This window comes from Calypte anna, chromosome 13, assembly GCF_003957555.1.
Source record: "Calypte anna isolate BGI_N300 chromosome 13, bCalAnn1_v1.p, whole genome shotgun sequence".
In the NCBI taxonomy this organism is placed as follows: domain Eukaryota; kingdom Metazoa; phylum Chordata; class Aves; order Apodiformes; family Trochilidae; genus Calypte; species Calypte anna.
In genome coordinates this window covers 6,009,995-6,082,083 of record NC_044259.1, presented here as the reverse complement: position 1 = coordinate 6,082,083, position 72,089 = coordinate 6,009,995, and the positions used below count along the sequence as shown (strand labels likewise).

The 72,089-nt window shown below is 39.4% G+C and overlaps 2 protein-coding genes across 4 annotated transcripts; both read right to left on the bottom strand.

Annotated features, from left to right (window-relative positions):
- Positions 1–15,530: 15,530 nt before the first annotated feature.
- On the bottom strand, positions 15,531–43,757 carry TTC1 (tetratricopeptide repeat domain 1). Of its 3 annotated transcripts, none has more exons than XM_030459476.1 (8): positions 43,732–43,757; positions 42,828–43,183; positions 34,931–34,991; positions 33,287–33,399; positions 31,252–31,288; positions 29,421–29,569; positions 23,883–23,937; positions 15,531–16,175 (listed from the first exon to the last, which is right to left on the bottom strand). In XM_030459476.1, exons 2-8 carry the CDS (start codon positions 43,149–43,151, stop codon positions 16,042–16,044), a joined length of 873 nt encoding a protein of 290 aa, XP_030315336.1. In that variant the 5' UTR covers positions 43,152–43,183; positions 43,732–43,757; the 3' UTR covers positions 15,531–16,041. The 3 variants fall into 3 exon arrangements, with proteins under 3 accessions (XP_030315336.1, XP_030315335.1, XP_030315334.1); XM_030459475.1 differs by having other exon boundaries at positions 43,717–43,752; XM_030459474.1 differs by lacking the exon at positions 43,732–43,757 and adding an exon at positions 43,667–43,721.
- An 11,940-nt stretch (positions 43,758–55,697) lies between these two features.
- ADRA1B (adrenoceptor alpha 1B) lies at positions 55,698–70,897 on the bottom strand. The gene is made up of 2 exons (XM_030459331.1): positions 69,452–70,897; positions 55,698–56,777 (listed from the first exon to the last, which is right to left on the bottom strand). The coding sequence occupies exons 1-2, from the start codon at positions 70,419–70,421 to the stop codon at positions 56,215–56,217; spliced, it is 1,533 nt and encodes a 510-aa protein (XP_030315191.1). The 5' UTR covers positions 70,422–70,897; the 3' UTR covers positions 55,698–56,214.
- Positions 70,898–72,089: the final 1,192 nt, after the last annotated feature.

The window sequence follows — 72,089 nt, the reverse complement described above, 5'->3', positions numbered from 1 at the left end:
GGAATTCTAGCCCAAATATGTTACCTGCTTACATCTATCAGGGTTGTATGTATGTATCCTGTATCTTTTTTTGACTTGGAGAAGAAATAGGTCAGTGAGGAGAACAAACAGGTGCTGTAAAGGGAGCTTGATTTAAATGAAGAATTAATTCTTATTTTATTACCTTTAAAAAGTTTGATCCATTACTATACTGTTGCATTTGGTCTAGATACTTAATATGCTTTGGTTTCAGTGTATATAAACTGTGATTTGCTGCTGATAAAACAGAAAAGAGGCTATAACAGAGGGTAAGACTGATAATGTTTCTGGAGTCCCCAGCAATGGTATGTGAACATCAGGGGGAGAAGTGAAGCTCCTGATGCTCACTGAGGGTGTTCTGAAACCTCTCAATAGGGAGATTCAGAGTACAAGAGAGCTGCAAGAACTGGGTTGGGCAGGAACATGAGTGCCAGTTTGTAACGAGGAAATTATGCCAAATGTGGGTTCTGAAAATCACTGCAATGCCATCAAGCACTAAGTTGGTAAAAAGGTAAAGCTGCCAGTCCCCAGCCCTCGTGTCAAAGGGAATTGGCCATTTCCTCAGACTTAGTAGTAGTTGGGTACATCCTCAGGTAACAACCACATTCTTGTCTCATTTATTGCTTTGCAGTTCCCAAAAGTTTGCTGGGTTGTGAGAGTGTCACTGAGGCTTGAATTTATAAGTGCAGGTGTTGGGACATCCTGGCTGAACTGTGATCCAACCTTTTATGGGATTTTTGGTATTTCTGAGTAGAGTTTGATTCTCTAGCATACTATAAAAGCTTCTCTTTGCAAGGCTTCGTGGATGCATGGTGCTGATTTAATATAATGTTCATCTTATTTTTGAGGATTTCCTATTGGTCATATGCTTTAATATCCCATATTGGTTGTTTTGCAGCCTGGAATACTGTGGTGTTCAGTTACCTGCACCAGCAGTAAGTACTGAATACACTGGAATTTGTCTAGCATCCTTCTCTTTTAGGGGCTCTGCAGGTTTATCTCATGCATCTTGGAGTGTGTCATAGCTAAAAAAGATTTAATATCTATCAATTCTGAGTATCATTCCTAAATGAGGAGCTTGCTTGCCTAATGTCAGCATAGAGCAGCTCAGTGCATCTCTGCCTGTATCTGTTAGATTTTATGAGTCCTCACTTCTTCTCTTTCAGCTTTCCCAAAATTTCATTCCTATTTTAATTCTACTGCATTGTATAGAATATAAAATGAATTATTTTTCTGTGGTTTATGCTATTCTGTGGTGGCACAGTGAGCAACAGAGCAATCAAGAAATGCCATAGTTATCCCCTTTGTCTTCCTTGCCTTTTTAGAAGGAACTTCAGGAATTTCCTGGCAATGCTATGAATCTTTTTAAATTGAGTTGTGTTATTCACAATACTGTTGTCAGTACTGGAAAATGTATCCATACCTCTCAAATAATCCTAGCAGTCAAAAGCTCAACAGAATCGTAAAAGGAACTGACAAGAATACCCTATCAGTATTCTCTTGTGTGTTTTCTGAGCCAAGGGGTTGGAGCAGATGATCTCCAGAGGTCTCCTCCAACTTAGCTCATTCCAGAAAAATGTGTTTTCCATGTTAGGCAAGAGGCAGGTCAGTGCAAACTGCTCTGCTTTTGGACAAACCTAAATGGATACTGGCTGGTGGTGGTCTCACACTTGAGTTACTACTTGGACTACTTCTATCTGGTTTATCACACTTTTATTCCAGTTTTGGGGAGCCAATGAGAAAACATAAGTGACTGTGGAAAAGAAACAGAATTCCCAGCTTTATATAGAGCTCAGTGTTCCCATGCAGGCTTAGGTCTAGTGTTAGGAATGGCACTGCAGTGTCAAGCTTTGCCTTTGTATATTCATCTCCCTCCTTTATTAGCTGTCTGTAAGTGTCTTTAAGCATTGAAATTCTCTCTGGATGCTGAAACGGGGTGAGATACAACACAGATTGGTATGGTAGCTTCTCTTAAAACTCCAAGCAACTGAGGAGTTTGTTCACTTGTGTATGTTTTGTGATAATGTAAAAGATTTTGTCTTCTGCACACAATGCACAAAGCAGGTGGGCTGGTAACTTTTCTAGCCACCTCAGATTTTGCTTACCTACTTCTGCAATATATACTCCAAGGCATTTAACCATTTTCCCTTTCTCTCCCCTTTTCAGCTCAGAGACACTAGTCAACTGCTGTTTTTATGGAACCTCACTACACTGCCACGAAGAGCACCAGCTCATCAGGACTGAAAGAAATCTGAGACTGAATTGTCCTATTTTTCCTCTGATATCTTCACCAAGTAGTAAACATTTTTTGAATGGGGAAGGGGGTAAAGATGTTAAAGCTCCCCCTCACACCCTGTTAGGACATCTGTACCTAATTTACATTTTCTTTAAAACTTAAAAAGATGTTAGGAGATATTTTATAAAACTTTTTTGCAATAAATGACGCATGAAATTCTTAAAGACTTTATGACACTTACATGCAAGGAACCACTTGAATTATTGGTATGAAGAATCACTGCAAATAACTGGGTTTTTTGTAATGTGACAGTCATGTTTCTATGTTTTGATAGGTGCCAGTGATGGAGCCAATTGCCTGGGAAGTTGACTGTAACTTTTGAACTTTTATTTTAATTCTTAACTTTAGCATTGCAATTTTCCATTCTATGAGGCTTAGTTAGTATTTAGTGCAGGTGTTAGCAGAGCTGTGATCTGTGATCAAAAGCATGTCCAAAACCAATTGTATTGTAAAATATGAACAGTCCTGCTATGAGACCAATATTTCCCATAGAGGTGATGGAAGGGACAGTGACCACAAACTCCATGGATCTCTGTATTATGGGAAAGCTCCTTCTGTGTGAATATGGTTGCATTTTATTTATGCTATTGTAACACTTTGGGAATTGAGGATTGTGGAATAACAGTAAGAAGAGCTGCAAAGCAGAGAGCAGCATTTTGCTTATAATACTATAACAAGATGGGAGTAGTGAATGGAGAGGGATTAAATGTAATGGCATTTCTATTTCAAATCATGGGTTAATTTTTCCTTTTGACATAAATACTTTTCAGATAGGTAACTACTAGAGAAAAGGTTTTAGTAGTGTTTCTGATGGTTGTTGATCTGAGTTGCGTTGACTTCTTTGAATAGCTGTAAATCAAAAAAAAAAAAAAGAAACCCAATGGGTTTTGTCCATTTTATTCCCCTCCCCCAGGGGTGTCTGGTAAGACTTATTTCAGTGGAGGCTGTGAATGCTGGACACACTGCTGAAATACTGAGTTATTAAATATTAATTTATTTGTCACTGATTATTTGACATTCTGTGCACACTTTCTCAGCAGTATAATTTCTTACAAAGTTCTTAGTGAGGGATTTTTGTTTTGAAGAAACAAAACTGTGCACATAGTCTATGAAAAGTAAAATTTTTGTTTCTATAGAAGTGAAAGACTTGTAGTAAACTCTTTTCCTCCTTATTAGTATCTTTATTCAACTGGAGAAAATAGAGTGTCTTTGTCTAGATAATTTCAAAACAGTGACACCTTTCTGAGAGGCATCTGTAGCAGCACAAAGGCACCTTCACAGCCTTTGTGTGTGGAGCCTGAATTAATCACACAGAATTTGAAGTTAAGACAACTCTATCCTTTGGCTTTGACATTGACAATAGGTTTATACTTGTTAAACAATTGGAGAGGGGGTAAGTGAGAGGCTGGGACAGGCATCCAACTTCAGGATAAGCGTATCAGCAGTACACACATCCTGAGGCAGTTCATGCTCCCTGTTGATTCAGTTTCTATTTTTCAGAGATAAATTCTTTATAAATGAAGCCAGGAATTGAATAGTTACTGTTCACTTCTTCAAATATAGCTGTATAATGCTGCACAGTTGGTTCAAATTGTACAATTTTTCATTTAAAAAATATGAATATTTTATTTAATTTTAGGTTAGTGTTTCTCCTACCATGCTTTTCCTTTTCACCAGTTGGAGAGGATCAAGAGTCTCATCCTATTCATGGCCTGAGATTTAATCAAAACTTAGAAGAAAAAAAAAAAGACATCTGATTTGAAATGAGGGGTAGCAATTTGATGTCATGTATGTGCTAGCCTTTCACCTCCAGACACCAAACCCCAATTGTATGGACAATGAATGAGGGTCTTAGCCTAGTAAATTACATTTTTATCCTCACACACACACACTCAAAAAAAAAACCAAAAACAAACCAAAACACAAAAACCAACTGAAAAAGAAGCCACCAAACAGCATGGCTTATAACAGTTTCTGCTCAGGAAAAAGGCCCAGGACTGTAATAGCAGGGTTATTGCACATTGGATTGGAAACTGATTGATGTTGTAAGTAGAAGCCAGTAGTGCCTGCCTGTGTGACATCTGACTTGTAACCAGTGCTCTTATTTCCTCACCTTCGTGAGCACTTGTGCACAGCAGCTGAAATACAAGAAATACACTTGAGAGATGCAGGTCTCTGCATTGGAGAATATGGGTATATATAAGCAAATAGCATAAAAATAGACAAGGTAGCTAACTGTATTTGCATTTGTTTTCACAGAAAGTATTGCAGCCATTTTGTTTGAAACCAGATTTTCATTTTGAAATGAAATGGTCAGGGATATTCTAATGACAGAGAATTACAGTAATGTATTGCTTTTCACTTTTTTGCTTTAGTTGCTTAATATTTAAGCTTTGCTCCGTGCTACCTTCTTGTCTGTATATTGAATGGTCACTATGCCTCTTTCATTTTGTAGACTTGAATGAGGAAAATATGATTCACCCTTTAAAGTTTGCTGAGAAGTAAATGATAAGAATGTTGTGTAACATTTATTCAAATAAAGCCTTGATTTTTTTCAGTGCTCTTTTAAAGGGAAATTATGTTGAATAATGTTTTGATGTCATAACTTCCTTGTTTTATCAGTCTTTGCCCTCAAAGCCCTTGATTTATGGTAACTTTTTTTTTTTTTTTCTTTTCTGAATGAAACAAAAGATTAAACTGAGGTTACTGGCCCACTGATAGGAGTGTATCACCTGGACAAGTCCCTATCCAACCTTACCTTTCACCACAGTGGCTGAAAGATACAAGTCATGCTCAACCAGCTGGATGCTCCTGCCAAGCAATAGCAAAAAATGGTTTTTTTTCCTTGTGTAATTAACAAGAAAAGGTTATGTGCACATTGTAGAGACAGATCCAAAGAAGCCCTGATGGCTCTGGTCCATGGCAGCAGATGAGATGCTCTAAGTGCTGGTTAAAGTAGAAGGGGGGTGTCATGGAGCTTTGTTGCTGCTCTTTCAGATGTGATTCCAGTGTAGCTGGTGAGTGTTGAGTGAGCTGAGAGCTGGGGGTGAGCTCAGGGCTCCCCACCTCTGCTGTGACCCTCAGGACAAGCAGATGAGCCCTGTGCTGGTGACAGGAACATAGAAAAAGTGTGGGGCCTTTGAATACCTGCATGCTGCCTGCTCATCTTTTCTTTGGCTGTTTTTTTGCTTGCAATACTAACAGTTTCAGACAAGTCTGCACATTGCAGGTAAGTGTAAGGGGATATTTCTCCATTGAGGGAAGAAGTGCCTGCAGGGAGCTGCTTTATCTTGCCATGGAGCCCTGTAGGAGGGTGAGCAAGTTGTGCTGCAGCAGCTGACTCCTGTATGGGCTCCTCCAGCACTGCAGTCAGAGGAGGCCACATCAGCAAATATCTCTTCAGATGGCAGAATCTGTAGAGTTGCAGTCTTCTGTTAATAGAAGGTAGCATTTACATAATTTTTTTTCCACTTACATTTTTATTACTGTAAAGTAAGGATATCCTTATTGCAGCTCCTATGTTAAAGAAAAAAAAAAAGTTGTTCAGGTAAACTTGATTGCCAGGAAGTTCTTATTTCAAGGAAGCATTCATGGTTTTAATGACACAGAGTATGCCAGGAACCAGTGGGTGATACAGAGGTACCAATGCTTTTGTAAGCAAAGTGTTTTGTTGCAGTGACCTGGTGTCAATTCTCAAAACTGAATTGACTCCTGGAGTGATCATGTGTGTGTACACTGTCTGTGGGCCCTGGGCCTCTACACTGCTTTGGAAACCATTTGGTACCTCCTGCAACTGTGAGCAAATGTCCACATCTGTCTATTGCTTGGAGCAGAGCTCCAGCATATGTGTTTTGATGCATATGGTTGTTTTTTATTCTGTCATGATTACAGGAACTCCCATCTTCTTTCTCTCATTATTCATTCATCCTTGCAGCTCCCCTTGGATTGGTTTTCCTCATTAGCCTGTGGTGGAGAGGGGAAATCCTGCTGAAATGTAATTGCTCACTGATGGCTCTTTGTGACCTTGTATTGGGAGTGTCTGGCTTGGGGGAGGCTGCTGGATTTGGACTGTGAAGCTCAGAAGAGAGGTTACCCAGACAGATTTCAGACTGTTGCAATTACTCTATTGATTAATCTTCCCTACAGGAGTTTGGTGACAAAAATATAAAAGTAACCCAGCCTTCAGAGATGAAACCAGTCCTACAGAGTGCTGTGCAGTGTTTACTGCTGCCCTGGAGCATCAAAGGGTGATGCTTAATGAGGGCAAAAGTGCACGGAGCATCTGCTCAGTGCAACTCCTGGGGCAGGAGGTTTTCTATTAGCTAAAATGTGAGGAACTGGGGCAGAGAAATAAGATTTTTTTTTTCTTTACGGTGAGACCAATTTGCAGGTTTCTTAAGGAAATCAGGCATATGAGTAACAGAGATGCTGTAGTAAATTCTGACAATGTCACATAATGCTTAAAAATAATGAGTATGTGGTGAGGAGCACAGCATGAGGCTGCAAGTAGACACCTGCCTGAAGCCTCCTTTCTGGGTTTAGGAGTCACTCAAGGGATGCTCTTGCATTACCTTTGAACTCCCTGTGCTTATCTTCCCAGCTGACAGGATCCTCTGAGGATGCTGAGAGTGTAAGGAGCTGCTGAGGTTTGCATGGTGAGGTCCTTCTCAGGCTTTTGCACTGCCTGGGAAATTGGGAATGGCACCAGGCTGGAAGGATTCTCTGAGGTGTGGTTGTGCCTTGGAGAGGAGCACCAGAGAACCCTGAGCCCATTTGAGCAGCAGCTCATTTCATCCCTCTGCTCAGGGCAAGGCACAGCGATGCTCAGGCTGCCAAATGCTAATGGCAGCACAGAGCCTGCCAGCAGCACGCACCAGCAGGGCCCTGAGCAGCAGCAGAAACAATCCCATGTGCATGTGGCCTTGGGATCTACTGCCTTTCACTCTCCTTGGGTTTTTTTTTTTTCTGTCGTACTTGTCCTTGCTTAAATCACTGTAGGTGGATTTGTCCTTCTCCCTCTCTGTGCCAGGAGAGTGAGGGGGGGGCAGGGCTTCCCGGAGGCTGTGCTGGGTGGCAGGAGGAAAAGGATCACGTTGTTTGCTGGATCCTACAGTGCTGGCAGTTTTTATTCAGGTTCTGTAGCCTGTTTTTATCATTCTGCTCCTGCTTTCCCTCGAGTGGTATTTGTATTTCCACGCTGGCTTTGGAGCACAAGCCATGGGGGCTCTGTGCTGGGCAAGCTGAACATCCCTGCAAGCATTTTTTTGGGTATTCTGAATTTGGGGTAAATATTCAAAGCCCAGGAGGGGTAGTTCTAATTTTGAAACCCAGATCTTCAGCTAACAGCTCTGTGTTTAAGAGCTTAGGGACTGGATTTTCCAAATGTGGTTGTCTTGGTCATTAAATATTAAACTGAAGCTGTGCCTGCTGCAGGGTTCATTCAAACCCTGAAGCATTCTGAGCCAGCAGAGAAGGGGCTGGGGGCTCCAAAGTGTAAAAGGATGAATACTGAACCATGCTATATATAAGATTGCAAAAATACCAATACTGTTCAGATGGTTATGGATTATCTTTACCTGAGTTCACTCAGTTTGCTCTGTTTGCCTTTAAAAAAAAGATAGCATTGTGAATGAGCTGTGAGAAGAAGGGGTTTGGGCGTCTGTACTTTGTACACCTTCTCATTAATACTGCAAAATGTAATCAAAAGTCATCAGTTGCATCTTGGCTTAGTAAACTTGTTGCTGGCTGCAAGCATCATGGCCTTGGCTGTATTTGAGCTTGGAGCAGGGACACAGAAGTACATTGGGGCACAGAGAGAACCTTCAAGGGCAGGTCAGAGGCTGTAGCTGTAGGCAGTAAATCTGTCAGCTTCCAGGCTCCTCCTTTCCTAAAGTTTCCAAACGCTGCAATTCTTCCTTCCTCAGGTAGAAAAGTGCCCCGTGATGGAGTGCCACAGCCAACTGAGTGAAAGGAAATGTTTGTCTGTCTTTGCTGGGATAAAGAGATGCACTTGTGAGAATCTGTGCTCAAATGCAATTAGTCCAGCAGAGCCCCCCTGCCTCCCCAGGGAGCAGTTTTATTGCTTTGCACTCACCACCACTACTCCAGGAATACATTTAGGAAGCTGTTCCAACAGCTACCACCTAGACTGGATAATACCATTTCCCTCCCTCTTCCTGAGACTCCATCAGGGTGTCTGTCAGTCTGCAGGGAGGATGCTGCTCAGGATCACCTCCTGCACCACCAGGGATGAGCTACAGTTCATGTGCCAGAGTTGGAACAGAAAAATCCCATTGATGTCTTTATCCCAGATAAAATGGCACGACTAATGCCTGGGCACTTCAAGTCTCATCCACGGGGGCTGCTGGAGGGTCACGTCCTTGGTCAGCAGCCACAGGGGACCTGCACCCAGAGACAGCACCCACTCAGTCACTGCAGGGACCTGACAGAGGTGGCAGCACTGGGAGCCAGGCCAGAGCATCCAACAAAAGGAAAACCTCTTCCTGTTGTGTCCTCTTAAGGAAAAACAAGCTTTGCAAATTGTCTTCTTGAGAAGTTGAGAAATGGGCAGGGTTGGGGACTCCAGGCTGGAGTCATAGCTGCAGATGGTGAGGTTTCCAGCTCTGGGGATTACTGCTGAACACACAGGATCAAGGAAATGTGGTTTGTTTATTTTTCTGTTGTTTTAGGACCTCTAATATAGAAAGGACTTTGCTTTGTCAGGCCAGGCTGTAATGACTCTGGCTTAATGCCACAGCAGCCAAGAGCCTGACAATTTACTGAGCCTCAGCAGACAAATGGGTGAACCAGAGCCTCTGCTGATAATAGATACTCCCCAGCAATTACATCCTTTCAAGCAGGAGGCTGCACAGTTTTAAAAAAAAAAAATTGAATTGCTGAACAAGAGAAGGCTGGGATTCTTCCAAACAGGGGGAAGCTTGTGAATGAGTAGTGTATTAATGCTGCCCATTAAATGTGCCCCTGCACATCTTTACCTACTGTTAAAAAAGAGGAGGCTCTTTGATATAATTGGTTCCTGGCTGCAGCAGCAGGCAACAGAGCTTGGCTGTTGCAATAATCCCTTGGGAATCACACAGCTAATTAAAGCCTAGCAACTGGTGACCAGCAGCTTCTCCTTTCTCTCCAGCACTGGCTGTGCTAATCACAGGTAGGCAGATCTCAGGGAAGTTTTGTGCTGAAATGTGCTAATCAAGGAAGGAAGGATTCAGCTTTAAAGCTTGGTGCTTTATCAAATCCTAAATTTCCCAGTGCAATGAACTGAAAAAGATTTCGGGTCCCTGCTTAACAGCTGGGCAGGAAGGGATCAGCAGTGCTGTGCCTGGAGTAGACCCTGCGCACTCCGGGCTGGTGCTTTGGGATGAAGATCTTGTGATGTGAACAGAGAGCTGCTTTATTTCTTTCTTCTTCTAAGAGATGCTAGATCCCCCAAATCTTTGGTGGGGTTGAGGGACCTCCAGGTGTACAGCTCCTCAGATGGGACTCAGGCATACAGAAGCCAGGATTAGCTGGAAAAACCTGCTCCCACCAAAGCGGCCTTTCCCAGGGGGTTGGCAGAGCCCCCCATGGGCTGGGGTACCACTGCTTTGCTGTGAAAGATAAGTTCATCTTGTGGATTTTATTCTTTTTCCTAGAGGAAACCAATGGAGTCTGCTGTGCTGATTGCTCCTGATTTGCAATGGGTTTGGCTGTACTGTGCTTTACAGGACCTGCAGCAGAGCTGGGCACCCTATAAGGGTGGTTCAGGGCAGGCAGCTGATGCCAAGTGGGGTAAAATCAGACCAAGTGGGCTAAAATGGTAATTTCTTGGTGGAGCTGGGTTTATGTGGTACTGAAGTGCTGGTCCTGGGTTTGTTCCACTGCTGACTTGGTCCTAATGCTCTTTTGGGTTTGCTTGCCAGCTCCTGCTGCAGCAAAGAGATGTCAAAGAAAACAAGAGTTTGACAAGGACTGGGGAGCTTTTCTCTTTGTGCTTTGTGGAGGAGATGGTAAGACTTTTCAGTAAGGTTTTTTCAGGGAAGAAGTGAAAATTTGCTTTCCTAGGAGCTGTTGTAGACACCTTAGAGCTTTGCGAGACCTCTGTCCCAGAAGCTCTGCAAGCGTGGCACTGCAAGGGCAGCAATGCGAACTAGTAGTTTATAGAGACCCAGCCAAAAAGGAGAATAAATTGAATTACTGAGTATGGGACACTACAGGGACTCTGTAAAGTTGTTTATGAAACTGATGTGATTTTTGCAGTTCCTTGAATAAATGAAGCAAATGGTGGTACTTCCCTGCTCATCTTAGGTTTATGGCACGGAAAGCTTCAGCATGGTGAAGTTCATCTTGAGTTGGCTGAGCCCTGTGTGCAAGCCCTGCTGCAGAAGGTTGGCTGCTGGATTTTTAGTAACTTGGGTTTTGTGCTAAGCCAGACACCCACTCTGAACTTTCTCTGTGTCCAGGTTTGACTGAGGAGGTGGAGATGGCTTAAGTGGCAGAGAGGAGAGTGAAGATGGCTCCCTGGGTATCCTGCTTCCATCCCACGTGAACAGGAAGAGATACAGAGGTAAGGAAAGTGATACCATCTGAAATATGGTGCTGTAAATAACTCATACTGACTTCTAAGAGGGCACATAGAGGTTTCTAGTTCCTCATTCTTACTCCTAATATTCCTGTACAGTAAAAAACATTTGCACAGCTTCACAACTGAGAAAAAAAATAATTATGTAAGCTTTAGAGTATGGTAATGTAGTGGAGTGACTTAAATTACTGTGCTGGCAATTACTGTTCAGGAAGGGTAGGAAGAAGCAGCAGCAATTTTAAATACTGTGGACTAAAATGGCTACCAAGCACATATCAATGACAGTGATGATAAAGCTCAGGAAACAGGACTAATGGATCCATCAGAAAAGAGATGAGCTTCTTGAAAATATTTCTAGAGGGATTTCTAATCTGATATCCTGGATATGTTACTTTGAACCATATTATAATGTCTAGAGACAAAAATCAGTTTCCTGGAAGTTGTTGGTAACTGAGCAACAGTCTAGATTTACCCATGGGTTTATGCTATCTACCCACTTATAAATGTTAAAGTTTTTTCCATTTCTGCCACTGCTTTAAGAAACCTGAAAGTGGAAGAAAAAATTGCTAGGGGGAAAAAAAAAGCAAGAAAGAAAAATGTAAATTCCTAAGACACTAAACAGAAGAAACATAAAATATTTTTGAAACTACACAATAATTTTTGGCCAGCATGTTCAACAATTATATGAAGGCAGCAATTAATAAATAAAAACAATGCATATGGAAAGGCAAAATAGTTGCTATAAATTGATGTCAGAGTATACAGTCTTGATGAGGAAGGCTTAAAGAAGGTATGACTAACAAAGGTAAGAATGGTGCAAGAGAAATTTTAATCTATTAGGACTAAAAGCAGTGCTCCAAACTGTTTTGTGGGGGGCTGCTGCTGACTGTATGTTAGTGGTGTTGGGTATTTCTCAGTTTAAAGCAAGTGGGATGATGGGCTTGCCAGCACCCAGGCAGAACAGTCACAGGACTGAAAATAAGCCCAAATATTTAACCTAAAGTGGCCCCCTGGTTCACCCACTTTGCCTTTAATCTATGCTGGATACAGACAGGTCAGTGAGCAACAGAGGGCAGAGAGGACAATCCAGGTAAATATAGGCTGCTTAATTTGACATCAGGGATAGGAATCTGAAAACAGGATAGGAAATCCATTAATAAAGAATCAAAGGCAAACATTCAATTAATATCAATCAAAAATAGACCTTGTCACTCAACCAGGCTTAGTAGGTCTAAGTATTAAGACTCATCACCTGATATGGCCCTCTGCAGTATAGGCAAAATTTTATCTCTGCAATATAAAATTACTGATGGAGTAAAATTGTCTCCCTGGAAGGTCTCAGTTTGCCCCTGCCCTTCAGTCAGGAAAGTTTCCTGTGAGATTCTGCTCACATCACTGCTGCACCACATACTATTGGACACTGAGAAGCAAATCTGGAGTCACTCCTGAAAGTGATAGTAAGCAACAGCATAGTGGGAAAAGCCAGAGAACATTGTGTATTGCTCACTAACCAGGCCTGCCAAACCATGTGGGGCTTAATTTAGCCATATGAACACATCCACAGCTTCAGGAAAGGGGAGTCTGTATCTCAGCCACACCAGAAAAGGCTGAGGTGAGGTCTAAAACTGTGCACCTTTGTTGCCAAAAAGCTTGTTTTTAAGGGTATAAACAAGGAAGAAGTAAGAACGTCATCCCTTCTAAAGGGAGCAGAAGAGAGAGAAATCTCAGTGTCAGTCCTGATGTCAGTAACATTGCCTGAGGCATGAACATGGAAATCCTGGAGAAAGTTCTTTGTAGGGACAGCTACAGAGCAGCCCTGTCTCTTCTCCTTCTGAAGGAAACCAACAGTCCCCTTCATTACTACACAAATGTGTTCAGGGAAAAAAGGCCAGGTACTAAAAGTTTTTGTTTTTATTTGGCAGGCAGAATAAGAAGGAACAATGGCTGGGGGCTGGGGACAGACAACTCAAGAGTGGGAAAAAAGGCCCAGCACATGATTGTTACAATAAGGATGAGTAACTACCAGAATAAATTAGCAAGGAACTTATTGGTTTTAGAGTACTTGTATTTAAAAGAATGTATTTCATAACACATTTTTTCCTATTAAAGTTTGTAAACCCAACAAGTGTGACTCAAACCAGCCTGGCACCAGGGTGAAAAGGCCAGTTAGACCTGGAGGAAGTACCAATTACCTTTCTGGTGGCAGCTGGATTGACTATAGACTGGACATTAAAAGATCCCTTAAAAATAATAAACTAAAGGCAATAGTTCAGGATTTGGACAAGGAGAAGGACTAGTTTCAGACAACTGACTGGAATTTTACCTAGGGGAAAACTTGCTGTAATGGTAGAGGACACATTTCAGAGTTTTCTGCTTTAGCTGAAGAGTAGCACTGAGTAGGTATGACCTAAAGCTTGGTAATGGTGTGTCCAATTTCCAGTGACACTGCATCTGCACAATGCAATTAAAGTACAAACACAAGAGGGGAAAGCAAATCAGCTGAAAATTGTTAAGCTTCATTTGTTCTTCTCTCCATTTTAAAACTACAGGCACCCATCAGGCCTCCAGCAGGAAAAGCTGCACCCTTACTTGATGTTATGTTTGCCCAGCAGGCAGTAATTTCAAAAGTTGTGTTGTGCTTTCATTTTCCAGAAGTTCACCAGCCTCCACCCAAGAAGGCACATATGCAGCCTTCCAGCTCTTAAAGGATGTGAAAGAGGAACAGAATGGAGGAAAATTTGTCAGTGAACCCATTTTTAAGACAAGGAGCAGTTTGCTAAAAGCCACTGCTTCTAACTTTGCACAGCAGGCAGCTGATGGTAAATAATATCTATACATGACAAATGTAAAGATTAATTTGCCATTAGAAATACAGAAAATTTAAAGTATCCATAGTAGCTTCAAAATGGTTCCATTTATGTGTGTTTTAAGGGTGTACAGATGTTGGAGCTGAGTGAAACCCTGGCCCCAGGCCTGATCCCACCCATGCAGTGGTGTGGGAGCAGTCAGTGCTCATGTGGTCAATGAGACAAAAGCTTTGCTGAACACCTTTCCCCACCCTGCAGCAAATTTAACTCCAGGCGCAGAGGGTGGGACTGATTCCAGGGCCAGCCCCTTGCTCCACTCTCAGGCAGCATGGAGTCTGGAAGAAGAGCTGACATCCCTGCCTAGCCCATGCTGAAAGAGGAGCTCTGGTGAGGTGTGGTTCAGCTGTACCTGAGTGCCTCACCCTGGGCACAACCCAAGCTCATGAGCTTCAGCCCAGCACTGCTTTTGCCCTGGCCTCCCCTGAGGCAGCCTGGCCACTGTTTTTCTGTAACATTCCAGGATTCAGGCAAGATGATTAGTGCCAGCACTCAGCCCAACCCAGTAAGCCTTTCCTGGAGCTCCATTCAGAAAGCAGAGTGGGTTTGCAGCTAACTGGTTCATTTGGACCTGGGCAGCCTATTGGAAGTGAGCACATTTCCAGCACATTCCCTGGTACCCACTGCTGGGTGAGCTCAGCTCTCTGCCTGGATACTGGAGCCAGACCCCCCCAGCCCTGCCTGGCTCAGCCCTCTCTACCCACTGCACCCCTCTGAGGAGCAAAATCTTTCTTTAAAACTTCCCATCCACACACCTACAGCATCTGCCCAGCCTTTATCAGTAAAGGATATTCAGCCTTGTGCATTAGAGACTTTACTCCAGTAAAGCATGGCACAGTTACAGTTTCAGCACATGGAAATCCTAGAGGCTGTTTGCTGTTATTTACTTAAATGACATTTTACTTCTGCAGAAGATGTTAAAGGTCGCCCAGGCCTCACTGTGAGTTAGGGCTTCTTCATTTGACAATGACATTTGAATTCCTGTAGACTGAATACAAACTCACTGCAGGCTTGAGATAGTTTATCAACAAACAGGTAACCATGAAAACAAAACTAAAAGTGCAGCAGGACAGAGTTAACAACAATCAACAAACCCCTTTGACAACTGCAGAGGCCTCAGTGAAAACAAAGCACCAAGAACACTGTAGCTTCAGAAGGCTATTGCCCTCAGGCAGAGTAGTGGAATGACTGGAACTCTGTAATTTTTCTTAAGCACACAGAGAATTTCTGAAATAAATTCAAGATGACAACCAACAGCCAACAGACAGCCACAACTAACTATTGAATTGAAACATGTACTGACATCTGCATGGAGACAACTGAAAAAACTGCCTCCAATGTAAACATTTCAGCTTCAATGTAAAACCCTGTTAGTAGTAATTACAAAAGATACCCCTCACCCAAAATTTGAATGAACTACTTCAACAGCCTCTCTCTACAACATAGATACTATGAAGATCTCTTGTGATCAATTTTTACATCACTTACTTGTTTGCTAGGATGGATATGAATCTTAGGCAAGTAAATATAATTAATTTTATGCTACTATTACAAAGTGCATACATATATAGGCATAAAATTTCCATGTGGCCTCCAGAAAAATTAATAAAAAGTAAACTGTGGTGTAAGGGTGGCCTGAGGTTAATTGACTGATATTGCTATAAGCAAGACAAAAAAATTAGTGCTTCACATTAATGTCCTTCAAATTTGTTGTTTGTGGCACTTTTAACAGCAACACCACCATGGGAAGGACTCAAGTAAGGCAAGAACTTCACAAACTGAACCAACAAAAACACCAAGCCTTTATTACAAATTAAAATTATTCCACAGAAGAGGCTGGCTTGCTTCCATGCATGCTTTCAGTCATGTCCACCTGCTGAGTGCATGGAGAAGTTCTTCTGCTGGATTCATTAATTTCCCAAGACAGCATTAGGCTTTGTTCTTGGCTACAGGTGCATAAGCATTTTGATTCAACTAAATAGCTTTCTAGAATTTTGTTGCCAGCACTGAATGGGCCAAAATAATGAACCCGACTGTTGGATAAGCCAAACACCACAAAGGGAAGAAAAAAAAAATTACCAAAAACCTAGACACAGTTATCACTAAGAGAAGTCAAATGACTTGCTTTACATCCATATTGTAAATAATTTCACAAGCAGGGAAATAAATATGCTTGAGTCTAATCTTCACTTGGGGAGTGTGAAGAATGTTTGCTGAATCCTTTTACTTGTAGGTGCAAGCACACTGTCACAAAGCCTGAAAGCCAGAACTGGGCTGAATTCATGTTATCTATTGTTGTTTGGATTTTGAACAAAATTGATGGAGTATGAACCAGTTGATGAATCTTGTTTTATCTGGAAATTTTCTGTTGACAGGCCAAAGGGACGGAGAACCAAATTGCCAAGATCCTTCAGTTTGCCTACAATGAAAAGAAGAGAGAATGCATTAAACAGAGGGAAAACTGCTGAATTATGCCCAACTACATAGTCCAGCTTTACAAATTTATCTGCTCATTTAAGGTAAATGTTGTGGAAATATCTGCAATTTGTGAATGTTTAGGCTCTGACCGTGAATTTAAAAAATCCCAGTTGTGATGTAGTTACTGTCAGCTTTGGGGCTGAAAGGAAATCCCCATGCTGGTTCTTAACAGTTTGTCAGGCAGCCCTGATGAAGGTACAGGGGCTGCAGTAGCAGCTGTGTGGTTACAGCTGCCCAGAAGCACCTTATTTACCTTATTCCCTCAGTTAGAAGTTCTCCAGGCTTTAACAGCTGACAGCAATGGTCTCCCCTATACGTACAATTGGATATAAATGACAGCTGCCAACATTACATTTTCTAACACAAAGGTTTCAGTTCTGGTGATTTCTGATGCAGCTACAGCTCTAGAAACAATCAAGAATATTCTAACTCCCCTGTTTCCTAGATTACTGGGATACAATGAAAGCCAGAGTTCAAACTGCTCAATTCTAATTATTAAAAATGTCTCACTCTGTATAGTAGTATTAAAAAAACAACCCAAATTCATTCTTGCAACTGTGTTTGCACCTACAAACAAAGCAGTTCCATCTGATGCTTGCAATTTTACAGCCACTTGCCTGATAAAAAACTCCAGCATGATGTCATATAACATGACTTTATTAACTCACTTTCAAAACTGCAGTTCTCCAGGCCAGACTGACCACTGCAAAGGGCTCTAAACAATTATTTAACAGGCATTTTAAAATACACATAGGCTATGGCAGTTAAAATCTAGAGGCTTCTATTCATATGTATGTATTGTACATACTTTCTGACTAGAAAATGAATCCTGCTACCAACTATAAAAGGGGAAGGGCAACAGAAGGACATCCTTTTAAAACAATTGAGAGATGTTACAATAGATAGAATGTAGAAAATTAAACAAGAAGGAGAGTTAACAACTTTAGCTTGGCTAAACACAAGCTAACTAAGCCCCTGACATGACAAGACAAAACCTAGATGGTCAGTTTTCCAAGAACAACATAATTTTCTTCCTGCCCTCAATGCAGAATTGTAGACTAATTTCCCAGAGAACAAACAGGAGAAGCTTGAACAAGTTGAAGCCTACCCTAGGTTGCCATCCACAGGCTACACACCACCTTTCAAAAAGCCTTCTGACATTTACCAATTCTACAAGGCAATGGATGTTATTTTGCTGGGGGTTTGTGTGTGCACAGGGTGGGTAAAAAGGGACACTTAGAGCTGGCACAGAGGAAATCCAGCTAACCAACTGAAGTAGTAACATAAATAAAATGTGCAAATGCCCAACCTATTCCTCCTTGCATGTGTTTCAGCAAGCTATCTGACATCATGAGAGACATCTCTCTGCTATTTGAGTCATCTTCAGCTGGATTTCTATTTCTAAACTAACATACTAGGATATAAACTGCAAAGTCAGATGAATGCTTATCATTTAGTTTCTTTGCTTTTTTCTTCTTTTTGTTTGAAAACCCTTTTTCTGCCCATCAGGGCAATCATCACTATTGCTGTTAAGTTTCCTCATTACAATGCACCACACAGAACTTAGTTCAGGCTCTGTTGCTAAAGCCATCCTGAAGCAATAACTTCCCAGCAGTGATAAAGCTGTACAGAAACATAAGAAGCAAATCTCTATGTGAGTTCTTTATAGAAAGACACAAGCAGTATTCATCTTACACAGATGCACTGCAAACAGATGAAGGGGTTTGCTTTGCATGACACTGCAGCCCTGTGACTGTGCTCAGAACAGAAATTGTATCCAACTCTGAATTTACCCCATGGAAGGATTCCCCTTATTGCTTGTAACCTGGCAATAGATCAAGACAGGTTAAACTCCAGTACCATAAAGCAAAATATGCTATTTTTCCAATCACATTTCCAAAACTGAATTGGGCTTACGGGAACTTTTTTAAATCAGATTCACAGAAAATAGAAAAAGAAACAGTAGCTGGGTAAAAATTTAAACATTTGAAGGAACAACACAGTCCTGCACAAAGAAACTAACAACATTACTATAGTACTTCCAAATATGCTGCCATAATTAAGACCTTAAACCAAAGTGCTGGTTCACAACTGGGGGTCTTGCAGAGATTCATGGGATTACTTTAAAGCAAGACTGGTCTTTAAGGGCCAACATGAAAATTCTGTGGCCTTACACAGGAAAACAGTCAACCTTAGCTTACAAAGCCAGCTAGTTGGCAAGATTTTTATGTTAATTTTTTTTTGTGTGTGTATAGATTTAACAGATGAGGTGGTTGAGTGATGCAGCCAAAGCCATTCCAGTGAGTGGCTCTACAAGTATCAGCTACCCTGGGTAAGCTAACTATTAAGTTCATATTTTTATACCACATTCTAAAAGCATTTTGTTTATAAAGTTGTTCCCAGTATCTCTGACTGGGATGAACAGCTGCTTTTGTACTTTTGGAGAAATGTTTAGCTTCAGGTTTGGGGTCAGCAATGTCTTTGGTGGTGGAAGAATCCTGGCACGTCTGGCATGGCTACAGTCAGCTGTAAACTCTTCATAAGTTACCCAGGCACTGCACTCAGGAGCAGGCAGATGAGCTTGCCTGTTTCAGGAAGCTGTGAAAGGTCTTTTCTAAGTGGAATTGGTACAAAGACTCTCTTTGTGGGATACAAGAGCCAATAAACACAGAACAACTGCACTGGTGTTCTTGCTTGCAGCTAGACCAGCTCCTTGGGAGAAGCTAAAGACCATGTAATATATTTAATACTTTATTCTGCATCTCACTGCGATTGAATAATTAAAACAACACAGTCATAGGTCACCTTCCTGTTCCATCACTTAAATCCACTGCCTGTTGGTGCAGCCCCATTTAATAAATTGTTAATGAAGCAGAAGAAAGCCCTTTTCCAGGAACTCAAGCCCAAAGCTCCTGGTGTCTTGGAGCACATAAACCCATCATTGTAGAAAAGCACCATTTCCTCCTCCCCCACTCTCCTTTCATGCCTAAATTAAGATCTGCAGTTAAGTCCAACCTCCCTGCCCTGCCCCCAAAGAAAAGCTCTCTTAAAACAGAGCCTGTGCTTGAACGAGGGGAAAAGGCATTTTGATCTGGGACTCAGCCTCAGAGAGTTCTCGGCAACCAAACACTCACTTGTCCCCAAGCAGGGTCACATTCTCTCTGAGACCATATTTTCATAGATCTTATTCTTCCTACTTTAGAAAGCCTATGTCTACTTTTCACCTAGAACTTCAGGATGTGAAGTTTCTTCAGCAAAGCAATATTCAGAAGTTAACAAGAAAACTAAGTGGTAAAAGTCAATTTAAAGCTAAGAAGTCTGATTCATTGCCTAAACTGCACTTTACCATCCTGTTAAGAAAAGCGGATGCATGAAAAAGATTTCTCACGATATACATTCAGACTTAACAGCCAACAGGAATTGCTATTCAGTCTTTCTGGCAAGAATTCTAGTGTAGTTGCTAGTAATAATGTGGTGTTTGGAAGTTAAAAAGTGTTTGTGCTAAGAATGTGTTTTTGAATAAAGGACAAATTTCCTGAGGAGTTCTCGTCTTTGTATAACTTTGTTAAGCAATTAAAAGAGCAAGGGCAAATCCTTTTCCCTTCCCTAAATGGTGAGTATTGAGCTAGAAGTAACTGCATATTAGTTCTGGGTTGAACTCTTTGAAGTGACCTCCCTAAGGCACTATTGGGGTTTAGCAGCTCAGCTGCAAACACAATATAACCTTCAGTTTCAGAAGAAAACCTAATTCTTTAGTCACTAAGCCTAATAATATCTTTGCTGATCTCAAGTCACCTGAAAAATCTCTTACTGGCAGAAAGGCCCAGGTGATGTGCTCTGGTAGGCTTTCCCATTAATCACAATGATAATCAAGTCCATTTCACTATTTTCTGAAATACATTCATTTGTAACTTATGCTGAGAGTCCCAAGAGCTTTTCATTAGGTGTGATGAACTCTGTGTTTATAAAGTGTCTTAAACAGATTGACATTTGTGCCATCCCATTTTTTACATCCAATATTCTTGGCTTCCTTGTAGCCATGCAGAAAACTGTTCTCACAGCCCTTAAACCTTGTAGAACTATTCCAAACTTCTCACACCCTTTCCTCAAAGGAGCTACTCCTGGTTATCACAATAATTACAGTTTCTCTCAACAAGACTGGTTTGTTGCAAAATAGCTTTGAAGTCAGTAGGGGAATAAAAAGTAACACAGAAAATGGTCACTACTTGTTCACATGCTGGGCAGTCCCTAAGGCAAAGCATGCTCACTTTAGGAAAGCAACAAGGGAAAGAGCCACATGGATATAAAAGCTATTTTCAAAGTGTGCTGTAAGTTAAGCTTTTTTTAATGCAGAACTGATAAGTTAGATTGTACCGAGCAAACTTTAGTGGCAGCACCAGGCTGCAAAGGCTGAATGGAAAATATGAAAATAATTTAAATACATATGTCAGCTCTGAAAAAGTTAGGTCCTTGCAGAACACAATGCAGAGATGGACTTGACTTGGTAACAAAACATGCTTTTCCTAGTGACACCAAATTCATAGAATCACAGAATATTCAGGGTTGGAAGGGACCTTTAAGATCATCCAGTTCCAACCCCCCTGCCATGGACAGGGACACCTCCCATCAGATCAGGTTGCTCAGAGCCCTCATCAATCACAAGCACTACACCACTTACACACAAGAGTTCACAGTTAAGTAGCCTAGAAGGAAAAACCTGCAAAGAATGTGTACTCTGATTTATTTGTACACAATCACTTAAGAAGTGTTTTCAGCTTCTGACAAATTAAGTGATAATGAGGTGTAGCACTGGAAAACAGGAAACACACTTGGGAAAGGAGGAAGATGCACTCCATTTATTTTGGGTTGCTTGTACACAGCTCCAGTTCTCATGACAGCATTAACTGATTGGGAATATCAGGCCTTAGTTTTAGTTGAAAGAATAAAAGCCTAGAAAAACAATGTTACTGGCTGATTCCTTGAGTAACATCAGTATTTAATTCAATATCCAAACTTTAAAGGAGCCAAAGCATGAACTGGGAAACTCTTTCCAAAGATTTTGTTGGTGATTATTTTAGGTCTACTGCCTGTGCTTCTGGAACAGACCTAGGCTGGGACTATTAGGATGCATCTGACTTGCTCTTCTGGAATCAAAAAATCTGGGGTACAACCCAGACACCTGAGCTGACTCCCCTGTAAGAAGGTAAGAATGAATTCTTGCAGACCTGGTTCTGTTTAACTGCCACACTATAATAAGTCTGTCTTCTTTTACTCCTTCCAGAACTCTTACCTAATCCCCCTTCTTCAACTGTAAGAGTTTCTCCTTGACCCCAGACAGAATAGCAGCAGTTTGTAGATCTGGGGAAGGATTTCCTTCCCAGGCCTCCATCATTAAGTTCATGACATCACTGCTATCTCTCTGACTGACAAGATACAAAGAATTTTATAACATTCAAAAAAATTAGTCTGGCTACTGCCCATATGCTTAACTTAATTTCAAGTGTTCTATTAAGAGACTGTATTATAGAATAAATTATATATATATATAAAATTATATAAACTATATATATAATCTCTAAATTAATATTATAATTTATAAATTAATAATAAATGCATTATAAGAATAAAATGTCACCTACCCAGTTGACACTATATAATTTTAACAATACATGTGACAATTTATAGGAATACTGTCATGTTCAAAGGTTGTGGAAGAACACAGGGTTATATGCTACACTACCCTACTCTTAGTCTTTTTTTCCTGGCTCTTTACATCAGTGAATCTCCCTGCATGCATGTAACATTATTGAGAAGGGATTCCTTTCTTAATAATCCCATATAAACAACCTGAGCTGGTTCCCAAAAGGCCAGTTCATGTCTATAATTCTAACTGTCAGTGGCTTAACACTTTTAAAAAAGATCACATCTAGTTTGAAATTTAGGCAAAAATTATCAGCACAGAAGTAGTTCTGAAATGAGAGTTTCTGAAGCTGGATTTAATGTTTCAGTGTGGTCCCTTGTGAGCAGTGCAGCCCTTTAGACACTGGCAACAATGGCACAAAGGGAGTGTTCAAAAAAGATTAGATTGTTGAAACCCACCCTATGTCCTACAAATGGGCATGACTGTTCTGGATATTTTCTGGATCAGTTATTTATTTATAGCACTATCACACTCAGACTTCCTTATTTATTGTTCCAAGTACAACAGTGGAAACAATTTGATGATGGAAAGCCTTAGAAAGCCTCACTGAAACTCTGCTAGGTCAAAACAGGTACAAAGCAAGAGCAAATCAGACTCACTGCAAAGCAAGAAAAAAAATTAAATTATCAGCTTAAGTAGAAGCTCTTGAAACAGTCTCTTTTTCCCAAATATTTTAAGAATTAGTATTGTGGTATGCAAGATAGTCTTAGTTTATTTAACAGGATTCTCTGCAGAATACCAAGTCTTCCCCTTTCCCCATCCCTCAAAGATTACTCATCTTAAAATAGCATTTAATCTACTACTTGTCACACCTAGAATGAATGGATAGCTATCAAAAACTATTTCTGAAACAGGTTAGGTGCAGCTAAGTTTATCTTATGCTGTCATTTGTCCTTGCTCTTTCGTGTAGATTTTCTAAACAGTAAAAATTCAAAGATTATATAAAAATAAAATCTAATTTTAAAAAGCACCAGAATGTCAGATTGGCCTCTCTAGTGTCTGAACCTGTAAGAATTAACAAACCCTGTTAACTAGAGACAGTAGACAATGTTGACAGCAGTCTTTTTTTGGGAAGGAGGTTCCTCCCAAAACTGTTAGTTTAACAGTAACACTGTGAGTGAGGCAAGGAAGTATTTTATTTTTAATATTGCACATGAAACACAATTGTGCTTGGGCAATCTTTTTAAAGTAGTTATCCTCCTGAAAGACTTCAGTTAAGATATCATTCAAGCAATCCCATACAAGATGATGATGGGGCAGGAACATTTGAATGAGTTACATTGAATAAATTCTCTTTTCAATAAAAGAAGCCAACAGTATTCTTTGCTATGGAATTATAAAAAACCAAAAGACAATGCTTGTTTTTAACACTAGGTATGTCTAATTCAGCCTCCACAGAAACAGAACTACAGTACTACATAAATCGAGGTAAATGTGAGGACTTGGAGGAAAGTTGGAAGTGCCACAGGAAGAACCAAATCTGTTTCTTCAGACACAAGATCAAACACACCCAGCTGTAATAGCTGGTTGAATTTTTTTTTTATGTAAAGGTTTAGTGCAAACCTTGATTTATCCCTTTCATGGGAACCTTCCCTTTGAAGGTTTACTTGCAGAGAGAAGCAGCAGAGCAGTTGGTCTGTTTCAAACCATTCCCCCTGCTTTTACATGCTCAATATTAAATTGTTTCATAAGATCTTGAGTAGTCTTTCTTCAAATTTAACTAATAGCCTTTTCTGTATAGCAGAATTACTGGCTAGACCTTACTACTGCAGGTGAAACCAAGCGAAAGAGAGTAACAAAGAAATTAGGAGGATTTTATCACAGAACAATTATTTCCTTTAAGATTTACCTTCTTTGAGTTTTATTTGAGAGATTCTGCTCGTGCATTTTTATTTTTTTAGTAGACTATGAAGATTATTATGGAAGTCATGGGTACAGACTACTCACCTAACATTTCTTTCTTTAATTTTTCATTCCGTTCTTCAATTTGTCTCGGTAATCGCTGTGGACAGAGAAAAAAACTGGAATCAGATCCTTCCTTTCAATAAGGCCACAGGTTAAGCAAGTGGAATTTTCATACACATAGGCAGGATACAATCTTTATGGCTTAAAAGGAATCCTTATGTCAAACTACACTTTCATCTTATTTTGGAAAGCTGTAATTCATCCGATGACATCAGCTCACATAAACAGGAAGCTGCAACTTGTAAGTGCAGGTTTCATACAGGCATCCATTGCTACTGCTGAAAAATAGATCTGGTCTTTTTGGTTGGATTTTTAACTGAAAAGCTTATGGAATTCAAGAGACTTAAAGTTGAGGTATATTTTAGTCCTATTTCTTCTGCTGCATGTATTAAATTTTGAAAGAAAAGCTAACAAAACTAAACAAGCACAGCATTTGACTTAAAAACTAAACATAGGTGTAATGAGGAAAACATCCATAAAGTCATTTCTCAGTAGCATCACACTTCAGGGAAATCCACACTGTAAAAACAGTAGGATCTTCTAAAGGCAAACATTTTTCAGAAGATCACTGGACTAACTGTGAACTTCAGGACACAGTTTGATAAGCAGCATCTCATGACACAGTATAGGGGATAAGGAGGAGAGGGTACTATACACGAGGGCCTTGATTTGGCAGTTTATGCAATTACAACCATAAGTATTGACTCTTCTTGTCCAAGTCATATAAAATACGACAGATACGCTCTAACAGTGCTATCAGTCAATTAATTATAGCTGCAAACTATGGAAACAGCTGTGGAATTCATTCTTGATACACTTCCCTTGTAGTAACTGCCTTCTCAATAGAGTTAATTCATTTCCTGATCTTGTTCCTTCCTATCATTTACAGCTCCAGCCATCATGGATGGGTTTGTCATCTGATATCACTGCCACAGTGAAAGAAGACACTTCACCTCAAGAAAAAGCCCTCTGACAAGGAGGCTACCTGGCTTTCTCCTGTTCAGTACAGGATACACTGGTGAACACAGGCAAATACAGTTCATTTTTTTTTGTAGTGATGGGGAAGAGAGGTGGCATATCCCAGAAAAATAAACAAAAGACCCAACAGAAAAAACAAGTTCTAAGGAATAGAGTGCAGCTATACATGGATGGCTAAGCTTGAAACCAGCCCAGGCCCAGTATCACCAGTAGTGAGCCAGATCTAATTAGCCCAGTCAGATCTCACCTGACTCCTGCTGACCCAGGGAGGATCATTTAGTGGGGTGCAGATCTGGACCTAAGTGGTCTGCATGAAAACCTGTGTGGATATCCCAAGGCTCTAAATTGAGTTTGCATTTTAGCTGTAATTGCTGAATCTTGGACAAGTTTGGTGTATGTTTAGCATTTGTCTCTCACATTTGGACAGTGGGCTTTAGCAGGAAATGCAGATACAAATCCTTGATCTGAAATACATACTCAATATTCTGTCTGTCTGAATACTATTATTCCAAAGACTCAGTGTTTTTAACTGCAGAAATGTATTTTTAAGGTCAGTTTTCTATAGAAGGGTGTTCATAAGGATAACTCTTTATCTGGTGTCTCACATTTAGCTCCAAGTGCAGCTTCTTTTGGTAAATAACTTTATCTGGTCTGCCAGTCTCTCAAAAGTGGATTGAAGCTAAAATTCACACAACGCTTTTACACATCTGGCTAAAAAGAAAACCTAAAGATTGATACTATATAATTAAACACTTTCTCAGAAAGCATCAGAAAGGATTATTTGTCCACAAAATTTAACTGCTTAATCTGGCACTGAAGATTTTAAAGTAGCTAAAGTGTGTGACACTAGGATTGAAATCAAAACACTAGTTAGTACTTCTGAAACATAAACAGTACTGCAATTTTAGAGCTGCTATTAAATCAGGAATCAAAGCAAAGAACTAATGTGTATTTAGTATTTTTAAACTGTCATTTAACAAAATCATGATATTCCCTAAAGCAGCATGTGAACTGTTTTCTAAGTACAGGAAGGAAAAAGATTTGCTCTAATAGTGAATGAAGCTCATTTGCAGATTCTCTTGATGCATCACTTTAATTGCCAGTGAGAGGGAAAAAAAATGCTGCAGTGTTTCTGCAAAAAGCAATGTACTTTACCTTACAGTAAAGCAAAGCTTCTTAGTCTCCTACATATCTAATATGTTAAACATATACGTAGAGACACTTTTACAGCTGGAATAGTTTGGGTTTTTTATTATGATATTTAGATATTTATTATGACTATTCTAAGAAGTGTAAAACTAGCTATCAGTATTTCCTTAACAATTTTTCAAGAAAGGAGTTTTAAGCTTTAAGTTTAAGCTGCCTCCATCCTGAAACTTGACAAAGAACAGGAATAAGTCAGGGCAGAATGTCCTAAATCCCACTGCAGAGTAAATTCAGGGCATTTTGTACAAAGTGTTCTGTATCACATGTGAGCCTAAAGCCTCTGCCTAGTAAAATGAGGTCAAGGAGCAGAAGGTATATGTAACAGTCAATCTCTCTACTTCCCAGCTATTCTTTATTAAGAATAAATTACTGATAGGTCTAAAACATTCCTGAAAGATGGCCAAGAAGAACTGCAGGACTGTTTATGATCTCCACTGGTTGCTGAGCAAGGACACTTTTGTGAGATTATTAGAGGAATACTCTCTGAAAGAGATTTTGCAAGAGGTATAAAGGAGACTATCTATACTTTCAGGGTTTCAACTCAGCCATAACATGTCTTTTAAACTCATTACACTTTGTACCAACTACTGAGAGTGTTCCCAAGTCTTAATCTGTGAAGTCCTGATGGTGGTTCATAGCAATCTGTTTGATCTTCACAGTTGTTCTTTGTATGATGTGGAGGAGTACTGAAATGCACTCCTTGTACACTATTTTACCAAGTAATGGGCCAAATTACTTCAGGCCTCACTCTGGAGCTAGTCTAAAGCTGAAAGACTACGAGCTACAGAAATCAAATCCCATCATTTTCTGTCAGCGGACTCCTTGGCTGAATTCCTGGATCAAACAAGCCATAGTCTCAGCTAGAAGATGATGAACAAGGCCAACACAAATATTCTTTCCAAGACTGTGATGGACCCATCACATTCACTACCCAGGCAGTAATGATCTTTGACAAACTTTTCATTTATTAAGCCACTGCCAAGAGCTAGGTGATAAAATGCTCTCCTGCCCTCAACCAGATGCCTGCAACAAGCATGAGGTGGTTGTTTCACAGTAAACTGACCTTGCCAGGGGGTGCTGCCAAAGGGGGTGGCCCTAATGCCTGCACTGCCTTGACCACATCTTCTCTCCTTCCCACTGGCATTTGCAGTATCTGACAGCAAAAAGCCAAGGCAACATGAAAGTGTTGTATTTACTTTGGGGCTTTTTGGTTCCTGGCTTTTTTTTTTTTCTCACTTTTTCCTTTTTTTCCTCTTTAGCAAAGTTAGATGTCTGCCAGACTCACATATAGAACCAGCCATCCCCCAGGGCTGGACATGAACTGGTACCAGTGCTGGCACAAGGAAAACAACTGGGCAGTTTTGTAAGCAGCAAGCAGTTAGTAAGTAGCCCAGTTTAGCAGTTTTGTGAAACTCCCTTACAGGAGTTACACAGTTAAGTAGAATATCTTTCTGCCATCACTGCAACTGATCCAGTCCCAGAGGAAGTAATTTCAAGCAAGGCTTCTTTTCTAATATGCTATAAAAGCATCTTATAATCTGTCATTTACAACACAACAGCATGGGGAAAAGTCAGCTGGGAGAATCACTACTAATGACTGATTTTCCCAAATGGAATTTTAAAACAATAAAACCTAAGCCTTTCAAAAATACTTCACCATCAACATATTCAATACATTGCATGTTCAATGATGTGAAGCTGAACTATAGTAATGATGCCCTTTGAAAATTTGACCAGATATAAATAAATTGGCACATGGATTGGGTGCCCAACTAGGAATTGTTTTCAAATTGCATCCATTTACCTTAAAATGGAAGTGAAAAATAGTTCAGCTGTTGTTTTCCCTGCAGAAGGTGGTCAGCTCTTTCCAGGCTCTCTGGTGCTTACAATTCCCCTGCCATGACCTGAAGTCCCCACCTGGATAAAATATGACCCCTTTTTATAGTGGCTACCTTTCATTAGTGTGTGTTCCTCCAAAACCATAGGCTGTGTGGCTCTTACCTCTACCACATTTGTCCTTTCAACACAGCCTTCATAACCCCTTTTTTTAAAAACAAGAATAGCAAGCAGCCTTTAAGAGGAGCTTTCTGCACAGAATAGATTTCCCTTCTCACTACCCTTGTGAAAAGACCTTCTGAACCTGTCAAATCCACAGCTATTTCCCACACTGAGCATTAGCATACTAAATATCAACTGAAAAATCACTTCCTGCTTGTATTTTACACAAAGAATAACTTAAAACCTCAAATAAGCAGGCTGTAGCAGTGAGTTTAAATCCCTATTGAGTAGGGATTATTTACATGTTAGATCAGAGTTTCAGGAAGTGTTAAGGGTTTTACCTTTTTCATCTAAGTTGACACATTCTAAAGGCCGAGGGAACTTTTAAAGCATTTCCTTACACTTACAGAGATATGGCAAAGATTCTGCAAGTAATTTTTCATCCTGAAGTACTTGTAATTTGATTTAAAGTGGACATTGGAACACAGTACTAAGTTGCAGAAGACTGTTTTTAGAACAAAGAAAGTAACAGAATCAGGAAAGAAAGCTATTTGCAACCACAAGGTGTCTTTTTCTTCAAGTGAAAAGCTAATTTTTTTTTAGATTAATAGCAAACTTTGGTCACTATTAGTAAAATAACTCAAAGTGGTCACTACACACACAAGGCACAGCAAAGAAGAACAGAAAACAGCTAAATCAAGAAAAAAAAAAAAATTCAACATTTTAAAGTAGATAAAGAATGATACAATCCTGTCTCTTTATGTAGGTTATATAAAAATGTCATAAAAAATTATAATTATGGCATAAATGCATTTGAATGCAAATTTACCAAGCAAAAATAATTCTATTTACAGAAAACCAGACACCAGCTAATTAAACAGCAGGCAAGAACTGTATTATAAGGTGCTTGTATTCTGATCTCCAAATTGCAGCTCCACATTGAAATGCTGGCTACTAAAATACAGCAGTGGTCCAGGCAACCTTTCCTAGCACATGCATAATTAACAGAGCAAAATGTGTGCATGTGCTATTCAACAGCTAAGCATGTAATTAGATGCTTACAGCTCAGAATAAACCTTAACTTTCACTCATTTTACAAAGGTAAAAACAGGACTATGCTTGGTGGACCTGAGGCTTCTCATGAAGTTGTGGCAGTTCATGGAATCTTTCTTTGGTGAAACCTGATGAGAGAACCATCTCACTTTCAGACTCAAAAAAAAAAAAAAAAGTTATCATCACTGCATATGGAGCTGCTTTCATAAACAGCATTAAGTATTTAGCACAGGCAAAAAAATAACTTGGTTTTAAGTTAGGCCAAAGTATACTAAAAAGGCTTACCATGCAAGCTTCTCTGGCTTGATGAACTGATGGATCTTTTTCTAGTACCACCTTATAATCTTCCAGAGCTTCATCTAGTTTTTCTGTTTTCTCATATAGTTCTGCTCTCCTCAGCAAAGCTCTGATATAGTTAGGATCTAATTCCACTGCTAGAAAACAATAACAAACCACAGCATTTTACTTGAAACATTTCTACACCCCTCAAATTCTTAAGTGTGCACTGGACTTTTTAGTTATCTTTATAATGTAGTTTAGAGTCAAGAAGACTAACAGTTTAAAAGCTAAGTCATAATTCAGAAAGGCATACATCTGCCTGTGAAAGTCTAATGCAAATGATCACATTTCATTTAATGTCTACAATCCATCACAGGAAGAAGTGATTTATAATTCATAAACATTCAATTTTTCAATACTATATATGCGAAGCTTCTAACTCAAACTTCAGAAATTTTAAGAACTTTTAAGGTATTTAATATATAAAAGCTGAATAATAAGTATACCTCATTAAGTTACAGTTAAAGATACCTAAAGATATGCACAGCAAGGAAAAAAAGCATTTCCCTGCTTATCTCAGTTCAAGATGAGACCAACTCCTGAACTATTCGTGTTCTTCTGAATTTAATATCAACCAAAGTTGGATTGGGAATCCACAAACAGTTCTACTAGCTCTAAAAGTTAGCAGAGGGGCATAATGACTGAATTTTAGCTTGTCCTCCCCTTATCATGACTGTGACAATGTACAGATGCAGTTACAAAATGCTAAACTTAACAGTTATCTGCAAATGGTAATTTCTTAATAACTTCTGCGTCAATTTTTCATCACAGAAAGAGGGAGCCCATTTTCTAATTATTACCCTATTAAAAAGATTCTTAGGACAATTAAATCTAGGATTATCTAGCCAAATATTCTGGTTTATTTCTTCTGGAAGGACAAAGACAATGCTATAGTCAGCAAGTTGCAGGGTAGTGTGAATTGCTCTGCTGAGCTCCAAGTGTTGCATTGCAGTTTGTTAAGCCAGGTCCCTGGGGATTGTCAAGCAATGGTAGGTTTAATTTTCACTGCAGCAAAGCAGTCTGATTCCCTTTCAGCCACTACAAAATTAGCAGAAGTGTTTTTTAAAATGCACCACCACCAAAACAAGGCAGACTCCCAAAGTGACAGGAGCCAGCTTAAATTTGTTACCTTCAAGAGTACTTTTAGCATGTACAAACTCATATTTACTGTACAAGCAGTACTGGCACACAGCCATTGGGTTAGTTTGCTGATTGGTAATTTGGATTTTTTGCCTCAGCTGTCATGGGGAGCTTAACAAATACTGGAGCATGGGTGAGTGGGTGGAAGCAATAAAGCAATGCACAGCTGAAATGATTTCACCAGAAGTTACAGAGAGAAAACTATGCAGGACAAGAACATGAGTATAAGCCCTTGTGCCACAGCAAAAGCCTAAAAGGGACTAATGGTTCTTTGGAATCTGGGATTAAATCAAGATTTTGGGGAGGCGGCAGGTGGATGTAAAGTAGTAGGTATAAGGAAACAGCTTCTGTAATAATAAGAGTTTTCTATTAAAAAGAACAACAAACAGCAGCCTTATTTGCACAAGAGAAGAGAAAGTAAATTATTACAGACAGAAGCTTGACAGACATTTTGCAAAATAAAAAATATAAACAATTCTAGATTCAGGTGTCTTCTATCACAGGTTTTCTTTAAATTCTTTTAAGACTTTTATGCCCTATACAGCCCTGCAGTCAGCTACTAAATGGCATAATTTATACATGAAAGATCTGGCACAAGAGCAGCACACAGCAAAAAAAAAAAAAAAAAAAGCCATACCTTTGCTGCAATCACTTAGGGCAGCTTCTGTCTTGTCCTAGAACACAAGATACTTTTGTTATATTTAAGTTACATTTTTTGGGAAACAGAGTCTTTTCAATTGCAAGCAAAAGGGTTTGTCTGGCATTCTGAGGAACTCAGATGTTTGTGTAATCAAGGCTTTTCATACCATTGCTTCTGCTGTAAAGCTCTTTACCAGTAATTAAGCTTCCTCCCAGTGGAGGCTGCAGTACTGCCCCAGTACTGGGTCTGTAAGCTCCAGTCTGAAGGCTGAGTCACATCTGCAAGGCCTTGGCTTAACAAGGCTACAGCTTTGCTACCTCTGTCAATTAATTACAGGGTTGAAACACAGTTCCCAAGAGAAATTTTTGGCTGCAGGAGCTAAGACATTTGGAAAGCAGACACTGTCTTTAGCATTGATTCAGCTTTCTCTAAAAGGACAATGCCTGAGACTTTCCAAAGGCACAGGGACAAGATTTTAGAACACCCAGAAAATCATAGTTAGAAGATTGGAGCCAATGAATCTGCTTATAAATGAAACAAGGAAAAAAAAGAAAAAAGGAAAAAAAAAGATCTGACACACAGTACTTATTTTTATCCAAACTAAAAGGGCATTAAAAATTATTAAAAAAAAAAAAAAAAAGTCAGGCTGTTTAATGCTTATATTGTTGGTCTAAGTAGTAATAATCTTTCTGCACCCCAGGAACTCTTCTCTCCTCCATAAAACAGAAGCTGCCTCACAGAAAAATGCATCATGAGCTTTTATTGTAGTACAAAACAAATGTGTGTAACAGGTATGGGAGAACAAGCTGAATGGGGAAGTTGTTAATAATACCAATCTATTTTCAGAGGAACATATTTGTCTGTCAGGTCTGTATTAGTGAGATACACTAGTTTGTGCAGAGTTCTTTTATCATCTTGGCTTCCTTTGGGAACTATTGGTTTAGTTTCCAGTGATATGAACAGTTCACATCAGGATTATGAGGAGGTTTTTCAGTTTACAGTTTTCGTATTTGAACGGTTCCAGGATCTGCTACCTCAGATTTTATTTTTTTCCTTGTCTACTCAAATTATTTAATTCAGTATCCCAGTAGCAAGTTGGGTAATTCTAGCTGAACAAGAATATGCTATGCCAAGTAAGAATTTATTTATGCCTAAACATGACTGCACTTCTGAACAGTGCTGCATCTGCTTCAACACCGAAGGAAAACTGCACGGAATTTCCCTTTACAATGAATGTAGGACAGGAGTTACTGTGCTACTTTTCTATAAAAATTTAATCATAAAAATAAAGGCAAAAATAGGGAGTATTTTCTCCTGTTTTTTTAGTATCTCCTCTTGCTAAAAAAGTGAAAGTTTTTGTTCAGACAAATTGTCTTCTGTGCCTTCCATGATGCCTTAGTGTACTGCTGATTCTGGTAACCTCTGGGCACCTGTCCCTTGTCAAGGAATAGAAAACATGAAGAAAGCTGCAGCCACTGTTTTCAGACCATGCTTTTACTATATAGGTCCATCCTACAATATAGCAGCTCTAAAGGAAGCAGACTAACTGAAATGATTAAGCCACAGTTAGGAAGTCCTGCTTATGCCTCAGAGTATCTGAGCCAATTACATGAGGACAAGTATACAGCAATCCAGGCTTTCAGAAAAGAACACTAAATAGTTGCAATTCTTAACAATCTAATACATGTCTGAATGCACTCAACATGCTTAAAGACATCTGCTCCACATGCACTTTGAATTTCATTAAAGTAGAGAGAATGAAAGAAAAAAAAAAGTGTTTTAAACACCTGCAGCAGAGCAATTTTGAACAGCTGTTCCAATTGCAACTTTTCAAGTTTGTACTCATCCTCAGTAAAACCAATCTCCCAGAACACTGGGAGCATGAGGGACTGAGCAAGCAACACAACCTGCAAACAGCTTTATTATTTTGCCCTCCTTTATGAATCCCTCATGACTTCATTATTGCATTTGTGTCATGTAATCAATGGTGTTTCACAAAAGAAAAAAAAAAAAAAAAAAAAGGAATATTTACCTGTTTCATTTTTGCAGCAGCTCTGTTTGAAAATAAAACAGCCCTATCTTTTTGGAAGCAGGCTGGACAGATCTGCAGGGCCTTTGTGTAAGAGTCTTCTGCTTCCCCATAGTCTGCAGATGCAATAGCAAAAAAACCAAAACAAACCATTTATTTGAATGCCAGTAGAGTCAGTGAACCACATGGCTAAGATTTCTTTAGAAACATTTCTTAATATTATGCAATATTAAACCAGAATCAGTAGCTTTCTTAGACAAAGTACATTACTAAGTAGTAATCGATGACAACTAATTGTTTTAAAATCATCACCCTTGTAAAAGCAGAAATATAGTCCTTAGCTTAATGTAACAAGTGCAGAATGATATGTATATAATTCTTGATCCTGACATTATTTTGTTCCATTTAAGTGCCAGCCTTAGATGTAGAATCTCTTTAGATTAAGGGTAGCCTTGATCTGAAAGGAAGCACGTGCTGAAACATGGCACTGAACTGATACCAAGATATTTTATTTGTCACATCATCTACAATGACTGACTTAAAGGGTCAGTCAGCACAAACTCCAAGATCATCCATCAAGTCTGGTCTAAAGCAAGGACTGATGGTAAACCATATGGTAGAGTCAAGAGTGGAAAGGCCCTGTACTGACTGAGCAAGGCCCTGCAACCTGGCAAGTGCAAAATAGAGCAATTCCTTGGGTGCATTGTAGCTGGTGACCATCCAGATGCTTAAAAGATGTAAGAGACCTCCAACAGGACTGGTTATCAGAGTACAGAGGGAAGGACAAGTCACTTGTCTGTGTCCCTGCTGACTGAGGAAAGTATGACTCTGCATTTCTGTGTTTTCTTTGTGAATCCTCCAGCCACCAGAACATTAAATGAAAGGTAGGTGTCAAAAGCACTTCCCCTTTTATATTTTTTAATTAAAAGCATTATTAGAGGTATTTAGGACTGACCTCAATCCTGTTGTTACGTATTAACTGTGTTCAGAACATGCCCAGTTCTGACATAAGCTTGAAATCTGCATACCTCTAAATTTGATTTCACATATGCATCTGTGTGTACACAGGTGTATATATACACACTATATATAGATACACGTATACACACATAAATACATGTTTTTACATATATAAATGTGTATATACACATATGTATGTTATATAGATGCATGTGTAAGTACATAGTACAAGTGTGTATATGTGTATATATATGTATCTATATGCAGAGTCAGTGGATAAAAAGAAACATGCAAATGTACAAAGGTATGAGAGAGCTACTGAGCCACTGAGTCCTGCATGGATTCTAAGCACATGCATTAGCAAAACTCAGAGCCTAGTATAAGCCTTTTTTCATTTGTAAAGGAAACCCTGGCACTTGCAAGGCAGTCAATTCTGTATCATGTTATTGGATTTAAACACCTAGCTTTCACAAGAATCCTGCTTTAGTAATCCAAGTCTTTACTCTTAAGGAGGTCTACTATCTCTTTCTGTTCTCTAGAGCTGGATGGAAAACAATATAGATGATAAATCTGAACAATGATGGGTGTGAGATCCTCCTATGGTTTTTCTGCAACATCACTATGATGGCTAAGTATTAATTTATGATTCTCTAACATCGATGTAGTGTGAAAAGATTATCAACCCACCTCCTTTCTTGAACAGCTCATTTCCTTTTTCCTTCAGCGTTGTGCTCTCCTTTCTTCTTTTCTACAAAAGAAAAGATAATGTCTCAAAGTATTTAATTGAAATGAACAAGTAGGTCAGCTGCAGTTCCAAATATCATATGAATGGGAATCAGATTAAAATATAACCTGAACAAGTCTAACTAGTACCAAGATTACTTGATTATAGTTATGGTGATATGATATACTTTATATATCCATATATACTGGAGTATACACTGGAGTATATACATATATACAGTGTATATATACATATATACACTGGAGTATAACAACAAGGCAATTAAAAAGCTCCAGTTCATGGACAACAGTATGCAGAGAGCATTCATAGTGAATTGCATGGTTTAAACTAATACACTAATACACTGGCTTTTTAGCTGGCAGTTTGCTTCTCCTGTCCAACTCAATTTAATTCAATCAGTGCAGGTCAACTATGTGGGATATATTTTAGATGCAATGCTGCATTTAGATGTAATGCAAAGCTTTGAAATAAAAAAGCTTGAAATAATCCCACCTCAGAAATTCATACTTTCAGAGATGTACAAAGCATGCTGAGCTGACTGCATAAGAAACAATCCATGGATAATACTTAGGCAGAGAGTGACTAAACCATCAGACGCAGAGACAGGAAGATGATTCTGTTACAGAATGAAAATTGCACATGCCAAGCAGAGTTGTGTTTTCAACCATGAATATCTTAGCAGTACTCAAGGCACAAGTGAAGTTGACATGAATGCTATTAGCCTTTGACACAGAAAGCACAGGATGTCACCAAGCTATTTCTTCAACCTATTTACAATAGAAGCCTTTCACATGCAGACAGACCTCACACAACTAAAATCAAAGCAGTAGCAGTAATATCAAAAAGCCACATTCATGTTCAAGAATCATTTCTGTGGTAGAAAATGACCATTTGACCACTGATTTGGTCCCCAACATACATACATAAAAGACTTAAATCAAGGTATCTATAAATTACAGATCATTTAGTAATTTAAAAAGCCAACATTAGAAAAAGGAGCAGTTTCCCTTCCTGCAGATTGTGTAAATCAGGGATTAATGCAATTATCAATATCATACAGAACATCTCCTTGGAAACAGCTAAATATAGTACTCATGGAGTGCTGCACCATCTCACAGCTATGCCAAGTAGCTGACAAACAGTACAAAATAGGAGGTTCTCCTTTTGCTTTAATTGGTTTTGGAAAGTAATTCACCCCAACCATGATCACCATCTTAGTGACAGCAGATCACAATGCTCTGAAAACTAGGCCCAGGGGAATGGCATTCAGTTGTGACACAAAATTACACAGTAAAATATCATCTGATCCTTTCCACACATGCCTAGGTCACTAATTTCTTTTTTTTTTTTGCTAATTCTCATGGTTACTCATATTTAAAAAGAAACAAACATAGGTTAGACAAAACATGCACCATTATTTAGAAACTGGCTTTTCTCCAGGGTGGACTGGCAAACCTACACAAGTCCTTCCACAGTGTCACTTGCACCAATGTACAAAAGCCACTTGGTGTTTTCTAAATTACCAAAATAGTGTATATACAAGCATACAAACAAATTTTAGCACTTTAAACACAAGCTGCATTAAAAGCACAAATCATTTGTATATATGCAGGATTCTGCTGCTCAGCACAGGGATTATATAACTGCATTTGAAAGCTGTACTCAAACTTTGTAACTGCCACACAGAAATGCTCCAGCAAGGTCGATGCCACACACAGTGCTGGCCCTCCAGAGAGAGAAATTTTTAAAACATCTTGAATGCATATAGCATATAGAATGTTAAGGCAGCAGAAATTATTTTTGTACCAGTGAACAAAGCAGCCAGCTTTCAGCACAGAACAAGTTTGGAGATGATGATCCTACTGGAAAAGATGAAAGATCTTCATAGACAACCCTCACTGAGGAACCTAAGTGCTTGAAACACCAGCCCTACTGACTTCATTGCTCATGACCTATTTAGAACTGGGCTCTAACTGCCATTAACTGATTCACTGTTGCATAAGGTAGTTACAACTCTACATTTACCAAAGATATTTTTTCTTATAAAATGAGAACTACAGCAAGGTCACACTAATCCTGATGTAGAAACTCTAAAATCAAGGGATACTGAATGAAAATATGTTTACCCATTTAAAGTATTTAAGTATTAAGTATGAATATAAAAAGTGATTTGCAGCAAGAAAGAGTAAAATGAACAGAAAAAGTATCTTCAATTGTGGAATTCCTTCTCAGGTATCCAAGAGTCTCAAAAGCACAAAAGAAAGGCAAAGGTGGCTGTATGGTCAGCAGATCAAAGTTCTGAACACCTGAAGAATTCAAGTACTGTGACACTGGGAAGCTGATGATTCACACAACTGTTCTCTGCCTATTCTTTGGTTTGTCCTTTTACTGGGAATTCAGTTGCATGAACTTGAAACACAATTTATTATCTCTCTATATATATTCCTTTAACAGAAAATCCTAACACAAAAGCATTGGAAAGTCAACTGTTTTGGATGAATTTACATTTAACCTGAAAGGACTACTCGGATGGATGCTGTTAGAATCTGCTTTCTATTCACACATAAGATAAAAAACCCAAACAACCAAAAATAAGTGCTGTTAGAACACTCTTTGCTCAGTATGCTAAATTTCCAGCTTCCATGGACAACTGCAAATTGACTGGTCATCAGTTTACGGTGATCATATCAGCTCAGAGTGAAAAAATTGCAAGTGACTTGTCCTTGGGACAAATTTTGCACAATGTCATTTCAGTGTCCCCACCCTCTCATTTTTCATCAAAAGATTTAAGTAGCTGCAGGGCAGGCTACCCTTTCCTCAGCAAGGGAAGTAGGTCAGACTGAACTCCTAGAATGCTCTGCTTGAGGAAAAAATATCTTGACTCATTACATTCCCTGAGGCTGCTCACATATGACATAGGGGTCAAGCAGAATGTCCCCACCTTACACTCCATTATGATTTTCTGCTATTCGGATTTTGCAAAATTTTAAGGTTTGTTTTTTGCAAATGCTATGAATACACAGATGACAAATTCCAAGTGGCAGGCATTAGTTTTTGATGATTAATGTAAAAAAATAAAATAAAATTGTCTTTTAAGGTCCAGAAGATATAATTACATGTAACTAGCAATATAATTCTTAAAGAACTGGATTACAAATGTTTACAGATTTGGATAATGAATTACAATAATCCATCTTCTGAAGAAATCTGGATCTTAACAAACCTGCCTGGCAAACAAGAGGTGCTGAAGATCAAGGCCTGACCTAAAGTAGTGGGACAAGACTGCTTGGCCTTCTGACAGTGAAGTCCAACAATTCAAAAGAGGCCATCAAATACAGCCTCTGGACCTCAGGTCTGTCAAGAAACTCAGGGTCAAAACTAAAAGCATTAAAGAGTTGTTTTACTATTAAGGAAGAAAGCAATCTACACATTTTCACTGTTTGTTTTGGAAGTAGCCAATATAATAAAAGTGCTGGAAGTGAAACCCTTAAATATAGCTGGTGAGAGCTGAAGGACAAATGCCCTCAGTTTGAAATCCTTCCAGCCACACTTCCTCTGGCTGTTCCTGTGCATTTCATTTGATCCATTGATTTAACTTTGCAAGGGAATTTTTCTTGGCTCCAGTTTTGTCAAGAGAAGCAAATGCATCCTCTCTCTTCTGTGTAAGGCTATTTATACAGAGTGACAATGCACATCTGCATCTCCTGTAAGGTCACCAAGTAGAAATCAATTTAAAATTACCAAAGTTCAACGGGTGCACAAAAGGCAAGGAATTTAAACAGATAAGGGAGATGTCTTTCAGCTTCAGATCCCAATTCTGTATCTAAGTCATCCATTAATAGTCATCTGCCTCCCCCTGCAGCTTTGTGAAGCTATTGCTATAGGCAATTCAAGGAACTGAATTTCAATTTGAGGGTGTAATAACTAAGTTCTTTTTCAAATCTTGCTAGAATTGTCACTAGAAAAGTGCCAGTCTGCCCTCTACACTCAAGAGGCAGAATAGTAAACATTGCTGGCCTCTGGCCAATCTCTGCTCTTTTAAGTCCAGGTAAAGACACATTAAGTCTTTCTACTGCCAAAGCACTACCTTTCCCTGGAACTGTAAGCAGCACTTCCAGAAGTCACATCCATCCTTGCCAGTCAGTTTAATTTAACATGCCAGACTGTGACTATTTCTGGGTGACAATAGATGCCAGTCATTCCTGTTCCAGAGGCAGCAACCTGAGGCAGAGAAGTAGAGCTGGCCATGCAATCCATCACCTCCACAAGTCAAAAGGTTGCTATTTGACAGTATCAGCATCTTCCAGAGAAATACAAAAATACTAACATCAGGTAGCAGCACTGAAAGATGAAAATATACTTTTTCACTGTATTAAATTGCCATCCAGAAAAAGATTTCTATGTTTGTTTAAAAATGTGACTCAAAGAACTGTAACTCAGAGAGAGATAGTCTGATTCCAGATTTTATACAGGTTTTTCTCTCCACCACTTGGAATTAATTACACTGGCAGCTACAGATATACTTCTCACATGTACTTCTCCAAGCTTTGATAAACTCAGAAAATATAATAGGATGGTTTTGCAGGCCACAAGACACAGCAGTTTTAGTAATTTTCTCCAATTTGACCAAAACAATAGCTTATTTAGTCTTGGTTGTGTAGTGCAGACAGGACTCAAGTGATTAAAGTCATCTGAGTAAGGTGATCACCTTTTATTATATTTCATAGGACTGCACTGTGATGTCTTCAAAACCCAAATGTCTTCCAAGTTTTATCATTATAAAAAATAATTTTGACTGCTGATGTAAACTGTTAACAAAAGATATATTCTTTATTGGTATTTGCCAGTAATTTATGTAGTAAGTTTTACTGCTGCATAGTCACTTGGATTGTCTCACTTATTAATATCTGTGTTCTTTGGCCCAACACCATAGTTCTTCCTGGAAAGAGTTCTGAGAGAATCTCCAAGTGATCAGTACCTGAGGACTGCTCCAAAATGTGACTTGCTGTGCTCCAAAATGTGACTTCCATCTTCTGTTTTGTACCTTAATATTTATTTTGTAATACTACAGGAAAAACAGCAACTCTGCCAGAGTCAAGATTATACTATGCTGGACAGAAGGAAATAAAAAAAAAATTAAAAATTAAAACAAATAAATAATAATAAAAAAAAGGCAAGTTTTCCTCTTTAAGCCAGAACTGAAAAAATCTCAGGTATAACTCAAAAATACTTTAAGATCAGTTTCATTTCATTCTTATACATGTGTTAACAAGATACTAATTAAGAATCTCTTCCAACAGACTTATCTTCCTTGTCTTGCTGGCACATTTCCTAGTGTTAAAACAGAAGTTGAGTATGAATCCAGGGATCTGTGTTCTGTAGCTCTAATGCACATGCAACAGTGTAAAGAACAACACTGCTTCTGAGGAATATTAGATACTTATTCCAGGGTCTTACAGCATCTAGAAATGAGTGTTCCATATCCAAAATAAAAGCTTCCCAGGCCAAGTGCTTAAGTCTTTGCCAGACCAGGCTGAAAGAACAAGACAACATCTGTCATGATGGAAAAGCATGAGGGATTCCGAATTTTGCTGCTGGATGAACTCATAATTAATGGGTGTCCCTGCAGAAGAGGACTGGGTCAGACTGAAACAATTACCATGTAACAGGTGTTGGGTGTCTTCTGATTAATTCTGCAGACTAGACCAAGGTCAAAGCAATCACTGTCAATGACAACTAACCAGAAAAAATCTGTTTGTAATGTATCAAAAGCAATTTACTGTTCAGTGCCTCTGCTGAGGCAGCAGTCCACATGCTTTTGTCAGAACAAATACTTGTAAAAGTGAATTTTGTCTCTGGCTGTTTAGTTCTTAAAAAGCTCAGTGTTGCAAGTCCAGGCAACTTACGAGGCTCTACACCACTACATCTATTTTTAAGAAAGCTTCTTGCAGGCTTGTGTCTTCAAGTTCTAATTTTGCTTCATTGTGCAGAGACGACTTCTTAAAGTATTGGTACTGTTTTCCTGGAAGCAATTCCTGTCGCTTAAAAATCTCACTGTATGGTGCTCTCAAAATATAATTGAGAGAAAATACACAACCACTTTCACTTTGGTCTCTGCATCAGCTTCTGCATAGGTGAGAATTTTTATGCAGAGCAAAAGCTTGCACACACAATATGCATAAATACACAGAGTAAGGGCTAGAATCTGTCCTTGCATTTCCAGAATATATTAAGGGACTTTATATCCTACAGCTTAGTTATTGCAGAACATCACTGAAAAGAGCTTATTTATTAAAGCTGCTAAAACATTACATTTGGCTTAGTTAAAAAACAAAATAAAAACTATTAAGGTGTAACTCCATAAATTTGATTTGTGGAGGACTTAGCAGCCAACTCTCCTTACAGTTCAGTACAGCTGGTGTGAAGTTCCAGTTTACAGCTGGGACTGCGACCCCAGATCATAGGAAGCTTTTCTTATTTATGCAAGCAGTGTGAATAAAATCCATCTCCACCACAAGGCTGCCACTTGATTCTCCTTTTACCAGCGCTGCCCTTGATCTAAAAATACAGCATTCTTTTTCATCTGCATCATTCCCTGTAACCGGTTCACTGCACAGGCACACGGAGGTGCGGTGGCACAGTGAGGGAGGCAGCAGGGGGTCGGGACAAACCCATCAAGGAGCCACTAAGTAGCAAAAGCAGCAGTGCTGCTGACTGCCTGGTCACAGCCTAAACAAAGAAACAAGCTCTGATTATTTCTGCCTCATTTTGTCCAGCTACTAAAAAGAAAAATTTTAAAAACATCATGTTGCCCTTCTTGTTAAAGACAACCTATTAAGTAATTGGGAGGTCATTAAAAAATGTTCAGACAACTCTGAAGACATGGATGTACAGTGTAACTGCAGATTTTTTTTTCCTAAAAGCTGCATTATGTAATAGTTTCCTTTCATATTCAAAATATAAATAATGTTCCACTTTTAAAAAACAGAAATAAAACAAAATTTGTAGCTCAGTATGAATTCCAGGTACTATAAGGCACGTAGGAATGGCAGTTCAGGAAAGACCCATCCCCCTGGTTGAACTACAGAGAATGCCAAGTGATGCAGGGTAAAATAATGCAAGAGGTCCCCTTCCATAGCTGTAACAGCTGTTGTAAACTCCTATTTCATCTCTACTTTATGGATTTCTCAACCTTTTATAAGCAGTGCTTATAAAATATACCAATAATACTTCTTTAGAGGAAAAAAGAAAAAAAATCAGCAAAACAAACACATCAAAACCACCCACAAACCCCAAACAAAAACACCAAAAAACCACACAAAACCCAAACAAACACCCACAAAGGAATTCTAATTAAATACAAGGATAAGAGTTGCCACCATAAGGGTGTCTGAACACTAGAACCAGGGCCCACAGAGGCTGTGCCATCTCCAGGCTCTGAGATGTTTAAGATGTTACATAAACTAGGCTTTCAGAAAATAAAAGTATCCTGAAAGCTGCTCTGAGGTTTGGAAAAGCACCTTGCAACTGATCAGGTGAAAACAACGAATGCAGACAACCTAAATAACATGAAACAAGGCGATTTTTGCTTCTTATAGCCTTTGTTTATAGCCTTTCTGAGTCACACTATGGTTACACTGTGGTAAAAGAAGACAAAAATCTGCAATGGAATGTGATGGCTAAGTACAGCAAGGAAAACTAACAAAAATATCTAAAAGAAGAAATTATGAACCTGTAAACTAGAGTTTTAAAGGTCTGTTTTTATGCCAGTAACAGATAATTCAGAAAGATGGCACTGAAAGTATCTTTTCTGTATTCAGCATTAGTACTTTAGATTACCTGTTTTTCTTCCTCTGGCATATCTTTTTCTAGTTCTAGTAAATATTCTTCATCTAGTTCTGTCTGCTTCCTTGAGCTATTCTCATCATTCTGTAAATTCCCTTCATCATCCAGCATAGGTTCTTTTGCCTCCAAGGAATCATGACAGTCATGGAAACACTCATCTGCTGTCGTGGGATCTTTGGCTGAAGATGGTGCATATCCACTTTCAACGTTTTGAGGATTCTGTGCATCTTTGGGGCCAGTCTCTGAAGACTTCTGATCAGAAAGCTTTAAGTGATCAAGTAACTCTTCAGGTGGACGTGCATCTTTAAACTCTTCCATGTTGGTCTCCTTGAGGGGGGTGGTGGGTGAGACTTTTAAAAATGAGAAAGAAATAAAACTCGGTAAGCCCAATGTAAATGCTTTGTCAGCAAATTAAGTCTCTAAAGCACTTAAAAGTACTGCTGACACCACCATCAGGGGAAGGAGCACCTCACACACCCCTGTCCTACACCCAACACGGCGAGACGGGCCTGGCTCACTCTGCCCCTCACCAAGTGAGGTCACAGCTCAGATTGGGAGGACTGGCACGTCGTAGCCCTACCCTACAGCTTTTCTTTTGCAGTGGGACTTCCGTCACCTGGACCTGCGTATCCACAGCCCTCCGAAACCCTCCGGGCTGCTCGCCCAGAACCCCCCCGCCTGCACCGCGCTCCCCTTCCGCCCCGTCACGACCCCCCAGCGCCAGGCCTAAGGGGGCCGACCCCGGCCCTGTCATCTCAACCCTATCCCGCCCCCTGAGATAAGAGGCCGGGCTGCACCCTCCGCCGCCCCCCGAGCCCCAAACCCGACCCCACCGACTCCCCGGTTCGGTTCTGTCCGGTCCGGGCCCACCCCAGGCAGAGACCTGCGCTTTCCCTACCGCGCTCCGCCCGCTCCTCACCCTTCACCCCGCAGGGCACTTCCGGCTGGCGACAGCCAATAGGGGGAGGACGCGCGGGGGCTGCTGGGAGTTGTAGTCCGGCAGGGGGGAAGATGGAGCTTGGGAGATGTAGGGACTCTGGCTCGCGCGGGTGGGTGCGTGCCGGCGCCTCAGGCAGAGGCGGGAGCGGAGCAGCACTGGGAGGGAGAGGAAGGGAATGGAGGGGAGGAGACTCCTTTTGCCTCAGCCCTGAAACAACGCCCCCCCCCCGCCCCGGGTCCGGGCGAGTTGTTGGAGGCTCTGAGCGGGTGGGAAGGGAGAGTTTTGCCGTCTGCTGAGCTGAGGGTGAAGTGGGAAGGCTGGAGCCCTGGGGAGAGCCCCGTGTGGGCTGAGGGAGGGGAGCTCTGGGGGGCGGGGGAGCTGTCCCCCTGGAGGCTCCTGAGGGGTTGAAGTGCCGAGTATGGTAAAGCCTTTTGGGAAGAGTGGTGGCAAAAAGAGGGATGGTGTCTGCAGCAGAAGCAGCTGCTCGGCTTCTGCGGTCTGCAGCGCCCGAACCCCGCTGTTCATTGATCCGGGAAGGAGAATCTGAGGAAGCCGGGGATCTTCAGCTTGGAGGAGAATGAGGGATAACCTCGTCAGTGTTTATAAATATGTAAGGGGCGAGTGCCAGGAGGGTGGATTGAAGCTTTTCTCAGGGGTGACTGACAACAGGACAAGGGGTAATGGTTATAAACTGGAGCACAGGAGGTTCTGTATAAATAATAGGCAGAATTTTTTCACTGTGAGGGTGGCAGAGCCCTGGCACAGGCTGCCCAGGGAGGCTGTGGAGTCTCCTTCCCTGGAGACATTCAGAGCCGACCTGGATGGGTTCCTGTGTGACCTCCTGTAGGTGACCCTGCTCTGGCAGGGGGTTAGACTCCATGATGTTTCAAGGGCTCTTCCAACCACTAACTTTCTATAATTCTATGACTATTTAGTGTGCAGGTGACAGCTGTGTCCTAAGGCACCACAAATTGCTTGTTTCCAGTATGGACTTCGCTTTGTGTTCCAGTGACAGGTAAAGACTGAGTTCTATGTAATTAAGCACAGCAAGAAAACTTACTTTCATCTTGCTTTACATGCCTTGCTCACATGCCCCGGAAATGTTAATTCCCAAATTTTGAAACAAAACTGAGTTTTCACCAGTTGTGAAGTCAAAAGCATGTGAAGCAATTCCTTTTTATTGAAAATCACTATGCCAAGTCCTCCTGCAGTTAAGACTTATTCTTAAGTGTTTTTCCTTGCTCTAAACAACTTTTCAGTAAGCAAATCCTGAAGAAAGATTAAGTTTAAAATGTTCCTCTAAAAGAGCTCTAATTTAAGAAAAAAACAAACAAAAAACCAACATGAAAACACAACAACAACAACAAAAAAGCCTCTGCACTACACAGGTTGTTCAGACTTGGGTTAGGTTCTAATCAGTAAGGCATAGTCAAGGATTGTTCTTAGACAACACAAGTTCTTAAAAACAAAAGTTAATCAATTTTTAATTGAGAGAGCGATTCCCTTTCTTCTTTACCCTCATACTGTGAGGAAGTATGCTGACTGTTAAATCCATATCAGCACTTTTGAAGCTACTGGCCACTGTTAGAATACCAAGAGAGTACCAAACCTGGCAGAGCTCCATTAGTGGACCAAAGTGTATCTATCCCATCTGAGGGTGCTGAGGGGGAGGTGTGTCTTCAGAAATATTTCAATATGTGTCCTGACTTCTGAAATTCTTTTAATTGACATCACCAGGCTTCGATTCAAGCCTGAAGGGATGTTTGGCATTTCAAGGTTGGAGTAGCAATTGAAGACTCAGATAGCAAATTCTTTTTTTGGTCTTCAATTGTTTGATCACTGCTTTTAAATGAACGTTTCTGATGACTTGAGTGCCAGTGATGCATGGGGACATTAATGAGAGGTTGGAACACTTTGCAGTTACTTGGCAAGAGCATGGATACTTAAAATGAAAGCAAACAGAAGCTCAATGGCTTGGTTTTTTTCCGCTCTTTCTGGATATATATATAAAAAAAGGAGATTCAGCATTCTACAGCATGCCAGCTGCAATGATTTAGCCCACAGAAATGTGCTTTTCTGCTGCTCTGCTAGTACTGTGTAATTTATTCTGATTTACTGGAAAAAAGTCCTGAACCTTCACGCTGCCCTGTTAAATATCATGTTATTTGAAAAGGGAGAGGGAAATTACAGCTGTGGTGCTGTAATTGTAATTCCAGGCAGGTTTGAATTTGCCAAAATGCTATTTAAATATCTGGCTGTGCAAAGAGCACAAATGTTTGAATAAATTACTGTGTTTCATCCACAGAAGGAACTGAACTGGGAAGAATAATTCTGGACAACCGGGATCAGCAACACATCAAAGGTGGTGTGATAGCTTTCCTTTAACTTCCCCAAAAAAGAGGTCAATTTGCCAGCAAAAACTACAGGAACTGCACCTGGGGTTTTTTGCTGTGGCTGAGTGATGGGAAGACATTACCTCCACATGAGGCAGGAATTTCTAGCTTCCACACCGCTCCCAACTGGGGCCAGGAATGTTTGCGTAGACAATCTTCTTGACTTCATAGGAAGAAATCTGAGAAAAATCAGCAAATTTTACTGTATGAATTTACTATCTGCATCTCCTCTGATCTGGAGGTGCTTTGGAACTTCATGAACTTTTAACTAGAGTCTATTCTGTTTGGGCTTCTTTCCTCCCAAGACAACATAGGGGAAAAGATGCAATCCTACTTCCCTACTCTGATTTAGGGGTGATTATTCCTTTATGTGTAAAGGGTGACATAACTTTATGTCCTAGTGACAAGGACAAGCTTTCCCATGGTCCTACATTATTAAAGATGGGGATGTCCCCAGGAGTCCTTTTTAGCAGAATCACCTTTAAGCATCCTGGCTGCACTTCAGGATTAGCCTTGAGCAAGCTGCAGCCCAGTGAAAGTCCCTGAATCTGTCTTCTGTAGAAGTGCTCCTCTGTGCTGCTATGAAGTAAATTCATTAAGGTCATTAAGGTAAAGTGCTGGTTTACTGTCTTTGTGTCTCATTTTCTCTCTCTCTTTTTTTTTTTTTTTTATCCTTACAGGACTAGTGTGTTCTTAAGTTTCTTTATGTTTGGAAAATACAAGAACATGTCCTCTTACAGTATTTTCAAACACCTTTTAGTAACAAACACTGAACCAGGAGGCTATAGGGCTTTAATTCATCTTTTAGAGCCTCTAATTCATTGATGTAAGCAGAAGTGTATGAGTAGCTGAAGACTGTATATAAACAAAGAATGAAGAGTCAGTATCATTTGTTTAATCTTCTTGATGCTAAGAGATTTTTTTAAAGTGTTACTTTAAGTGTCACATAGTTTAAGTGAACACCTGCTGAAAAAAAAATCAGGAGCATATAATCCTGAATAAGTAGATACGTTTGAATAAGAGTTCAGCAATGGAAGGCTTAGCTTGTGTTGTTGAAATTTAGACCCCAGTTTGAATGGGTTTACCCCTCTGGGCAGGCATGCAGCAGAATCCAGAGTCACAAAGTCCCTCAAGTGGAACACTTTTATATTACAGCACGTTTATTGAGCTGGGCACAAACTGAAGAGGTCAAGTCACAGAAAGAGTCTGTATCTCAGTACTTTCCCCCAGCAAAAATTTCTTTACCCTTCATTTTTTTTCCTGTTTCTTCCCAAAACAATGCAGTGAGTTGACTTCTTTTTTCTGTAAACTTGACAACCAGTTTTGCTTCATGGATTTTACTGTAAAAAGAAATGTTATGATGAAACATACTCTGATTGAGGAATTCATCACTTCAGGAACAGACTTGTTTGGAATTTAAGACCGTGTATCTAGGTTTTGGCCACAACAACCCCATGCAGCGCTACAGGCTGGGGACAGAGTGGTTGAAGAGCAGCCAGGCAGAAAGGGACCTGGGAGTCTGGATTGACAGGAAGCTGAACATGAGCCAGCAGTGTGCCCAGGTGGCCAAGAAAGCCAATGGCATCCTGGCCTGTATCCGGAACAGCGTAGCCAGCAGGTCCAAGGAAGTGATTCTGCCCCTGTACTCAGCGCTGGTGAGGCCACACCTCGAGTACTGTGTCCAGTTCTGGGCCCCTCAGTTCAGAAAGGATATTGAGGTCCTGGAGCGGGTCGAAAGGAGGGCAACCAGGCTGGTGAAGGGACTCGAGCATAGATCCTATGAGGAGAGGCTGAGGGAGCTGGGGCTGTTCAGCCTAAAGAAGAGGAGGCTCAGGGGAGACCTCATCGCTCTCTACAACTACCTGAAAGGAGGGGGATTGGTCTCTTTTGCCAGACGACTTTCAACAAGACAAGAGGGCATGGTCTTAAGTTGTGCCAGGGGAAGTTTAGGTTGGATATTAGAATGAATTTCTTTATGGAGAGAGTGATCAAGCATTGGAATGGGCTGTCCTGGGAAGTAGTGGATTCTCTGTCCCTGGAGATATTTCAAAAGAGACTGAATGTGGCACTCAGTGCCATAGTCTAGCAACCGCAATGGTGGTTCAAGGGTTGGACACAATGATCTCTGAGGTCCCTTCCAACCCAGCCAATTCTAAATTAAAAATTCTAAAAAAATTAAATTCTCTTGCTACCTTAAGTCTTGCTGATTTGCTTTTAAAGAGGCTGAATTTGTGGTATGTAAAATTCAGGGAACGCAGCTGGATTCGAGTATTTGTGAATCTCACCTGGAACAGAAATCCGATAGATGGCGATGTTGGATTTTCTAAGACCTGTCCCTATTCATATCCTTGTAAAACTGATTCAGCTCTTCCTGAAATGGGGGCTGAAGCTCTCCTGTCTTGCAATACTGCAGGACTGGACACTCAGCTAACTGGAAGAAGGGTGAACTGTTCCATAATTACCTCAGGCTCCAGAGCCTATGCTCAATTTACTTTTTGGAACAGCTTTTTTGGTCATCACAGTGAAGAAATGAAAGCTCAACAAATCATGCAAAGAAAAAATAATTACAATTTTCCAGGGGTCGTATAATGTTCAAGGTCCTTGCTAGAATTAAACATTTGCACACGTGTCTCAGTGGAATCAAATTCTTGTACTTCCCAAAGAACATTTGAAAGGAAATTATAAAAATAGGCAATTAAAGGCTTTTTAATCACAGCTATAAATTAAAGTTCTACTACATCTGCTTTTTAGGTTGATTTATTGAAGAACCATGAAGGATTCTTATTAATTTTGAACATCCATTCTCCTTTTCTCTGTGTCTTCATTATAGTCCTTTAAAGATTATGGGAATTACTGGATAGAAAACATGTTCTCCAGTGGTCAAGCTAATACATTTTGACATCAGAGATTTCCAGTAACACCACCAGATTTCCATTCCCTGCCACCTTCCACTTATCTGGATGACTCTCTCCCAGTATTTTTCTGGGCTTTCATTTTTTTTGTCAGTTTGATTCGAGTTCACAGGGTACAAAAAAAGGGGTCCAACCTGTTAATTAAGACTATTCTTTGCTTTTATCACTGTTTACATGTTTTGTAGAGGCAGGGTGTGCATTGTTTAGGCTGTGTAACTGAATTGGTCTCATATGAACTCAAAACTGCAGTTCACATCAGCAGAGTGTCTACAGCAACATTTACTCCAGTGAAATGTCTGATTCTTCTGGTGGGGTTATGTGCCCTACCAGTTACTTTCATTTGGGCCATGTTGGTTTCAGACTCACACCCTCAACTATCCTAATGGGAAAGTGGAGTGACTGAGACACGTTTGTAATGTCCATAGAGGTCACTGGTTACAAGAATAACTGAAAAATGCAACTTTCACATTAAGGCAATTCTTGATTAAAATCAGCAATAAGCATATATTTGTGAATGCTAAAAAGCAGAGAGAAATGTTTCAGATGAGGCTTTTTAGACCTGTGTACTCAAATGTCAATGTGATAGTCTTAAAATCATGGATATTCTAGGAAAAAGCCAAACCATAGATTACAGCTGAATATAAGTTGAACCTAACCTTATGCTTCTGTGACTAAGGGAGGAGAACAGAGGAATGCAGATATATCTGTCCATGGCATAATGACATAAATTGACATAAAATCTTTGCTTATCTCATCATTTTAGTTATAAAGCAACCAGAGAATCATGGTATAACCAATGGTCCTGTGACCACTAGAATGAATAAAGGCTGATTTATGAATTTGCAACCTTTATCTCTCAACATTTCTCCTTTTCACTTAATATTTTCATCACCCTTCTTTGCCTTCTGTGTTGTCCTCCTGCATGCCCTGTTCCATTGCCCTATCTTGCCAGGGGTAAAAACTAAAATACCAGGGTAAAGATTCATGCAAGTTAATGAGGAATAAGTAATCTGCAGATATATATAGATATATAGATATATGTAGATAATACATATATATATATTCTATAGATATTCATATATTCACCTACAAGTGAAAGGTGAAAGCAGTTTTTATAATATATTGGAATAAATTTTCAGTTTCTGAGTCCAGAATTTTCTATGAACAAGTTAACCACATCTATTTTTACCTCTAGATTTCATTCTTTTCCCACAAAATGTTACACACTGTCCAATATGTGTGAACTTTGTTGATCCCTTTCAAATGTCATGCTTGTTCTCTACAGAGGCAGGAAAACAGAGTAAAAAATTCTGTACACTTTGCCACAGAGAGCATGGTTAATGATGCTTTAATTACTATGTGTTCAGAGAGAGATTTCTCTTCAATTGCATAGACAAACCAATAATTACACATCCCAAGAGAATAATGAGGGAGTTTAGAGTTTGCCTGGGTAAGTATACAAACCTAAAATAGAAAGGATAGAGAGTGCTTAGGAAGCTGTACCATTTCTATCTGCTTGTAATGTCAGCTCCAATGAGACACTTACATGTACAATAGCTGTTCCCCTTTCTCCTGTGAGCCTTTGGAGGTTTTCTTTCATACTTAACGTATTTACAGAATGCTATACATAAACCTGGTAGAAAGTATTAAAATCTTGCAAGACAAGTATATGGATGAATAGTTGATCAAAGAAAAAATATGCCTGCATAAATACGGGTTATTTAGGATGATAAGAAAAGAACAAAATACTGTTGTCTATGAATTGTGTGCGATGCACGGCAAGAATTAGGTGTTTGAAAATGGCATCTGATACAGACTACCTGGGGGAACCTGAGCTGTACACAGCCTGCTGGCATTACTGGCAAGACAGAAGGCACCCGGAAACTCTTCCTTGTCCAAAGACCTTGCTGTATGCTGCAGGAAAATAACTCCAAACACTTGAGATCCATAGTGTAGATATAGCAGCTGGGAATAGACACTTCCAACTACTCTTTGGAGGGAGGAGGAAAGTTCACTCTTTTCAAAAAAAACAGTTAGAGGAGGCCCAATAGTGACAGCACAGCAGTCATTCTGTGAGAGACTTGTGGGTTCAATATTCTCTTAATTCTAGGGACTGCCTTAAAACCTAGAGAAAAAGTTCTGCTGCATGTTTGCTGTAGAAGCCATTCCACTGTAGAGCTGGGACCCCAAAATGCTTTGTGCACGGGGAAGGAAATGTCTTCCCACAGTGCTGTGCACAGCTGCCTGAAAGGGAGGAGTACTCTTCTCTGTTCCTTGCACTGCCTGTGTGTATGCAAATTATCAAATTATCACACAATCTGGAGCTGAAACATAAAAATAGTATTTAAGGCAGAGGCTGGAATTTTCCTTGGTTAGTGCCTTGAACAGGATGTTACGGCTTCAAGTATTTTTACTGATTTGGGGAATTATGACTTAGTGCTGCTTACAGTCCCCCAAAAGTCATAAAGAGTAGAAATACTTTTTGTTTCCATTAAAGTGACTGAAACTAGCATGACAATTCTTTGTATTAAGTATTTCTTTCTGACCACTTCAGAGTGAAACTGCTGTTTCTTTGTCTGATGCATCATCCCTGTGATACCATGCTCTGCCCAATGAAGTGCCATCATAGTTTGGAAAAAAGGTAAGCATATTTGTTATTGATTGTATCAAACAGGATCCAATTTATTCTCATGGGAATGAGCTGGTTTGTATGAGAATTTGATGAGTTTGTGGCCACTAAGAGGAATAAGCAATTGTTAGGATACGAATACTTTCACACCATGGCTGCTGTGCATTGTCACCTCCTAGGTTGTGCAATGTTATGCTCATTTGTATCAGGTGAAAGTGAAGCACAGAAACCAAGAGCAGGGAGCACATCTGTTGAACAGATAGGTGCTATTTTTACAGTTTCTAAGCTGGAACTGCACTTTATAATACTAATATCCCCTCTTCTCTCTGTCATATTTGGAGAGATAATAGAAAACTGCATTTCCACAGAGTAAAGAAGGTAGAGTTTCAGTGTCATTCAGATGGATTGATTTTACAATAACTCTTTTCAAAAATAAGAAGCCCTTGTGATAGCTGAGTGCATTGAAGCCTAATGGGTTTAATTGATGTGCAGCTGATCTGTAACAATACTTTGTGAGCCATTATAGCTGTGCTTCTCAGCTGAATGGCTTTGCACAAGCCCCTAGTTAGTGATTAAGCTCCATGCAGTAGCTTAACCTGGAGAAATTCACAGTGTTTGATGAACACCTTCTGTGCTAAATGGCAGCAACTCCTCTTTGGAGGCAGATCTGTTTGCCCACCAAATGGGCTCCTCAGAACGTACATTGCATGTGTATGCATAAAAAATAGGCTTGATGAAGTATAGTTTCATCTAATAGACCACCCCAGTGTGCCAATTGCAGTTTCACTAGATTGTGGATGTTCTGCTTGTCAAATTAATTTTGGCTGTACTATAAAAATGGGTTTGTCCCACAAGGTTTGATTATGATGCCATGACCCAAATATTTTTTCCTTTAAAGGAAAACATTGCAACAAATGAAGGACCAACAAAGGGAAGTGGGTGATTTGTGTAGCCTCATTTGGGTTTGCTTTGCCTGGTGGAGGTCATAGAAGATTCCAGTGGTAAAAATAAAGACATTTAGAATAGATTTGTTCTATAGAAGTCAAGTGGCCTTGCAAGGGTTTCATATTTTAAGGTGGCATATCAGTCTTTCTTTCTTGTTATCTTTGTAGTCCCTGCTTCACCTACATTTTTGCGTTGTTGTTATTTGTTTCCATTTTTACAGTCAGTTCTATTGCTTATACCTTCATTGAAGCTGTGACTGGAGATGAAGTAGGTATTGCCAGCTTATAAGGAGATTTGACATAACTCTTCTGAAATCTTATATGGTTTAGCATGTTTGCATGGATAGTACGGTGTTGCTGTAAAAACAGGCTGTGTGGGACACTACAAAAATGGGAATTCATGACACAAAAAGCAAAGAGCTTAGAAGAAGAGCATTGATCTGTTTGATTTGGGTAAGTCATGTAATACCATGCATGGCTAGGGAGGGCCTGGCATGGTGAGATACGTACATGACCCAGAAAAAACCTGTGAGAAGAGAAATATCTTTAGGAGAAATATTAGGAATCCTTCCATCTTGTATTTGTTGGAACTACAAGTTATAGGCTCTTCAGTCTTAAAATGTAACTGGATAGGGATTAAGAATGAGACAGTTTATTACATTTATATCTCAAGTATATAGCAGGTATTGCCCAAACTTGTTCTCACTTTTTTTCTATTATCACTGGTTGCTGGGTTGGAGCCTGCCCTTTGTCATTCCTTCATCTGTCTGATGTTAGGGATCTTATGAGATGATCCCTTAAGAAGTGGCATAATAAATAAGCTAAGCAAAATGGGCATGATGTAAATGTCTGTCTTAGAAATGACAGAATATATTTGTTTTAATTGCCTATGATTGTTTCCACCTTCTTGTTTTTCATCTTCAGTGGTAAGTAAAACTTTTCCTCTTGTTTTCCTCAGTATCAGAAATCCCAAACCTCAGCTTCTCTTATTTTCCTGATTTCTTTTTTGTTTTCTGTCCATCAGCCTTCCCAGCTCAAACTTATTGAAGAGCGATGTAACTCCTGGGAATTCTGCCTGTGGAATTCCTTCTCTTCTGAGTTTTTAAAGGCTTGTGGAACATATATGTTGGGGTTTTTGTCTCTCTGAGGATTTTTCTGTGATTCATAAGATTAGAGGCACTGAATGTTCTAATTGGCATGGACTTGCATGATGTTAATCTATATCTTCTCCTCCTGATTAGCTACAGCATTAAGGAAAAGCTGTTTTTTCCAGTACTAAAATGGCTGAGAATCTTTTTTTATAGATTAAAACCAAAAAGCAGTAAGGGAACTTTCCTTGCAGTTTTTGGAACTTTACATATAGAAAAATAAAAAGATGATAAGTACACATAGGCCACTTCAGTATGGCATAAAAGCCTGTCTGATTTCATAGGTAATTAGAGAATTATGTCATTGTTTTAGGAGCTTAAATGTTAATCAGGTATCACATAGCCTTTGTTAGGACTAGAAACTAAATAAAAGAATGAGCAGTCTCTGAGAGCTACCAAGCTAAAGGGTAATGGAGGGCTATTTATTCTGAAACCTTGCAGTATCACTTAGAAATTCTCAAATATGGATTTCATTACCTGGATTTAACTTACACTATACCAGTCATGTGTGACTCAAATTTAGCTGAAGTGTGGTATCAGCTGGTAAGATTAAACAAATTTGGATCCAATTTAAAGTAATTTTGAAGAAACTTTACAAAACCCAGAAGTGTTTGACTGACTACTGTAGGTTCCCTCCAGAAATTAATAGTTTAAAAATAGAGTTCTCTGCCATCTAAATGTCCAGAGAGAATAGCTTTAATTTAACATATTACAGATAGATAGAATATCCTTTGTGCCAACCTCAGTATATGAATAAGAGCTTGTTCTTCTGCTTGGTAATACTTTAAAATTTTATAAACATTGTCAGTTTAAGAGGAAATTATGGCCTTCACTGCAAGCAAAATGGAATTACTAAATTAGAAGATTAGGCATAGCTTCAATCATATATTTATGTGTTTCTTACTCTAACATAGGATCACAGGAAGGCCTCACAGCGTGGCTTCCCTATAATTGCTCACTGAACTCAGGGATATTTCAGCTAACCACAAACTACATCCATCCCAGTCAACTTTATAAGAGAATATACATTTAAGGAAACGAAAAGAAATAGCTCTCCTTTGGGACCTAGTACTGTTAAATTGTCCCTAAGTGTTTTCAGGATATGTGTTTACAGCTCATTTTTTTTGTTTCATGCTTTAAAAAATGTCACTAAAAACCCTAATGAGGAGGAAAGTCTCCATTGGAGGAAGGCGAAAATACCAATTTTCACCGTTTGTACCACTTCATGTAAAAAAATCAGTCACTAGTTTAATGATTCACACTTAATTGCAAGAGATTAAAATAACTTCCAAATATTACCTAAAATGTCCTTGAAGATATTCTCAGGAATTCTGTTACAGTGCTGTAAAATTGAAGTGAAAAATATAAACAACAGCATAATGTTCACTATTCCATTGTTTTGACTCTTTCTCTTCTTCTCTGAGTGGCAGAGCAAAAGCCTCTGAATGCTCTAAATGTGCAGTACTATTTTCAAATTGTGCTCATGTGTGTCTTAAGGCTGGGTTTTGTGCCTCCAGCAATCAGTGCTCTTTTGTGCTCAACACTGTTTATGAGGTATTTGGAGTAATTTATGAGTGTTGCTTTTAGAAGTCAGATCCTCTGGTAGCCTGGATGTTTACATGACACTTCCTAATGTGCTGAAATGTAGATTATGAGCTCTCATCACTAATGGTATATTCAAACTTTCAAAAAAGGCCATGGAGAAAGCTAAAAGACTTATGTGTATTGGTGATAAAGGAATTATGGAAGGGAAGAAACTGAAGAGAGATTTAAGAGCATCCTAGGAGTTAGAGTGGCAAACTTAACCACTAGGAGTGTTTTCTTTTGAAGTGAAAATTCTAATGAGGGAATATGGCTAAATTCTAGTCTTACAGTAATAGATGCAAGTGCATTGATTGTTGCAAAATTACTTTAATCTTTGATGTTGTTTTCCATTTCTAAAGTGCTAATGTACAGTGAAGTACAACAATTAAGAATTTACAGGCAGAATCAGTGGCAACTGATACCCTGGAGAGGTACAAATAGAGCTGCATGGCTCACTTGCACTCTCAGGCATCCATACACACACATGTACACACACACATTCATGTAAATTTCCCCTGCCCTCTGCAGATGTATACACTCTTTCACTATGCATGGGTTTGGCTGTTCCACAGCACTTCTGCAATACCTAAATAATTGGATGTGCACTTCCCTGGTTTTATGGAGCATCTTTCCTGCATTCTCTTTTTGCTCCAGTAGCCTCTCTGACAAGGGACTGGGAGTATGATTACACTTTGCTGCTCCTGTGACATGGATCTGCCTGGTTCTCACTGGCTGCCTTCTGGTGCTGTACTGAGAAACTGTGCACTTCTTCACCTTGGCTAAACTTACAGCAAGCTGGGGAACAAGGAGAACAGACCATTGACAATCTATTCATTCCAGTGTCATGTTTGCTATACACTCAGTTTTGCCATTCAGTGTGTCACAGGTGGCCTCGTGGTCCCCATTGCTGGAATCCTGGCTGCCAGCAGGAATGTGTCCATTGCGCTCTGTTAAGAGGTTGAAGGTAAAGAACTGAGACGGATCCTTTGGTCTGCTGCCTTCCTGTAAGGGGCTCAGGAAAGAGCTGGAGTTTTTCCAATCTTGGAATGTGCACATCTCCATGTGTGGGTGGGTGATTTTGCTCAGGTAGCCAGGGCTGGGAGATGCTGAAGATAATGTCCTCTGACTGCCACTTAGGAAACTCCCACTGTCTTCCAGAGAGTCCTTCCTATGCTGCTCATAGGAGCCCCTATTCCAGTTTCTGTAGCTGTAGGGCCACCACCCCAACTGCTTGCGGCGGTGGCACTGGCACTTTAGGATCTGTATAAAAGCCCTCTTGAACTCTTTGCTTGAGCAAGGGTAGATGATTGGATTCAAGCAGCTGTTAAAGTAGCCCAGCCAAAAAATCACCTTGAAGATCGTTTCAGGAGGCTTCAGAGATGAAAACAGAGATCCTGTTCAGAAGAAACAAGCAGAGACAATACCTGAGATAATTAGTTTGTCTACATTTAAGAAAGGTAAATGTGCCATCAGATCACTGCTAGAATCTGTTTATTAAAAATCTTTAATGCTGCTTTCATTTTTGGTGTTTTTGTAATAAAATGTTGGTTTTGTTGCTTCTAAAGCTAATGAGCTTTCCACTACCTGAAAGCTAAAGGAGCACATAATTAATGTAGGATTAAAATAAACAGCAGGCTTGGTGTTGATATGTACACATCTATTGCACTAACATTTGATTCCAATGAAGAACAAGTCCAGGATGTTGTACAATGCACACATGGAATAAGGTTGTACTTTCTTCAAAGCATTTTCAAATGCCATTTTTGAAGAAAAAGATCAAACTGTTCCCAGGCTTCTCAGAAGGAGCCTGTTCAGACATACCTTATAATTTCCAGTACATTCTCTGGCAGCTCCTATACATCACCCCATTTTTCAAGGTTATAATGATAGTACAAATCTCTTGAAACCTGAAGTTGTGCACTTCCCATTTCCCAGGCCCTCATAAAAATGCTGTAGCCCAAACAAAGAGGTTATTTTTGAATGCTTTTTCTTCCATTCATACCAAATAATTTCCCTAAAGGGGCTGTCCAAATGGAAAACATACGAAGAAATCAATTTAATGTACTCTTAGTGTTAAAAATATGCAATTGATCAGCTAAATTTAGCAAATGGGGCTTTAGAAAAGAATGTGTGATATTTTTAAAGCAAAACTGTCATTCAACAGTTATCCAGCTGGGAAAACATTTTGTGTCTGGCTAAAATAACCAAAGAAAAGAGATTCAGGTGAGAGTTCTTATTTCAAGAACTGGAGTTAATTTGAAGAGTTTTTAAAATGGAAAGTGACAATCAAGCCTGAATGTCACATCTCAAAAAAGAGCAACTTTTTTACACTGGAGTGGTTTTGTGTTCCCTGGGCTGTGAAAGCAGCTGAGTCAATTGTGACTGTCAGGATGCCTTATTGGAGAGGGATATGATTCTAGGAATATGTCACACCTCCTGGCAAGGTAGACATCATGGCTTGGCCCTCAAAACTATGGAAAAACATTTCCTAACTTCTTGAGTAAATAGCTCTCCTGTGCCACAGCAGATAATGGTGTTTATTCAGGTGACAATGCTGGCCTGATGCTAACTAAGCTATAGAGAAGAAAGCAGAGGACCAAAGAAGATAAATTAGCTGTGCTTGTATAGTCTATATGGCACATGAACCAAATATTACTACATACAGTAAGGACTAGAAGACCAAGTAGAAAAAAAATGCAAAACAGCTGAGTGCTGAAAAAATGGCTTATCTTTGTCAATTGCTTCAAGTAATATGTGTTCCTTAAGAAAAAAGAAAGAAGCTTATGCCTATCTTTCATGATAATCTATTTTCCAAATGCCATTTGAAAAAAATGACAGCAGGCCATTTTAAGCAGCTACAGCAAAGAGCCCTTTTCAGAACCCTTTCATATTAAAGGGCAGCAACACAAAAGGGCAAAGAGGTTCTTCATAGCAACCCTGACTGACGTAAGCACCTTGTCTTCAGGCCTGGCCCTAAAAAAATGACTGAGCCCAAATCAATCATTTGAAAGCTGTCATGACCCTGACTGAGTCATTAACAGAAAATATGGAAATAAATCAGTCTGGAAAGCTACGAGGTGATGTGATTTGAAAACAATGAGCAGCATTTAGCTACAATATTAGAAAAGTTATGAAACTGTGAAATTCAGGAATAAGGGTCGAGGAGTTAGTGAAAACACTGATCACTGAAGACTACTTCATGCTCCACTTTTTTCTGGTTCTGCAAATAGCCCAATGCAAATGTTGCTTGACTCTTAAATCATACAGAAACTCTCTAAATATCAGACTAATATTTCCTCCCCTAATTTCCAACTACTTTCCCATCGCAGTCTGATAAACACATAGATATTTCCCTGCACTAATTCAGATTGCTTTTCAAAATGTATGGGAAATTTTGCATACTGTTATCTCAATCATCTTTGTCAGTTTTAATTGTTTTTTTTACCATGCTCACCGAGCTTGATAGAGCTATTCAGGTCGGAAATACACTGAGCAACAACAAATATAAGAAAAAGGAATTAAGAAGTTTTTATGTAGTAAAAGCTAATGTCATTTAGGGCCTAACTGCTTCTCTATAGTGAATATTTTATTACACAGAAAGTAAGTAAAGCAACTTCAATGAAATTAGGCAACATTGAGGGAAACAATTTGCCATATTTGTTGTCTTCATATATTCTGCAGAATATCTAGCTGGAACATCATTGAGACATTAAAATTCAGAGCCCACTGGAGTCAGTGGGAGTCTTTGAAAGCCTTTGTAAAGGATGCCAGTGGACTTTGGAAGAGTCCTTAAAATAGCAGGATGAGCACAAGGAAAATCTTCTGGACTGACTTAATCCCAATATTGTTAATTAAGGAAAACTCTTCCCTGAAGGAGGTTTTACTGTGGCAGAAAAGCAGACACAGGCATGTACACTACTGTCTCATAATTTCCTACTCTGTTATTTTTCTTCCATCTAAATATCTACTTTGCTACCTCTCCCAAGTGAACATAGAGAGTGTATTCATAGAGAAAGGAGGATGGGAAAGTTAAGACTTTCTATTCAAGTATCCTTAATTTAATCCTTGGTGAACTTCCTAACAAAAGTGTAATACACAGGAGATAAATATTTGAGTTTCCACTTTATGGGAGTAAGAATTTAACATCAAAATTAGACCTGCTGATGCAACCCACCAGACAAAACCTCCCAGACGTCTTCCAGGAGAAGAGAGAAAACTTATTTCTCCAGTTATGTGCCTATACAAGATGATCAGATACCATAGTGGTTGCCTGGAGTTTAAATCTGAAAAATACCATAAAAGATCATGTTTTTGATAGAAAGTGTTCTAAATTGCCTTTGCTACCTGTGGCATTCTGCTCTGTGTGCTATTGCTAGCCACACAGAAGAAATAAACAATGTCCAAGTGAACAACAGGTATTTGTGGTGCTATTTGTGAAATATCACTGGGTTCCATTGTGTGGTCAGGCTGACTGAAGCCTTCTCCAGGCTGAAGCAGCCCCATTCCTTTACCCTCTCCTCTGGGCTCCACCCTCATGATTGTTTTGGTTGCTTTCACTGCCCTTCAGTTTATTGCTGTCTTTCCCTGCATGGATGCAGTACTGCAGATTAATGAGAGTTGAGTAAAAAGGGATAATCACTCCATCTACTGGCTCTGTTCCTGCTATACCAACCAGTATGCTGCTGCTTGCATCTAATAGGGGTATTTGAATAGTTTTCCTTGCTATGTTAATGATGGTGTGAGTTATCCTCATGATAGAGGGTTTTCTGAGTGTATGTATTTACAAGAACACCTTTTATTTAATATTTGTACCTGATGGAAGAAAAAATTTAAATTATTAATGATTTTTAAATCTAAAATAAACCACACTCTACTTTCTGCCTTCTCTTTAATAATCTCTACTTTTTCTTTTTCCATCCAGGTATGTTCACTTTCCAGTTACTTACTTTCTTTCTTCCTCTTAACTTTTAAATTTTTGTTTCTACTCTCCTTATCTCTTATTTAGTTTTTAGCTCCAACTTCTCTCTTTTCTAATCACTTTATGTTGTCACAACTGACTTTCTATTAACTAAGTGTCCATTTTAATAAGTTGTGTATTTGATATAAATTAAGTATTTAAATTACTCATTGAATTATCAGTTCTGCCCAGAATCAAGTATTTGATACTTAGATTAGATAATAGTTGGGCAGGAGAACTGTGAACTTCTCGGGTTTAAGGAGAAAAGGTCTTTATGGATGAGTTTTGGGTTATCAGGCCCTATATTTTCTGCCCATTCAAAAAATTACATTTCAAAATCTTCTGAAGTTTTGCTTAGAGGGGAGGAGAGCCAGCTTAGGGTGAGTGGGTGTTCCTGCTACTGGAGCAAATAAAAAAATTGTGTTTATTGAAACAAGATTGTCTGAAATTAAGTACTTCACTCTGTCAATTGATATTCTAGTAGTAGCAATCTAGATACAAAAAAATATGTCATGAAGCAATAATGATGTAGAAAAAGAGTTTCAGTGCAGTGACAGTTTTTTTGTCATTGTCTTCAGATTAAAGAAGAGTCATAATATCTGAACTACTTTTTTTTATTATTTCTGACAAGTAGAAAATGAAGTGTTTGAAAATTTGAAGCAGTGATTGGGGGTATTCTTGGGAAAGAAAAAAACACTTGTTTGAATGCTGTAAGATAGAAATAGAGAATTGGTAATAAGTATTTTGAAGTTTGTTATAGGGTCTGGTTAAATTTAAATAATTGGTATAACCTTGGAAGGCAAACATGGCCTTCTTCATTTAGAGGAGAGAATTATTCCATTTTGGTGTAGATTGGAGTAATTCTGACTGGAATTAAATCTGAACACAGAAAATTCCAACCTCTGTACTGGTGAAAAGCCTTGCAAAATGATAACAAATGAGTCCTGAACCAGGAAAACCAGGAGGCTTCCACAAGATCAAACCCTGCCTCTCAGTCTGTCCTCAAGAAGACAACTTTTGCAAAAATAATACTGTTTTGCAAGATTTATTTTTTATGATGGAACTCAGCCTTCCTATAAAACTCAATTTGATCAGATTTGGGATGTGCTTAGTGACTTTCCCAGTGCCAGGCAGGAGGCAGCTGCCAAAGCCCTGGCTGGGAACTTCTGCTTCTCCCCTGCAATTCCCACTGTGATTCCTGCTCCAGCCGTAGCTCCTGCCACTTCTTAATGAATAGGGAAAGCTCAAATGCTACATGTGTCTAGCTAGTAGAATTCTCCCTGTAAAAGCAATAAGCTGCCTCTGAGCAGATTTGTTATGAGTAGGAGTTTACAGAATGTAGAGAGGATGTATTAGTCTTTTATTTAAGCTTTCTGTGGTTGTTTTTACCACATGCTTAGCCAAGTCAGCATGCCAAGGTTTTAAAGCTAATTGGCTTTCTAAAGCTTCTGATTTCTTCCCTTCCAGCTCTCAGAGTTTGTTTACATTCCCCTGGACTTATTTAATATAGGGAAAAACCCCACAGTTTGCAAACAGTGAGGAGGATGGAATAGAGAGGAAGGTTATAAAATTGTGTTGATCAAGCTGGGAGGGATTTGCAGGACTTCTGCAGAAGGTTAGGATAACAGTGAAAAAAGATCTTGAGAAATAAGAAGAGCATCCAAAATAAACAGAATAAAATTCAATAAAGAAAATAAAAGGAAAGATAGTTACATTATAACTACTACAAACAAGTGAGGATGGCTAACATTTGGTTATGGTTTTCAAGCATGTTGGTGTCACTGGGGGATACCAAGGCTGCATATTAAGAAAAATTCCCTTCTTGTGAGGAATTCATGTCCTAGAACTGAGTGCCTGTAGCAGTTGTGGAATTCTCTTTGCTGGAGCCTTCTGGCCCTACAGTGAGTGAACACCTGTGAGGGGGGGGATGAAGGTATTATTCCACATGTCCTCAGCTCTTGAGTCTTTCATTTCCCTGTTTTTATGTTCAGTCAGGGAAGTCACATAGAGAAATCTCTCCTAACTCTTCTGGTAGGATAAAAGGTGTCTATAGTCATTCCTCCAGACCACTCATACAGGAAATAAATATCTGCAAGCCAACACATTATTGATATTAACTAAAATCAGTAAATCCTACCAATCTAAGGCCTGATCCTGTGCAGACAAGTTTGTAAGCAGACAAATAAAAGTTGTAGAAAAATGCAGGATCAGACCATAGAGTACATTCCCCTAAGGATATATTCACAAGAAAGAGCAAAGCATAGCTAAACATTTTCCTTACTATCTGTAGGCTAAGAAAGGTTACTGTTTATGTTTTCTTATCCTAGTTAAAATTCGTAATTTAGTATCATCCACAGTATCTCTGATAAAGGGTGCCTCATATTTCAGATTAACAAATCACTTCTGTGAGACTCTCATGAACTTCATTCACAACGGAGACTTTTAAAGGCTCCAAAATTAGATGCTTATCTAGAATGGCCAAAAGAAAGGGCTTTACCTCCCTTGAAGCTTTGCTGATGGAAGTTGTGGTGAAGATAGGGATATATTTTGTGGTGAAGATAGGGCTTATATTTTAAGCAATTGCAAAGGAGAGTGACAGCATTTGCCTTTTCAAAGGGACAGTGGCTATGCATTTAACCACAGAGCTACTAACAGTGGCACTCCTGGCATGACAAAATGGTCTCTGATAGGTAGAAGTTAAGAGATAATCTCTAATTTCCAGAGGTCTTGCTCTGATCTGCAGTCCCTGACTGTCATTCCTACAGCATTGTACAAAAGATATTGTTGCTGCTTAAAGCAATGAGAGTTGAATACTGTTTTTAAAAAACTGAGGTGCAACAGACCATTTGCAAGTTAGTCTTTAAAAGAGCAATAGTACAGGCAAATAAGAGCTTTATTTGCCCAGAGCAGAAAGAAAAAAGAAAGAGGAAAGCTGTAGTTTAAAATAAATGCAACAGGAATAAGATTTTTCATACCTCATCCATTAGAAAAAAATCTGGGTTTACCTGGAATAGCAAACTAGAGAAATAGAAGATCCAGAAATACATGAGATGTGGAAAAATTCCATCAAGCACTCCCCTTTTTGACACAAACCCAGTATATCTTATATACCAGCCTGACACATCTCAGTCCAGAATAGCTATGAAGCCTTACAACATGGACAGAATTCACTAGTGTTTAAATTTTGCTGCCCTCACATAAGTGTGATAAAATCAATATCAATTTTAGTAAAAATCTTGTGTAGTACTCTAAAACTGATGGTAGACAGGGACAGAAACATGGTATTATTTTTACTATTGTTTTGACCAAAATAGTTAGAGACTCTTGCATCTTGCTAACTAGAAAGACTACAGGCCAAGCTTATGCTTGTTTTACAAAGGTTTAGCTGATTAGGGAGCCCAGAAAAGCTAATCTAAGACTGCTGACATTTCATTTATTATACTTAAATATCTTCAGTTCCTCAGCATGCTGTGGAGTCTTTTTCTCCTCTTCTTGCTTCTAACTTATGACTGAGGCAATCTGTCTTGGACACTGCTGGTAAATCGTACGCCCCTAGCATGGAATTGAATACAAAGCTATTGCATGGTCTTTTGTTATTTTTTTTCCTCTTTTGTTGCTTAGAAAGTGCTGGTTATGGCTCTTCAGTTTCCAGGTATCACTTGAATGCCCAGCTTAAAATCTTGCAGTGGGCTATGGGAAGGACTGTAGTGATGATAAGAAAAAGCTCACCAGTTTTTATTCATGTTTATTATTCCCAGACATGTACACTAAAGAACATGCAGCTGAAATCCTGAGGTGTGGCCTCAATACTTTAGGACCACATTTAACTTTACTCAAGGTTTCCATCATAACTATCAACCTGATCAATAGCACATAGGTTTGGCAAATGCCTTTGGCTTAAGGACCTTGTGTGCACTGCATTGCTGGATGCTTAAAGCAGTATTTCCTCTGAAACTATTGCATCTCTCCTGCCTTTGATTTCAATAGTTTTGAGATTTCCTATTTTTGCCCAGTGGCCCAGTTATGACTCGTTTTTTTCCTTGGAGCTTTCTGATCACCTGAGACAAGAGTTTCTTCCATCCCTGAGGATGAACAGTCAATATGATTTGGGGTTTTTTTGTATTTTTTCTGTATTACTTCATGTATTTGTTTTTCTAAGGCTGTATGCTTTAAGATTTCCTGTTGCTCCTCTGATCTGCAAATCAAAACCCTACATAGTACCTCTGAAGTACCTCAGAATTTGCGTGGTTCCATCTGCTTTGATTACAGACAACTTTGCCTAAAAAACAGAAGTCTGTAAATAACTGATAATTCACATCCTTTGCAGATTAAAAAGCTTAAACCAGTGCTGAAGATGGCTGTGAATAATCTTGAAATAATCTAGTCCTTCACATGTGACAAAACATGCTGTCCTGGTCAAGAAATGCACCTGTGATGTTTAGTTTTACAGGAACTGGCTCACAAATCAGAGGAGCAATTGAACATTGTACCAAAGATTGACCTGCAAGTGGGTAGAAGTTCAGATTGCCTCATATCTCATTAATTTGTGCAAATTCTGTATAACTATTAACTCGAGAACATCAAATCTAGAGAGCTGGGCTAGTTAGGGGAATAGCGGGCAAAAGCAAAATGAGATGAAAGACAAACCAGACCTAAAGCCTTGCAGAAAGCAGAACCCAGTAGCATTGACAGCACTGGTCCTAATACCTTGAAATGTTTCCCATGGGAAACTGAGTATTCTGATTTGGTATTCTTGGTGCAGAGATGCAGAGGTTGGCCTGATGTAACATAAATCTACATACTGTGCTTGAATCACATTTTATTTTAAGAATAATTCTCTATTGGCTGACCCGCAGAATATTTTTATATTCTTTTTTCCAGTTTTGTAGAGAGGTTTCAAAAGCATGCAAGGATAGTCTAGACAGTTTTATCTGCATTATTACCCTCTTGGGACCTTATCCCAGTTGCAGTTCAGTTACAACAATTTAGTTCTGACTTCAGTGGGTAAGACCACAGGTACTGTGGAAGCAAGGGGGTTTAGGCACTGAACTGGGAAGTGAATAATGCTCTCCTGATTGACACTGGAGTTCAGCAATAAGCTGGGGAAGTTAATCTGCTTTGGTTAAAGCACTGGAGGTGGTGAGTTTTCCCTTTGCAGGGTGGGTGTGTGTCTGGGAAGAAGCTGGCAAGCCCACTCTGATATCTCAATTAACAGAAATGAGCCTAAACTTTTACCTAGTAGCCAGGGGGACACATATCATCCTTAATTTTTGATTAATTTATAAAATAAATGTATTGGCATAAAATAAGATATTCCTTTTTTTGTTTGTTTAAAGGAGGGCAGGGTTTTTTTGTTGTTTTGTTTGTTTGTTTTGTAGGGGTTTTTTTCTGCATTATTTAGATCAAAGTAATCTGGTTTACTCAGTACTTTTCAACAATGCATATTTGATAAAGTCCTGATGCCTAAGAAAGGACTGTATGAAGGGCAAAGACAAGAAGCATTTATTTTAAAGAAGTAAGATATTTGCTCTTCAAAGATGTGTCACTGGATTTATGGCACAAGCAGTTGTCTTTAAGACACATATGTCTTAATTTTTGTTTTTTTTTATGCTGTACCACAAATAATTTTGAGTGGCAAGAAAACTATTTACAAGGCCATGGAGCATTTATGAATGTGAGCAATAAGGATATTTTATAGTTCTACTGCTATCTGGAAAGAGCATCTGGTAGCTGCTGGAATAAAACCAGATTTCTCACAGAGTTCTCTTTAAGATCAATTTTGCTGCATCATCAAAGGCACTGTGGTTCAGTCTTACCAAAAGAAACTGTGGGTCAATCTGTGTGCTGAGTGTTTCATGATGCTCAGTTCATTGTAGTGCCAGTGCTGTAGTTCTTTCCCATAACTACACACAGAGCTCTGTCAAAGAGCTTTCCTTGCAAAGCCTTTTGATTCTGGCCTGAAAAGCACTCTGTGTTAATATTGTGTCTTCTGCTTTGGAATGGAGTATTTATTCCATCAATAACCCCACTTTCAGCACCATGTCAGTGAGCAGTATCTGTCACCTGATGAAAAAATCCTTTGTCCAGGATATCAAAGTGCATAACTGCAGAATATGTTTAAATGGCAGAATTATAATTTTGTCTGGAAACAAATAGAGGAGCTTAGAACCTTTTTAACATGAAGCAAACTACACTACAGGTAAGCTATAATTTGGAGTGCTGCAGAAATAACATTTCCTGACTTATCAAATATTTTGTTGTTGGATCCTCAGAAATCCAGAACTGCTGTGCTAATGCCATTGTGCAGAGTCATTGCATTACTGAGTGAAACAAGGAACACACACAAAAGAAAAATACTATGAAGGTGTTGTTGGCAGGCTTTGGGTCAGTGGTGCAAATGTAAAGTGTGAAAAATACAGGCTAAGGAAGAAACCTTTCATTCTATTATAGTGAAGGTGTCTTGTCTGGACTGAGTAGCAGAAGTGTAGTTTGCAGTCCAGTGCAGATTAGCAAGTGAGTTGTGATTAAAGCTCCTATAGAGAGTTTTGTAAATCATCAGTACCTTTTGGATTCTATGATTTGCCTGTCACTGACATTGATTTCATACCATTTTTGTCAGGGTTCTTAATAGTATTTAATTTAAATTTAGTGACTTCAAGACACAAAGCATAAGATTTCTGGTATGAAGAATGCAGCACACAGCAAACTCCTTTAGAAGTCTTTCTGCACTGCTGTACCCTCTCCTTCATTTCAGAATGCCTGCATCATGCATGTCAGGAAAAGGTGCTTTTCCCCACCTGTCTTAGCAATTAATGCTTTAGTCATGCCCAACATAATTAACTAGCTTTGCACTGATGCACAGAGATGAAAAGTACAAGGTTCTGGAGTCTGCTAAATAAATTTAAAACAGAGATCTGGGCCAGGAACAATATCAGCACTATCGAAGTCAGCAAAATTTAAGGGAATGTCCCTACTATTTAAATGCATTTGTATGGTATATTGGATACTATCTATACCTTTTCTCCCTCATTTCTTAGGGTAAAAGCTGTCAGTTCAAAGAGTTGAGCCCCTGAAAAGATTTCTAGGCAGAGGGCAGGAAAGCCAGAAGCCCATATTGCAGTGTCAAGGTGCTGCTTTTTTTCACTTTTCTAACTGCCACAATGACAACTCCCTCTGAATCTCAGCTCTGTGGGGTGCTGAGTGCTCACAGTGCTGGTGTGAATGTGTTTGGGGTCACAGACCCCACAGACCCCACAGCAGGAACTTTCAGCCCATCAGCTCCCCCAGCACCTCTGCCAGCATGCAGGGCCTGCCCCTTCTCTGATGCCTTGGACACAACTTATCTGAGAGACAGAATCACACTGGGACAAGAGCTAAGTTCTCCACACAGAGGTCTTAAACAATGACTCATTAAACCTCCCAGGAGGAGTTTTGAAAGGGTAAACTGACACTTTCAAGAAACTTCATTGTTTCTTGAGATGATAATTCTGCCCTGTGACCATAATGATTTAATGGACTGTTCTGTATCTGTATTTGTTGAACAGCATCAGGATCTAGACTGCCTTCTGCTAGCTACTGATATGCTTTACTGCATTCACGCTTGCTTTTTTTTTTTTTTTCCTTTATCCTTTTTTTTTTCTTCAAATTCCTTCAATAATTGAAAATCAAGGGGGAAATCTACTTTATCAGGGGATCATGACCTACTAGATACATACTACTAGTACTGATACTATACAGTGAAAATACATTTCTATCATATATTTCTATCCACAGGTATGTATTTTTACAGTAGTTGGAAACTTGCTGAATGTTATAAACTTTCTTTAAGAAAGTTTAAGAAAAGCAAGCACAAAGGCTTAGATGTCAGTTGCCAGAGAATTTTACGTACAGTTTTCCTTCTGTTCAAATTTTTTCACACCCTTAACAATGGCTTTATGCAGATCTTGAATTGTAATGATTTAAAGTTTACTATACAATAAACTAAAGATTGTAAAGTTGCCTGCAATAGCTTAAAGAGTTGTCTTGCAGTAAAGAATCTAATTTAAATTATATTGCATGTTCACTGAAATTTAGTTTTATAACACTTCACTAGGACCATGTTGCTGAATTCAGTTTAGTTTTCTACAACAGTCTCTATAAATACTTGCTTAGCACTCTATTAGAAATGTTTTGGTAGGGTAACTAAGTAAACATGAATACAAAACATTAATAAAGGCTTTTTCTCTCTTTATCCACTTCTTTCCATATTTAGGCTGACAGACTGTGTGTGTCTCACAGAAATGAATTTTGGACAGATACTTTTGAGAGCTTAATAATTCAATATATTAAGATATTCCACTTTAGAGTTGGTGTTAATTTTAAAAGCAATACCATCAAATTTCACAAGAACTTGGGAACATGGAGCAATGTGTTAAGGCTACATGAAAAAATAATAATGTTTAAGTCTGAAAGTGAGCATGGTGGCTGCCAAAAGCTCACATGGCTGTCTCCCAAAATGCCTGATCTACAACTTACTGAAACCAATGAGAACCTTTTTGTGGGGCCAGTGGGGTTTGTGTGTTTGCATTTAGGATTTAGCCAGTGACATTCAAATTGAGAACTAGAATTTTTCAATTTCACAAGCCCAGGGGAGTTTTAGATTTAATTGTTAGGTCAGGTTCATTTACATTTAAGACACCTAATGCAGTCTTAGCATTTAACAGTAAACTAAACCAAGAACATTTCAGTGCTGAAATTATTTTTATTTTCTAGGATTTTTGTTAAAGCATCCTATGTGTCTGAAATCCAACTCAGTTCAAATAAAGGCCATAAAGGGAGATTTGATATATAAAATCTGAAGATGCTGTCTCCTGATCTGACATTTGCTCCATCTCTGAGGTCTAAGAGATGAACAGACTTTCTGTGCAGGCTGCACACTTTACAAAGTTTTAGCATGACTCTCTGTAAAATCCATCAGCAGAAGTGAATTATATTCACTTCCTTTCATCCATTCCATGCAGTTCTCAAAATGATAACTATGTATCATTAATCTGATTTTTCCCTATATTTTTGTAGTAAACAACTAATCCTTTACCTCCCCCTCCCCTCACAAACCCTTGTTTACCCACTTACCTAGTGGCAGAACAATGAAGAAAGGCAGCCAGCACAAGATAAACATGCCTACCACAATTCCCAACGTCTTGGCTGCCTTTTTTTCTCTAGAGAATTTAAAAAGTTTAAAAGCTAAAGAGTTCCTGGGATGATGACCCTTGGGTTTGGTGCTGTTTAGTGTGTCCTCATGAATGTTCCTGTAATGAATCCGTAAAGTCAGCTCCTTAGAGTTGGACATTTCTTTCATAACCCCAGCTTCCAGGTTTTTTGTAGTCCTTTTGGCCACTATGTAGACCCGACAGTACATCACCAGGATGACAATTAAAGGGATGTAAAATGACCCCAAGGAAGAAAACAAAGCATAGAATGGTTCTTCAGTGATCCGGCACTCTTTATCATCCTTGGGTGCTGGTTCTTTCCAGCCCAGGAGAGGCCCAATGGATATCACCATGGAAAGGACCCAGACACCTAGGAGAGCTAAAATTGCCCTTCTTCTTGTCACCAGTGTTGGATACTGGAGAGAATAACGTACCCCTATGTATCTGTCTATGGAAATTGCACATAGACTTAAAATAGAAGCTGTACAGCATAGCACATCCACTGCTGCCCAGATGTCACAAAATATCCTCCCCAAAACCCAGTAGCCGAGGATTTCCAGTGTAGCAGAGAATGGAAGGACAGTAAAACTCAGCAACAAATCTGCTATTGCGAGGTTAACTATGAAATAGTTTGTAGGGATTCTTAGATGTCTATTGCAAGCAACAGAGAGAATTACTAAGATGTTACCTATAATAGCAAAGAGTATAAAGGCACCTAGGATAACAGCCACAATTATTGCCCTACTGATATCCAAGACAGGTAAATCCAGGTTGCTTGCTGTCCCATTGGAGTAGTTTGCAGAAAGATTGCCATTATTGAGTGCAGAGACTTTCAAATATCCATGTATTGATGAACTAGATTTATCGCCAAAGGTCTTCATCTTAAAATTCATCCTCCATAGCAGGTTATGGTTGAATCCCTTGCCCAAGATGCAGATGGTGTGAATTCAGTTGGAAGTTATCTCTCTACCCAAGAAGTTCCTGCAAAGCCCCGGCCAGTTTTAGATTGAGAACTCATCTCCCCAGCAAGCTCTCCTCTATAAGCACATAAAACTTGCACAGCACGAAGTCCTCTGAAGGCTGTCAGACATACTAGGCTGCTCAGACTTGGTTAATTTCTCATCTGAATTCACTTAAACAGAAATTACCAGGCAGAATTCTTGGCTGGAGCTTCAAAATAGCTGTTTCCATCGTGAAGTCCCTGAAATACAAAGACAGGTTTGCTGTTATCCCTTCTGCATTTGTGGTCCTGTTGGGAGGATGCCTCTGTCTCTGTCACAGCTGCTGTGACACTCTCCTTCCCCCAAGAAGGGTTTGTCAGCATTTAGGCAGCTCTGCATGCTCTGCTCTCACTGTCTCTGCTCACACTGTGCCACTGACATCACTGCGGACCGCCCCAACACAGCGCTAGAGGGCAATGCCGCTCACGTTAAAGCTTCCCTATGGAAGCCTGCAAGCTTAACAGAACGGAATGTATCCATCTTAATTAAAGCGCTTGCTGAATAAATCTGGATTGGAAACCTTAAAAAAAACTCCAAACAAGAGTTGCGTTTTCTGAAAAAAATATACTTGATGAGACGTGGTGCAAAAAAAAAAAAAAAAAAAAGCATTTTCAGTACAAAATGATCTAGTGTACTTTCACTCACCAAGGAAATGTCTTTGAGTTTATTTTGTAATCAAAGTGAAACATATGACATTTGGGAGAACTAATCTTCTCCCACTTCTAAGGCAAAATAGGTGCCAAAAATCCCTAATTTATATATAGATTTTCATATTGAAGACAGTGATTTCTTGGTTTCCTCATTTTGTATAGCTTCGGGTCACCAGGTGGAGAGAAATCTCAGATCTTTATAGCTCTGTGCCATTAAAAATAAAAGGTGAAAGATTAGTTTAACATATAACTGCCAGAATACTGTTCTCAACTTTCTGTCATCAGATTACATTTTACAGCTGTTGTCTGCAGTGCTGAGTTACTATATATTGATTTAACTGTTACAAAATGTACTGTGTTTAAAACAAAACTTTCATTTTTAATAAGGCAGCTATGGCTGTAAGTTGCAGCTGAATGCTGTTTTTAAGGACAAACCATGTAAACTCTGGTTGAATTTTAATTGAGGAGTGTATGGCAGATATTTGTACAGCCCTTCCCAGCAGCAGGGGCCGTAGCACAGAACCATCGTTCAAAAACTTGGAAACATTCACGAGAATGACGAGATAACATTTCATGGAGTCACTGAAGGGAAGAGGGACAAACATTCAATTTCTGAGCTCACCCTCAGTTTTTCTGCTTCTGCTCCCTCCAAGGCAGAACTTTCCCTGCTAGTAACAGCAGAAAGCAGCCTTTGGTTTTGGACATTTGCCTTTCACACCATTCTTGCAGGACTCCACATAACCACTCACAGTTTTGTCTCTGATTTCTGATTTTGTTTCTTTGCCTTATTTGTTTAAACTGGGAATTTCTCAGGTCAAGGGCTCTCTCCTGTTGTTGAAGGTACAAACAGAGCTGCCAGGAGGTGTGATAACAGCCAGGGCTTCTGACCCTGTACCACTCTCAGTGGAGC

What these genes read in the sequence shown, in the direction of transcription:
- TTC1 (XM_030459476.1), bottom strand. Translation starts at nt 43,151, where the DNA reads ATGGAAGAGTTTAAAGATGCACGTCCACCTGAAGAGTTACTTGATCAC. An exon ending in TGCCAGAGGAAGAAAAACAG is followed by an intron (nt 34,992 to 42,827) that starts GTAATCTAAAGT and finishes TTTCTTTTGTAG; the next exon opens with AAAAGAAGAAAGGAGAGCAC. An exon ending in CCTAAGTGATTGCAGCAAAG is followed by an intron (nt 29,570 to 31,251) that starts GTATGGCTTTTT and finishes ATTGTTTTCTAG; the next exon opens with CAGTGGAATTAGATCCTAAC.
- ADRA1B (XM_030459331.1), bottom strand. Translation starts at nt 70,421, where the DNA reads ATGAATTTTAAGATGAAGACCTTTGGCGATAAATCTAGTTCATCAATA. An exon ending in CTTCATTGTTCTGCCACTAG is followed by an intron (nt 56,778 to 69,451) that starts GTAAGTGGGTAA and finishes TCTTCTGAACAG; the next exon opens with GATCTCTGTTTTCATCTCTG.